The sequence below is a fragment of the Phlebotomus papatasi genome, chromosome 2 (assembly GCF_024763615.1).
Source record: "Phlebotomus papatasi isolate M1 chromosome 2, Ppap_2.1, whole genome shotgun sequence".
Lineage (NCBI taxonomy): Eukaryota > Metazoa > Arthropoda > Insecta > Diptera > Psychodidae > Phlebotomus > Phlebotomus papatasi.
Window position 1 is genome coordinate 88,190,270 of NC_077223.1, and position 71,370 is coordinate 88,261,639.

A 71,370-nucleotide genomic window follows, 5' to 3' on the forward strand; every position below is an offset into this window, starting at 1 on the left:
AATTATCGAGAATATACAGCTGCAAGTTTCCTAGTTAGGGAACGCGCTGAGACAATCAAATTTTCCAATCTTCCTTGTATCATTTGCTTTTTATTTGTGGCAGAAATAACAAAGACAATGCTTGATTCTGACATGATTTAATAGAATGCTTCGAGCATTGAGCTTTTCAAATTAGATATCATGTGCAGGAAAGGTACCCAAAATGAACCAGAGCGAAGCTCAGTTTAACGGCGTTATCACACTTGCACATTAAAATTTTAATCTGATTCACATTAAATGTCGCTTGTGAGCGTACAAATATGTTATTTGTGTCTTTGAGTCACTTAATATTTGGGGTTTTTCTATTTATTGATAAAGAAGTGGACTTGGCCTGCAAAAAAAGTTTAAATTTACCTAAAGCATAAATATTTTTCACATTAAAAAATTAAAGAGAAAATCGCATTAGTTTTTCGCATTAATGCTATAAATCAATTTATATCAAATTTTGCGGGCCAAGTCTACCTAGTTTATCAACAAATAGATCAAATTTTGAATATAAAATGATTCAAACACAAAAATTACACATTTGGACTCTCACCAGCGACAATTAATGTGAATCATATTAAAATTTTAATGTGCAAGTGTGATAACACAGTAAGATTCCTATTTTGGAAAGGAGATTTAAAATAAAATTTCCACTTTTAAAAATCTTTAAAATTGGATGAACGAAGAAAAACCAAAATGTAAAAAATCGAAGATCAGTTTCGAAAGTCAAAGAAGAAACTGTTTCACTTTTTTTCGTTCTTCGGATGGATTTTTTTTAATTTGTTCAACGTCATGAAAATTATTATAATGCAAGATTTTTTGAAGGAGTAGGATAAAAAATACTGAAGGATTAACTAAAAATACATTTGAAAAGAATTATTCATTGAATTCATTTATTCATCAAAAACTTCAAAGATTGATTCTTTTCACTATGAAACTGTCAAGAACAAGATATAATCTGAGTTATTCCGATCCGAATAAGAGAGCAAGTACTGTACCCTTTAAAAGCCTTTTCTAAAAAATATTTCAGTTTTCAGTTGTAAAGATATTTCTCTAATAAAATTCAATGCTTATACGGACTTCAGACCTAAGGTTTAGCTATCAGTCAAGTTCTTTTTCCCAAAAATTTAACATATAATTGTATTTTTAAAGGCAAATTGCCTATTATATTATAAAAACCCATTAAGATATCTTGACATTTACTATTTTCTATTTTGAGACCTTTGAGAAATATGCTAAAAATTCTAGAAAAATTTCAATTAGCAAAATAATACAAAATTAAAATACTTTCAAATAAAATATTATTTATTTGTTTCATTTTGATATAGTGAGTCATTGTGTATTTTGCATTTGCACATTATTCAGTTTAAAATGTTTCGTGAATAATGTCAAATTCAAATACTTCATTCATTTGCACCGGGCAGGACTCGAAATCACAGTACTGTGATAGTCGAATCAGAAATGAATTAAAAAAATGTTACTGCAATTTGGGCAGTATTTCTTTTTAGTAATTCAGTGGAAGTCAAGACCAGACTTTTTTCCCAATTTCTTGTTCACTAATTTATTTTTTAAGTCAACATTTCGATCCTGATTAGGATCAAATTCAGGGTAATTCAGGATCTAATACAGAGATAAATATAATACACAAATTCATATTGTGTCGGTTAATATACCGATTATTAACGGTGTAAACATATCAATTTATTAATTAATGCGATTTTCTCTTTAATTTTTTGTGAAAAATATTTATGCTTTAGGTAAATTTAAACTTATTTTTGCAGGCCAAGTCTACTTCTTTATCAATAAATAGAAAAACCCCAAATATTAAGTGACTCAAAGTCACAAATAACATATTTGGACGCTCACAAGCGACAATTAATGTGAATCACATTAAAATTTTAATATGCAAGTGTGATAACGCTGTTAAAAAGGTGTAGAGGAATAAATTTTCTATTAAAATACGTCACTTAGCTATTGTTTTAAATTTACGAAAGCTCGTAATAAATCAAATCAAAATATGATAATATCCCATGTCTGATACTATTTGCCCCAGAATTTTTGAGAATGGTTACAAAATTATCTTTTAGAAAACGGCTCGATAAATGTATTTCCTTACAAAATAGAGGAAAATGACTTTCACAAAGTTGTAGAGCAGTAAATTTACTATAAAAATGCACTAATTAGAAATTCTGGGGCGCTAGGGTAGCTTGTAAAAAATAAAATATCCGTTTTGTTACTTTTTGCCCCAGTCTCCCCTACCGTGTTTCTTGACTCCAAATTATCCGAAAATATTTGAGAAAGCATAGGAAAATTTTGAGAAAAACCGAAAAATCAATGTTTTAGAGGAGATGGCGAAAGTGAAGGGAAAAGGGAAAGAATGTCTGGAGATAAAGCTTTTTTTATTGATGGTTACCGAGGACTGAAAGTTGATGTCTTTTACGATTTAAGCACCAGAGCCGGTGACAAGTTGGAGAAGAGTGAATTATATAACTGCTCTGTTTTTGAGTTCGATCAGTAATATTGTAATAAAGCTGTAATATAGGATTACTTGGTCACTAAAATTAGAAAATTCTCATATAGAAGACCTCTGTTTAATTCGGGCAGAATATTGACCGAAAGGTCATCTGACTCAGGAGGAAATTCGGGTGTGAAACTTATATATTCTATTAAATTTACATACTCGTATTTAAAGTAAATTCCATGAAAAATCTTCAACAAAAAAATTCAACAAACAAACTTAACGAAACATGAAAAATGTCAGTATTTTTTTGTTTTTATTGTAACTACCACCCGTTTTGAAAAGGAGCCCGATCTGAAAAACCTAATTAGCGAGAATCAACTGCAAAAGAGGCAAAGTATAATTACATCTCGCATTACAATTCAAAATCGATTAAATGCACAAATTGCGCTCCTTTAATTTTTCACCATAACCAACTCCTTATTATAATTATTCGTTTATCTCCACAGTCAAGGCCTCAATATGAATATTTATATTTCAATGGAATTGCTGTGGAAAAAATCCAATTAAAATCAGCAGGATTCTTTTGTAGTCGCTTGATGTTGTGAAACTTGACCATTTCAATTGAGTGTCCTCATACCGACGTTTAAAATGCTTTTCCGCTTTAGATTCTGCAAGACATGATGACGGAAATCGATTATGACGCCGATGGAACAGTATCACTGGAGGAGTGGCAGCGTGGGGGACTCACCACAATACCCTTGTTAGTCCTCCTCGGTGTGGACAACACGCTGAAGGAGGATGGGATCCATGTATGGCGCCTCAAACACTTCAGCCGTCCGGCCTACTGCAACTTGTGCCTCAACATGCTGGTGGGTCTCGGAAAGAAAGGACTCTGCTGCACACGTGAGTGTTTGTCCAGTGTGTTAATTTCTGACGCGAATCGTTAATGAAATAACGTGACAATAACATAAAACTACTGCAGTCTTTAAGCTTGAGACATGTTTATGAAAAATTTGCATATTCCTCTTTGACCGGGAGTTCACTTAAGCGTAAAAGACCTATCAAGGGGTCCTTTCAAGGGGTTGGTTTTTTGCCTGTTCATGATCCTTATCTAAGTAAAACCGAAAGAACCCAATAGAAAACGCTTGTTTTTAAGATGGCCGATTCGCTGCGCTGGAAAGTGTCTCGAATAACGCGAAATGGTGTGTTGTACGAGATATTCTTTACTTTTTATAACTGCATTTCTAGTTTCCGGTAATCCAGTATTTTTTTACTCTCTGGTATAAATTCTCTGCTTTAAACCAAAAAGTCACAGAAAGTATATATTTTTTTAAATGAAAAAAATTTCTTTATGAAAATTTACTGTTCCCAAATGCTTCTATATTTGTTTGTATTGATTGCTGTCACAACTGTTTTGTGGTTTTAGAACATGGCGAGGAGTTGAGAAAACAGTTGAGACAGGAACCAACACAAAGAATAGTCGTTAATGCAGAAGCACTTGAGAACAGTACTTCTGCATTATTGATTTTTCTTTGGCAAAATCTTTTTGGTCAGTAAAAAATTCAAATTGGTCAGTAAAAAATCAAATTCGGCCAGTAAAAAATTAAATATGGCCAGTAAAAAATTAAATATAGTAATTAAAAAATTAAATATGTCAGTAAAAAACTTCAAAATATCAGTAAAAAAAATTGAATTTGGTCAGTAAAAAGTCAAATTTGGTCAGTAAAAAATAAAATTTGGTCGGTGAAAGTCAAATTTGATCAGTAAAAAATAAAATTCGGTCGGAGAAAAGTCAAATTTGGTCGGTAAAAAGTCAAATTTGACCAGTATCTTTTTTTAAATCAGTAAAATGTGAAATTTAATCAGTGGAAAATTAAATATGATCAGTGAATAATAATTTAGTCAATAAAATACTAAAAGGAAATCAATAAAAGTTAAAACTTCGTATATCCGGATAAAAAGTATTGCACATTTCGTATTGCGGAAACTTCGTATTTTAGTACATTTCGTATTTTACCATTTCGTATTTCATATTTCGTCTTTCATAAATTTTGTACAAAAATTAAACAGGTGCTACTGATAACTTTCCAAAGCACAGAAAATTTCCTTTTGCCTCAACAGTCGATTTAGAGCTCTAAACCTTAAAAATTGACCATGAAAATTTACTGACCAAAATATTTGCTGATAAAATTTGATTTTTTTCTGGCCAGATTCTTTATTTTTTACTGACCATTTTTTTATATTCTACCGACCAAATTTCATTTTTTACTGATCAATTTTGATTTTTCACTGACCAAATTTGACTTTTTACTGACCAAATTTGACTTTTCTCCGACCGAATTTGTTTTTTTACTTCCCAAATTTTATTTATTACTGACGAAATTTTATTTTTTACTGACCAAATTTGACTTTTTACCGACTAAGTTTGACTTTTCTCCGAAGGAATTTGATTTTTTACTGACCAAATTTTATTTATTACTGACCAAATTTTATTTTTTACTGACTAAATTTGACTTTTTTTCGACTAAGTTTGATTTTTCTCCGACCGAATTTGATTTTTTACTGACCAATTTTTTTTTATACTGACCAAATTTTATTTTTTACTGACCAAATTTTATTTTTTACTGACCAGATTCTTTATTTTTTACTGACCATATTTTATTTTTACTGACCGTATTTTATTTTTTACATACCGTATTTTATTTTTTACTGACCAAATTTGACTTTTTACTGACCATATTTAATTTTTTACCGATTTTTTTAAACTTTTTTCTGGCCATATTTAATTTTTTACTGACCATATTTTATTTTTATCTGACCACATTTGAGTTTTTATGGCTCCGGCACACCTTTTAGATCAGGAAAATTTCATGAAGTCGAAATTCGAATTCCTTTCTTTCTCACATGCTTTGAATATGTCTATCTAATTCTCTTGTACTCTTCTTCTTCTTTTAAACATCACTCCAAATTCAATTTAGATCAATCGAATTTGGTATGCGAAAGAATGAGATAGTCATATGCAAAACATGTGAGAAATAAAGGGATTCGAATTTCGACTTCATGAAATTTTCTTGATCTAAGAGGTGTGCTGGAGTCATTACTGACCATATTTAATTTTTTACCGACCAAATTTTATTTTTTACTGACCAAAAAGTCGCAGCCTTTTTCTTTGTGTTGGTTCCTATCTCGACTGTTTCCTTAGTCCTAGTTGTGTTCTAAAACCACTAAACAGTCGTGACAGGAACCAACGTAAAGAAAAGTCGATAATGCAGGAGCATTTAAAAACAGCATTTCATTGGAATAACACCTTAGTTCATTTTTTTATTTAAATTTTTTGTGATCAATAAAATGCTCTTTTTACCAAAAATATTAGACACATCGTGTTATCCTATGACTGAGTTGCAAAGCTCAAATACTTTTGCAATAATCCTCTTGGCTTTTCAATCACATTATACTTAACATCATTATACCGCCTCGCTCTCTAGTATGCAAATATACCGTCCACGAGCGTTGTGTTCAGCGTGCCCCTGCTTCCTGCATCAACACCTACGTCAAATCCAAAAAAGCAAAGGGTGGAGCTGCATTGCAGCACCACTGGACAGAAGGGAATTGCTATGGGCGCTGCTCCAAGTGTCGGAAACGCATCAAGTCTTACCATGGCATTAGTGGACTCACGTGTCGTTGGTGCCACATGACAATACACAACAGATGTGCTCCCTCCGTCAAAGCTGAATGCAACCTGGGCGAGTTCGCCAACCTCATCATTCCACCCACAGCAATCTGTCCGGCTGTCCTGGATCGACAGCGTTCCGTGAATGTGTCCAACGTGAAAGGCAAGGCACCAACTCCTGCCCCCATGCACTTCCAGATCACTTCTGAACCCTCCACATGTCCCCTCCTTGTCTTCGTAAATCCCAAAAGCGGTGGCCGTCAGGGTCACCGGATTCTCCGTAAATTCCAATATATGCTCAATCCACGTCAAGTATACGACCTCTCTAAAGGTGGTCCAATGGAGGGACTAGCCATGTTCAAGGACGTACCTAATTTCAAAGTTATCTGCTGTGGCGGAGATGGAACTGTAGGTTGGGTTCTTGAAGCTATGGGTGAGTACATGACCCCTTAGTCTCAATCCTTCGAATCACAATCCCCCTCTGCCAATTTCAGATTCCGTGGATCTTCAAGTCCAACCGGCTGTTGGAGTCATTCCTTTGGGAACAGGTATGTATTATTTGTACTTCCGAAAAATCAATAAATTCATCTGCAGTGAATTTCCCTCAAGCAATTATACATTATTCGTCCAATAAAATATTCAATAAATGATTAATATAGATGTGCTTGAATTTAGAAATAATATCATTTTGGCCAATCGTGCTCACACCAATAATCTATTATTAAGCTATTGATTTTTTCTGCGTTTGGCCAAATATGGATTTAGAGAAATGCTTTAGTACCGACTCAAAGAGATAACAATATTATATTTCTGCAATTTTGAACAAAATACACATTTCAATTCCTCTCCAAAGGATTGTGTTAATGAACCAAAGGAGAGGTGCAGCACTTGCACAGGAATCAGCGACAAAGCCAAAGAGTTTCTCCTCAATAGACTTTATTTCACTAAATTTACAAAGACTGATTCTCAGGAAATCTCATGCAACTTAATAGCGCGAAGACGAGTAATTTATGCTAAAGGAATTAGTAATATTGCATAAGTAGGGTAGTTGAGACATGACAAACAATCTCACGAGAGCACACACAAATAACATCATAATGGCTATATGTTATTCACATGAAGTATACGGTAAAAGTGAAATTCATTAAATTTACCCCGTGGCAGAGTACGAAAAGCATCCTCTAGGCCAGAGTCCAAATTCACGAGCGTATTTTGACTGGATTTTGCATCACTACTGCTTCAAACAAGGACAAGTGCATCGGATTAATACGAAATGGAGTGTTGTACGAGATAATTAGACCATTTTCAAACTAGAGGTTTAGCCTAGTTTCCGAAGGTCTAAAAATGCTAATACAGTAGAGTCTCTCAAATCTGAATCTCTCAAATTCGAACGCCGTTTGGATTCAAAATGTCAATTGTGAGGTTATGTTACAAAGTTCGTATTCTTGGTGAATGAAAATCACATTTATGTGCTTCTTCCTGTAAGTTTACATACATTATAATCGTATAAAATGAAAAGAAAATATGTTACCACTAAAACTTGCGAGAAAGTACGAGAATTTGATTCAAAGTACAATTTAATCTCACACAAATTTCGTTAGTTTTGAAAAAATCGTTCGAATTTGGGAGGTGAGAAATGTCAAAAGTACCCCCCGAGCGTTCGAATTTGGGAGACTCTACTGTATCAACCAATTTAATTTGTGTTTTTGATTCAAATAGATTAATGGTGCTATTCCAATGAAAAAATGAGCATGTTTTTTTAGCACATTGCTGTTCTCAAGTACTAAAAAGACCATGACTGTTCCCACATGTTATTTCAATTAATGTCAGATTTTATGATCGGGTGAAAGCTTGCTCGGCGGGAATATTCGAATTCGGATTTCGGTTAGAATATCGACAAGATTAATTTGATGTTTTCACTTTCATAGTATTTTCTACATTTTCTTTATCATGATTGACAAGATGTAAGGTTCTTTTCTCTACACAAAAACTTCATATTTTCCCCAGTTCTCGTCGTGTTTCAAAATCACCAAATAGTCATGACAGGAACCGACACAAAAGAAAAGTTCAACCGAAATCCGAATTCGAATATTCCCTCCGAGCAGGCTTTCACCCCATCACAATACCATCTGACATTCAGTCAGTGTGGAGTAACCTGTCATGTCAAGTTGGCAACTTTAGCCTCAATCGCGGGTTTTCCCAGGTTTTTCATGAGTTTTCCCATGAATTCTCAGTGGTTAAAAGTCGGAGAGCAGCATTAATATTCTCTACTCATTATTTTTCTTGAAATGACGTATGGGAACAGTCATAGTCTTTTTTAGTACATGAGAACAGTAATGTGCTAAAAAACATGGCCATTTTTTCATTGGAATAGCACCATTATGCTGTTTTAGCATGTTTAAACATGTTTTGGTGGGCCAAATTTTAGTTCATATCAATAATTAGGCGAAAATCTATCAAATCAAATGATTTTTAATGCAAAATAACTCATACACTGAGATAAAAGGGGGTGCGATTATCTTTTTCTCCTCATAACTTTAACACTTTTTAGGTGTAAAAATATATCAACGTTTTTTCATGTGAATTTTACACCTTTTGAAGTGTAAAATTAACATGAAAAAGGGTAATTTTAACCCATAATACACCTAAAAAGCATAATATTTACACCAATTTCGGATCAATAATGCAGAATAAAATTAAAATTTCCGGAATATTATTTTAACTTTTTCGGATTTCTCTCAGTGTAGGAACAAATCATCTGAAAATTAAATTTAATTTACAAATTGAAAAATTCCTAGTGTGATAGCACGATAAAATTCAATCAATTGAAATTTCACCTCCTTATCAAAAAATTACATTTTCCTATTCCAACAGCAATGAAAACTATTTTTAGACCGGAAATAAAATCGTCATTAAATATAATGTATTGCCAATAGGTGATATTCAGATTTTTTAATTAATCATTAATTAAAATTTAATCTCTATTGAATTGTATATCATTGCGTTCGGGTGATTTTAAAATTGTGGAATTTTATGCATAATGCATTTCCTAATAAACCCGTCCAATACCATTTCAAAGCTATTTGGCATTCAATTGAGGTAAACGGGTAAACGAATAAACGAAACCAATTGCTCTAAAAGTGCGATTCCCAATTTGAATTTTGTGATGAGACATGTATTTATATGGTGTTGAGGTGTGAAAGGCACAATATTGGTTTCCAGAGGAAATTATTATGCGGCTATTTCCGGTTGATAGCAAAGGGTGAGCTATCTGGACAAAAGTAAAACTGTTCCAGGCATTTCCTGCATTCACAGATGGAGTTTTCCAAAGGGAAGAGACATTCGGAGATCAGTTTCGAAAGCCAAACAAAAGATATTTTTACTTGTCGTTTAGCTCGCTTGGTGGCTATAGTTCCCAGTTCGAATTTCCAAGTATTTAAAGTGGCAGTCCTAACTTTGGAGGAAAACAAAAAAAAGAACGCTCATAAGGGGAAATGCCCACGCTTTGCACGGTCCCAAGATTTATAATGACTAAATTTTCCCTATGGTTTTCAATAAATTTGACTTATCGCACCCATATTTTGAAAACTAGGCGAAAGTGTCCTGTTTTTTTTTTTAATATATTGCGGAGTCATATTTATTCAGAAACATGGGAAAAATTTAGTCATTATGAAGCTTAGGACCGTGCAAATCATGGACACTTTCCTCTAGTTGTTCCATAATAATTCCTCTTACAATCACTGAGTAAGTCTTTTACAGTAGAGCTCCGCTATAGGCTATCGCTCTATAGTCCACAATTTATCGGCCGTTGATTTCAAAACACTAATTTTAAGTTAGGTTATGTTTTTTAGTACGTGACATACATGTTGTTATAATTATTTTAATATTTTTGGCAAACTTTATTGAGTAGTTGTGATAATTGTGATCCATAATGAAGAGAGCGAGGACAAGTACCACAATCGCGAAGAAAGTGGAAGCCGTCGAGCAATTTAAATACTAAAAGTTTAAATACTACAAGTGTCAAATCTGGAACCAAATATGGCTATAGCGGGGCTCTACTGTAACTGCATCTTAATATAATAATTCATAAATTTTCCCAACTTGTGCGAAAATTAATTTCGAAAATTCGAAGTTAAGTTCAATTTACTTTTTATCCAAGACACTCTTGGAGAGATAAACTCCAGCTATGAATGGGAAGAGTGGCATGGTCGGTTTTCTTCCTTTCAAAATAGCTGCAGCCAGAAAGCTCACTTATTTAGGTCCATTATGCACTCCCGATTTTGCGTTCTATCTTAAACCCAAGGCGGTGAACCTTCTCTATATCGGTGAAACTATATACGTCAGTTCAATCAAATTTTAAAATATATTATGAACTTTATATAAAGACGTCTGCTGCGTGATAAAACAAGTAGTTTTCAATCTAACCACCAGTATTGGTATATCAAAAGTCATACTTATGAACTTCAGGAAAGTTTAGGAAAATGCCAAATTTGTTTAATCAATGGTCTTGTTTTAAGAGCATGGAATCTGAATTAAATAAAGTTAAAACTTTGGAACAGCATCAAGAGCATTGCCTGAGTTAATATTCGGGTTTAAAAACTTTAATGATTATAATGTATAGCCAGATATTTAAGGAAATGTTTTAAATTGGGTAAGGTATTATTGTTCTTCTTGTTGTTCTTCATTTGTATTTCGTCGGTTCTTTTTATACAATCTCATATCTTAAAAGGTTTCTCTAAATTACTTAAAATTTGTAAGGATTTATTTCAGATTTCTTACAAAACTTTACATTGCGTATGTCAATTCTAATACATTTAAGAATGAGATGACTATACACTCTCGTTGAAATATCAAAAGCATGTTTACAAAATTAAAGAGCCGGAAATTAAATTGATTCCAAAAATATTCAATATGTATATATTTTTAATATTTCAAAATCGTAACTCTCTGAATATTTATATCACAATTTGATTTATCATTAAAAATTTAGTTGTCTGTTTTCACGAGATTTTGCAATAGTCCGGCAAAATTCTGAGACAAATTGATTATATTATTGAGGGTTTGGAAAGTTTTTTTTTCAATTTTAGAATGGATTTCAAATGATTTTTGACCTAATTTTAATTCTTAGTAATCATAAATATTAAATAAAATAATTATTATTAACTACATATTAAGTAGTTACTTTTGTGATTATGTACAATCTTTGGAAAAAAAATAATTTTATATCTTCAGGAAAAATTATTTTAAATATCATTCATTCATTTTAATATCATTCTGAAGGTTTATTGTGATAGCAAGTTATGATCAAACCAAATAAAAAGTGAAACTATTTTTCACTTTTCCTTGTAAAAATTTTGCAGATATTGCACCGCTACTTAAGCAAATTCGTTCGTATAGTTCTTGTGCTATTTCGGCGAACATTACGAAATATGTATTTTTATAAAGGATTCGACGCACAATTTCGAAATATATCAGAGAGATTTTGAAATATTGAAATGACAGCTGCATTTTATATAGCTATGAAGTAAAAAAAATGATAGATTATAACATTTTTTTCTAGATGTATCACAATATTTGACCCAACAATACATAAAAAGCCAAAATTCACCAAATCCCTGCGGATTTAACGATACTATTGATTCAAATCAGTATAAATTCTCATTCCCACCCAGATTTCGATAATCCGTATTAGTTGACTGTTGTAGACCACTGATTACCTTTGTTGCATATGTAAAATACATTTTAATTTTGTTTTTTTTTTAATTAAAACCAGACTAATAAAAAAAGCCCAAATAAGCTTATGGTAACTGAGATGTTTTATAGGTGACCTCAAAATGCTTGCAACTTGGTGTGCTTTCATCTCGGAATGGATGAAAATCGATTGTGAATTGAATTTTGGGGGTAAAAAATCGCGTCGAACAAATTGTCTTTGGCGGTCGAAGTGGATAAAACTGGCTCGATGCGATTCTTTACCCCCAAAATTCAATTTACAATCAAATTTTCACGCATTCCGAGTTGCACTCATTCCGATGTCACCTATAAAGAATCTCTGATATCATAAGCTTATCTGGGCTTATCATTGGTCATTTTCTATTTTAATAAATAGTCTGAGTGGGGGAGGCCAATAAAAAAGAAGTTTATTGAAATTAGTTAATAAACATTAGCGATAGAGTCCGGTCCATTTGGACAAAGTAATGCCCTAGACGCCCTAGACATACTTACGACTTAATAAGCCGGGAGACGACTTAGTGGAAAATGGTTGATATGGAGTTTAACCATTATGTCGAATATAATTACTCTAAGCCGTCTCTCGGCTAATCCTCTGGTCTGTCAAGGTCCTAAGGGTCGGGGTACAGTGGGTTGGTGTAGAGACGGATGATACCCATCGGTACAAACAGGGGCATGACATTTCCTGTGTTTTCCATATGTTTCTAGCGAGCCGAAAATTTTTTGAGTTTATTAGCTATTTTCTGAGATTGTAGAATGAATTAGCAAAAAATACTAATACAAAATAAAAGCCAATTTAATAACGAAGAGGCAACCGAAACCCCTAAATTGGCAACCTACGTAGTTTTAGAGATATCTCGTGAAATGTGTACGAAAACAGGGAAAAAATTACACTAAAACCGGTCGCATTTTTCAGAGCTAATGTCAACCCCCTGGTTACAAAGATCTTGATCTCAGATACAATTTATAATAAAATTTCAGCGAAATCGGTTCATAAACACCGAAAATATGGACCGGTCAAGACATTTTCAATTATAGCTCAGGCCATGGAACATCAAGGGAGAAGTGCGACCCACCGTTGATAAAGTCTCAGCCTCAGCTACAAGATTTTTAAATTTAAAAAAAGCATTGTCAAGTTTTCGAAATTTCGTAAATCGTTTTCGATTAATCGGACCTTCGATTAAATTGGGTGAAGTTAGCGTATAAAAAGGGTTGTAGAGCATTCCATGAGAGCTTTTCAAAACACCAAAATTTTTCGAATTCCGATAATTAAAACCGGAGATATGGCCATTTCAAATTTTGATCCCTGATAGCTTGTGCCAGGGGGGTCGTAGGACCTTAAGTTCGGTACTGATCGAAAGATCTTAGGCCCAGCTATAACATACTGAATTTTAAGATCGATCGACGCTATAGGAGCTGAGTTATTAAGAAAACAAAATTTGGGGTATTCAAAAATGTCGAAAAGGGGGCGGGGTGGAGGGGTGGATCTAACATCACCTTTTAGCCACCTATCGACATTTAACCTTTGCCGAAAATCGCTTGTCGATATCTTTTTTCGTTCTCTCTCCAGAAGTGTTTGTACTCCGGACGGGACGGACGGGACGGACCGTTCACGCAAATCGTAAAATCGAATTTTGGCGCATATGATATTCATAATTTATGAGTGTCAAAATGTGTAAATCCAAAATTAGGGCCCGATCTGGCGAGGTCGGATTTCACCTAGGACCACATAAGCTGAGATTGTAAAGAATCTCAGCTAATGATATAGTTACATGATTTGAAATGTTAGAAATATATTTCTGGCTCATTGCATTCCATGCATCCTGATTTATTTTATTGCATTTTTCTGTAAGGAAACTTTTACAGATTTTGCTCACATTCTGGCTTCAAACAGCTTATATTTTTACCCGGAGGCAGCTAAAATCCCTAACGTCAAAATCCCGTAAGCAAAAATCCCGAAAACCAATCTCCCGAATATTCAAAAAGAAGAATTTTAAAAATTCGGGATTTTGACTTTCTGGATTTGGCTAATTCGGGATCTTGGCGTGTGGTATTTTAGCTTTCGGGATTTTGACCGAGACTCATTTTTACCGGGTCGCTTTCAAAATCCCGAAAGCCAATCTCCCGAATATTCAAAAAGAAGAATTTTAAAAATTCGGGATTTTGGCTTTCGGGATTTTGGCTTTCGCGATTTTGGCGTTCGGGATTTTTGCTTTCGGGATTTTGGCTTTCGGAATTTTGGCCTTTTCGAGATTTTGGCTTTCGGGATTTTGGCTGTTACCGTTTTTACCATATTCATTTAACGAATCTGAGACCTATATTTTAAGAAAGTGTGTAACTTAGTACTAGCTAAGTCAGATTAATTAAAAGTATTTGGAAAAATATGAAGAGTGTGTGCGAAGCTTGGGATATAACGTCATTTGCATTCAACATTCTCGTATTTACATTTTTTCGATCTTCATTTATATCAAAACGTTTTTTTAAGCCCAGCCAAATAGAGCATTGAATAAATTCAAAAATAATTAAAACTTGAAAATCGAAAAATGCAAATATTGCAATATTGACTACATTCAATGCAATAATAATAATTTCTCTGCTGCATGAGCTCGATATAAAATTTTATATCCCAAACTTTTTACAGAGGAATTTTTTTAAGGCTGCAGCAAATTGGGCATAGTAAAAAATGATTTTCTCTTTTTAATGATCCAGAAAAAAAATCTCCATGCGAAATATTGAGCGGAAATATGCATAATTTATTTAAAAATTTTCATTCTACTGTCCTGAAATTCACCGGATGTTTCCCCCTTGATACATAGGTAACGATTTGGCTCGGTGCTTGCGCTGGGGAGGAGGATATGAGGGTGAGAGTATACCCAAACTCATGGATAGAATATCTCGGGCGAGTACAGTGATGTTGGATAGGTGGAGTATTCAGGTGACTAACACGGAGCCGGCAGAATTGCCGAAGCCTAAGGTACTCCAGGTCAATTGACAAATTTCCTCTGCTACATCACCTTCCAACCACTTTCCCCCATCAATTAATGGTCTTCCTCTCTCGACTCTATCCGTGCAGGTGACACTGTCGGAGAATGTGCAGCGAGTCGTGGAGCTGTCGCAGCGGATTATTGTTGAGAAATCTGTGATACAGACGTACGAAGAGATTCGCCGGAACACCAAAACCACCGAAATGACCACGGTGGGTGGGAAGGTGAAAACATCCTCGTCGTCCACGACAATGGAGAAGCTGATGGAGTTTACGTCCTCATCCTCACGGGACAGCGATGCTTCCCAGCTCAGTGGACTGGAGGCTAATGGTGGGACCAGCAATCGCCTCTCGATGCCCGACACATCCACCGGACGTGTCGTCAAGAGTGTGAGTGAAGGAGATCTTCTGCTAGCACGTCCAGCTAGTGCTCCAGATCGTCAAGAAACCTCAATTCCTGCCCCACCGAGACCCCTCAAACCGCAATCTGAACAGGACTTTGCTGTACCCTACAACATCATCAACAATTACTTCTCCGTGGGAGTAGATGCAGCCATCTGTGTAAAATTCCATCTAGAACGGGAGAGGAATCCACACAAATTCAACAGCCGAATGAAGAATAAACTGTGGTACTTTGAATATGCAACATCAGAAACCTTCGCTGCTTCCTGCAAAAACCTTCATGAGAATCTCGAAATTATGGTAAGTTCAATCCATCCCAATATCATTTTTCTGGACACTTATATCCTTCCCTCCAGTGCGATGGCGTATCTCTAGATTTGGCTAATGGACCCCATCTCCAAGGAATTGCTCTACTCAATATCCCCTACACTCATGGCGGAAGCAATCTCTGGGGAGAACACCTGTCCCAGAAGCGTATCAGGAAGAACGGACCATTTCGATCAGCCAGAAAATTCAAAAGTACTGATAAGGATCTTTCAACATCAAGTTTCAACTCAGTTGATCTTTCCGTGGCTATTCAGGATATAGGGGATCACCGGATTGAAGTGATTGGCCTGGAAAATTGTCTGCACATGGGACAGGTGCGGACAGGGCTTAGAGCATCCGGACGACGACTAGCACAGTGCAGCGAAGTGACTATAGTCACGAAAAAGACATTTCCCATGCAAATTGACGGGGAACCATGGATGCAGGGACCAAGCAGGGTAAGTCTTTTTTCTTTTAATTAATTTTCGAGAAATAATTCTAGATTGGATATATCATTATAAATATTATAGATTGTAATGATTGGAATCCGGCCGATTCTAGCCAACGTTTCGGAGCTGAATGGCTCCTTCCTCAGGTCTACAATATACATAAACATATTAACATAGATTTATGATTTTGTAAATGAGTTATTTTTAAATCTATGTTTATATGTATATTGTAGACCTGAGGAAGGAGCCATTCAGCTCCGAAACGTTGGCTATAAAATAAAGGAGGAAGAATCAGATTTTTATCGATCGTACCGTCGTTGCGGGTGACTTTGCACTTTTTTCGCTATTTTTCAATTTTAGGGAAGACTGGGGCAAAAAGTCACAAATCCAAAATTTTAAAACTCAATATCTTCAAGATAAACAAGATAGCGGCTTAAAATTTTTTTCACAGATAGCCGCCATAAGTCTTCTTCAACATCGCAAGTTTGTTAGAATTTGAACAAGGAATTTAGAAAATAAAAATATCGAAATTTTTTGCCCTATTTTTCTAAAATATTTTCCATACAGAAGATATCAATTATTAGCTACTTATATTAAATTTAATGCACCGGTGAATATTTTCCAAATTATCTGGGTATTCTTTGAATACAAAACCGCTATCTATTTCAGAATTTTACAAAGATTCTTTTCTCCAGAAATCCTTTTATTAAAAACGACCACTTGGGGTAAAAAGTAACAAATAGAGATGATAAAATTTCAGAAATTTCACAGCAGTCGCCATCTACTTTAGGCGGAAATTCATGAAATTTCTTGAAATTTACCAACTCTAGTAACAAAAGGTATAGAGCGAAAAGTAACAAAAAAAAGAAGTAATCTCTGATGTCTCACGGCGAAAAGAAACGTCATTATCATGTCTCGCCGCTTGTTGTTTGCATTGGTCAAACGGTTTGCAGTATTTTGTGTGTTTTTTTTTTGTAAAATAGCTTAAAATGCGTTTTTCTCGCTCAGATAGAGAAAACGGTGTTTTACAATGGTGTACAAGAATAAATTTCCTATGAAAATATGTAATCTAGGTATTTTACTTAAATTTACGGAATCCCGTAATGAAGCGAATCAAAATATTGTTCCGATTTAAGGGGGGGGGGGGGGGTAACCATTCCCCCCTTCGCAACCACCCTCGATGGACTTACGACCGAAGGAAGGCAACTAAGAACTCCTGGGCCCAAGGAAATGCATTAATTCCTTTTTTTAACTCTTTCCGGACCACAACATATCCAGCGAACGATTTTCAGTAAAACTCACTTTATTGTAACTCTTAGTGGTCAAATATGATACTTTTGTAGAGAAAGAATTTTCTCCGCCTCTGGGAAATTGGAAAACTCATGGGAACTCTCGTCCCCTACAGAACGCAAAAGATAGAAACTTGGACAAACTTCAATTTTCCAAAAGCCAATAATATCAATTTTGTGAATTATTTTTGCATGTCAAATGACTCCTTTACAATGTTGATCACTAAAACAAGAAAAATTATTGACCAGTATCTTGTGGGATGTCCAGGAAGTGCTAAAAAGGACACCAAGCTCCTGCTTGCCAACAGATTCCTCAAAATATTTCACAGAATAGCACTTTAACACACATTTCTCTCAACAGGATGTTATTTCAGACACATTAAGCTTTCTCAAGAGCCAAAAAAACACTTCCTGGACAATCAGAATTCACCAAAATCTGGAAGAATAGGAAAAACTTCCCCGAAAGCAATCTCCTTCGCTGCCAAATGTCAAAATTATCGGCCATATTGACAAAAATTTCGCTCCCGCTTGAATTTTCTTACAAGGTTGGTGTCAAAAAGCAAATGGCGGGCACTGGCGGGATAACCTTACATTTGACCTCAAGATTTTTGGGGACGAGAATTCCCATCAACTTTGAACAAGTTTTTTGAAAATTTATGAAAAAATTGTTTTTCGAATTTATGTAATCTGTAATTGTTAGTTATCATACTTATTGGACCCGAGAGGTTTTTCCTTATTCGGGTCTAGAAATATGAAAAAAGTCAAAATATATGCAAGGAAGCAGAAAATCGAAAATTCACGATTTTTGACCAAGAATATCTTAGCTCAGGAGTTAATTGGGATGCTGCAAAAAATATCCTAGATTTGGACATCCTTATAGTTTGTAATCATCCACAAGAATCGGAATTTTATCGATTCTAAATAGTCTAAAAAAATTATTTTTTCCATGGGTACCCAGAGTCCCAAAGGAGACGAAAGAGTTAAAACATTTATTGATCTTCTAATTCTGGTGTAAATGGGGTTGTACATCTGCCTCCGATGATGGTATCCAGTCCAATCAGTCGCATCCCTCCGACGATGGCAGGAACCTCAAGTTCTCCTCCCTGGTAACGGCGACCCCCAACTGCTTTCTAATTCTCTCCAGGGTTGGGCGGTAACGATAGATCGCCATCACACTCTGCGCTTCCAGAGCGAGGAGAACGGGGCGGCAGATCGCCAACACACTCTTTTTTCTTCTGAGTGAGGGGGATGGGGCGAGAGATCGCCAACACTCTTTTCTTCCTGAGTAAGGGGAACGGGGCGAGAGACCGCCAAACACACTGTCCACACTAACTGGTGAGAACGGGGCAGAAAATTGCCACACACATTCTCACAGGGGATAACGGGGCCTTGAGCCTCACACTATCCACTCCTGTGGAGAGAACGGGGCGAAATATCACCAGCACACTCTCTCTTAAAGAGAGGGGGAAAACGGGGCGACAGATCGCCAACACATTCTCTTGTCCAAAAGGCAGTCATTAGACTGTGGGAATTGACCAACTCTGGTCCAATTCAATTCTATGGATTTCAGTTTCACACTTTTGGTCACATATTTAAGTGTTGCTCGCATGAATTCTAGCTTAAGATGAAAATCTCATCTTAAACTAAAATTAATTGATTTTGCAGGGTTTTAAGGGGGGATTCTCCACCCCCAGCTCATCGCGAACAACACCTCCTTTAGAGTCTTTATTTTAATGAATTAGCTTCATTAAATAACGAATTTTTAGGCACGAATTTGATTTGTTAATCCCAAATTCGTAACAATATGATAGTATTTTATGTCTGATACTATTTGCCCCAGCATTTTTGAGAATGATCACAAAATTACCTTTTAGAAAACGGCTCGATAAATATATTTCCTTACAAAATAGAAGAAAATTACTTTCACAGAGTTGTAGAGCGGTAAATTTCCTATAAAACAGCTCTAATTAGAAATTTCTGGGGCGTTCGAGTAGTTTGTAAAAAAATAAAATATCCGTTTTGTGACTTTTTGTCCCAGACTCCCCTACTATGTCCGGTACGGGAAATTTGAAAACACTGTGCTTCTATTTCAGAATAAAACTAATTTCTTTTATTAACGTAAAATTTTTAAATATTCTAACCATTTATTGAAAAACATTTGCCTGAAAGTACTGTCTGTTACTGTGTTATCACACTTGCACATTAAAATTTTAATATGATTCACATTAATTGTCGCTGGTGAGAGTCCAAATGTGTAATTTGTGTGTTTGAATCATTTTATATTCAAAATTTGATCTATTTGTTGATAAAAAGGTAGACTTGCCCCGCAAAATTTGATATAAATTGATTTATAGCATTAATGTGAAAAATTAATGCAATTTTCTCTTTAATTTTTTAATGTGAAAAATATTTATGCTTTAGGTAAATTTAAACTTGTTTTTGCAGGCCAAGTCCACTTCTTTATCAATAAATAGAAAAACCCCAAATATTAAGTGACTCAAAGATACAAATAACTTATTTGGACGCTCACAAGCGACAATTAATGTGAATCACATTAAAATTTTAATGTGCAAGTGTGATAACACCGTTAGTGTATTTCTATGAAACAGTTGAATTTTTAGTTTTGACTACTTTTACTCCGCATTAAATTCGTTCTACGGAAGATTTATTCAAAAGTAAGCCCCTGCGGGTATGCAAATTTTCTCGATGCATAATGCCATTTCGCGCGTTTTTTTCGGTTCCGAAAATGTGCATAATCCCGGGACTGAGTGTAGACAGTGTATTTCTCAATCGTATGATATTATGTTTAGGCTCATTGGAAAGATATTGGAATTCCTGACAAGCTTGAACAATTTGAATCGGTTATAAATCGGTAATAAACCAGTATATAACCGATAGGGTAGATATCCCGAATAATACCACTACCCCATTTGATACCACCTTGAATGAATGGGTATTTTTTCAATATTACGATATTTTAGAATTATGAAATGTATGGAGCAATCACTGTATTTCATAATTCGAAAATATCGTAATAATGAAAAATACCCTTTTTTTTCAAAATAGCATCAAATGGGGTAGAGGAATCATTTAGGTATCCACCCTATCGATTTTTTATCTAAGATTAAATTATATATTGTAACACTTAAGGTATTTTAGGCAATATTTTGAGTGATTTATAAATCGGTTCAAATCGGTTGTGAACCAGAAATAAACCGGTTATGAACTCATAAGTAATTTTTGTCAGAAACCCAATTCTATTACTTTTTGGGGGATCTTTTGAGTGATTTATGAATCGGTTCAATTCGATCTAAGCTTCTAAGTCACGAGTTCGAGCATTTCGCAAAGTTTGGGATGCTTTGCTACCCATTTAAGTTTTGATATTAGAGTTTTGAAGAAAAACAAGCACTCATTCAAATTATCAAAACTTAAAATTTCCGCAATTCGCGTTTTATATTTTGGCCTAAATTCTGTAGGATAATACCTTGATAGATATAATTTTTGAATTATCAGATCCGGTAAGCATTTGAGGATGGAGCGGCTTAAGAAAAAATCGGTTTTTTCCAAAGCTTTCGGCTCAGGCTCCAAGGCTTCCATAGTGAAAAGCAAGGAATTTGACCACTGACGAAGGCTTGAAACCAAACCGCAAACTTTGGGAAAGCCGATTTTTTTTTCTTAGTTGCCCCATCCCTCAACGTTTACTGGATTTGATAATACTTAAATTAATCGTCAAAAACCATCAACTGTATTTAATTTTTTCAGTTTTAAAATAAATTTCAGTAGAACCTGGGTATATACGTTCCTAGAATCAAAAACATGTTTTCAACTCAAAATCATTTTCATACTAAGACGGCAATAGACGCACATTTTTCTCTTTGTCATGCTTCCATAGGCATTTGTTTCAATTAAAAATACTTGTACAAAGATTAATAAATAAAAGATAATATATTGTTTTTGTGCAGATTCAAATCACACACAAGAACCAAGTTCCAATGCTGATGGCTCCGCGGTCAGAGAAAGGCAAGGGCTTCTTCAGTTTCTTAAAGACAAACCTGTTAAATGTCGTGTAAGTCTTAGCAAAGTAATAGCGAATTTTAGGAAGAAATGTGGCAGAATTGTACAAAAAGAACCTAGTCTATCTGTAGCGTTAAAAACTCTATAAGTAAAGAAAAAATACTCTTACGTGTAATTAATTTTATGTCAAAAAAAAACAACTATCAGGTGAATTGGAAAATTATTCACTTTGTATAAAAGAATGTTGATCTGGTTAAAAGCTTCCTCATAATTTAAAATGTATTTAGTAAACTATATAATGTAATTATAACTGAGTAAAACTAGAATTTAAAATTAAATTTATAAATAGAAAAAGTGTAAATCTAGTCATTTGAGAAATTGAACTAAAACTTAAGACATAACGAATGAGAGATTTCTGTGAAAAGAAAAATATCTTTTATTGAAGGTGTTTCAATGATATCAAAATATAGAAAAAAAGGAAAATTATCGAATCTCTAAATTGTTATTCGCGGATTATTTTCAAAATTACTTTCTTTAGTGTCTAAAGAGCAAATTGTTATTGAATAAACAATATATTTGCTTCGGAAACACCACAGTAGCAGTTAACATATTGAAAAAAAAACCAAAAGGATCATTGAACAAAGGAAATTGTAAAAGTATTAAATTAATAAGTAAAAATATTTTAGAAAAGATCGTATATTCTTGACAAAATATTACCAAAAAAAATGTTAGCATAAGACAAGAAAATAAAAAGAAAATTCTCTGAAGCGTTAGTCTTAAAAAAAAATTGAATAAAAGTAAAAATTTAGAAAACTATATTGTAGAAATAAAAAAAATACTTAATATTGAAAAAAATAATATTAGAAAAAAATGGAAAATTAATAGCTTTTTTCGTGTCTTAGATTCTGATCTCAAACATGAAGGCAAAAAAAACTGAGATAGAAAATTTATCGTTATTGATATTCTCAGTTAAAAAGAAAAAGAAAACTTAGAATGAATTAGAATTTAAAAAGAAGGTGCAACACGCGATACTTTCATCTGGAACTCTACTCTTCTCCAAAAATAAATACCGAAATTCTTCAAATCTTTGTAGAAATTATAAAAACAAAAAAAATGGAGAAAGCTTTAAAAGTAGCAGCAATTTTTAACTTATTTTCTTGTTTAAGAGACTCGAAAACGGTAATAAGGAAACAAAAGGTATACAGAAATATTCGGAGCAAAACTAAATTAAAATCCATATCAAAAAAACCAAAGCAAAATGAACCAATTTAAATAGTTAAATAAAACAAGATTTCAAAAGCTTTAACAGAATCTTAAATAAAAGAATTTCAAGAATATTAATCTTACAAACACTTCAGATATACAAATAATATTAAAAAAGGTATTTCTATTTAATTACAATTTTTTTGTTATTTCTTTTTTAAAGTATTCTTTTTTTCATTTTTAATGTTAAATTTAGGCCCAAAAGAAATGAATAGAAAATTTTCAGATATTCAAGTAATTGATATTTTGTGAAGATATTGCCCTTGTTTAAGTTATTAAAAGAAATTTAAAGTATTATCAATGGATATTTTATTTCTTAAATATATCGTTTAAATAAGACAATTAGTTTTCAGAACACGGAAGCCAGAGAAATGCTCCTTAAAAGCATTTTCCTCTCCATGAAATTTGATGAAAATCCTGAAAAGGGCGGTATGGACCTATCTATCTTCAGGACTGGATATTTGACATAGTTCCCGATGGTCTTGATATTGAATAACAACAAGGAATTGCAGATATTGTATTGTTCAAAAACTAATAGATCGCACTTGTCCTATACAATCCTAACACAAAATTTTCGATAGATCTTGGGCGGTTTGAATTTAAAACTAAATCAAATAAATAAAATTCAGGTCTGAAGCCCAGGGTTTTGCTTCTTGAGTTTCTTATATATGAGTCAAGATTTTTTAGAAATTTTTACTTAGGTTTGGATTAATAAGGCTTAAAGATCCATTATATTTTTAAAACCCAGTCAAATTACAGCTACTTAGGATTTTGAAAGCTTCGGGATCTGAGCTAAACCTCTTGACTGAAGACTACTTAGCTCGGATCGTTATAACTAAAATCGTGCACTAACCAAGGGGAGAAGAGATTTAGCGACTTTTACAAGAGAATTCAAACCCGTATTCAAATATTGTATTTTAAAGATTATGGTCCCGACAAACTACCATTTACGTCTTGAAGAATAATTTCGTCTGTTAAACCATATGAGCCATAATCAACATCAAGTATATTATGCAGAGAACTGTGAACAACGCATTTACAGACCGATTTGAACAAGCTTGAATTTATTTGGTAGGTCTCTGATTTGCGGACAAGTTAAATCAGGTACCGATTATAAACAGAAGAAAAATCATTAATTAATTAATTCATTTTCAACAGTTTATCTCACTCGGAAACGCGGGCTCAGGACAATTAGATCAACAATCCAGGCCTGTCGATTCTTCGCCACTTCAGGAAAATATTCGGATTCAATCCCAAGGCTCTCAAAGGCAAGATTCTGAATTTGATTCAGCTACCTTGTCTCAGGTCTTTCCCGAAGTTGATATCTCCTTATACGGTCTTTTGACCTAATCTTTTGATCATTTCTTATGATTTGATTATTAAAGATAAGCATATTGTGAACGGAAAAATAGACCTTTCTTGACTTTTTCTGACCGAATAATCGGTGTCAGTCCATTGGATGCTGAACTTCAGAGTGAAGATTTGTAAAATAAGTTCAAGTGCATTGCAGCAGCAGAATTTCCCACTGTACATGATTTTTCCTCCATATTCGAAACCTGATGAAGAGGACATCCATCCTCGAAACGTCGTGAAGAATTAAAGAGAAAAAGTCAAGAAAGGTCTATTTTTCCGTTCACAATCTGCTTACAACCTATTAAACCGAAAATTCCTCCAAAACATTAAAGATAAGTCATCTAACTTACTTTGTTGAGGGAGTTACTCTCTGGAATGAACTTTCTAGAGAGGGGAAACGGCGGCTTATCCAAATCTTTTTGGCAGCTTAATTTGCTTTTTTTCGTTTTACCTAAACGTCAGAAAGATTTTATTTTTTCAAATGATGCAGATGACTTAATGCAACCTGAGACCTGAGAAAGAGCATTTCCGCCTTTTGGCTCGGGAGGATTGATCACCAACGCTAAGACAGCGGTGGACGCAAGCACTGCTTTCTGACAAATCTTTATATCTTAATACATGTATCCTTTTTTCTGCTTTCAAGAACATCAGCTCAAAAGCATTGTCATTAATAAATATATCAAAAATAAGGTTTTCAAAAAGCAATTAAACTGCTCGATATTTAGGATTTTAAGACCTTCAGGAACTAGGCTAAACCTCTAGTCTGAAGACAGCTTTACAATGGCTTGCATCTGGGGAATCTTTCTTCTATCATCCGCTGAACATGATCTTACCCTTGGAGTTGTGATCTCTCAACCTGAAGAAGGAGTTTCTTTGCCCTTAGCTCCTCACGAATGGCTGCGGTTCTCACTCGATCTTGACGAGTAATTCCCTTAACTGCTCGCGAAGGTACTTTATCTCGGTAGCTTGTACTCGTAATCTTATTCTTTTCTTTCAAAATTTCCATCTTATACCCCGGAGTCCCACATTTTTCTAGACATCGTCACAAGAAAAAAAGCATACTGATTGCCTTCCCGTATAACTGTGCGCTGGCAGAGCTTTAGCTTTACGACAAAAAGTCAACTCAAGGACCAAATAATTTTATTATTATCTTTTCTTACCTAAAATGCAATTATCTTACTTTATACCTAAATTAAAAGAATTTCAGCAAAATTCGAACTCGGAAACTTTAAGAAAACTTCTTGGAAAACTTTGAACTCTCATCAGTTGAACTGCTAAAGAACTTTATTTAAACAAAGAATGTGAACTTATTTTTCAGGTAAGTATATTTCAACTTTACCGAATTTGAGACGCTTCTCGTTATCGTTTTTATCGGATATTCAACTGTGTTACTCATTTGTCTCCTGAGGAGCACAAGGAAAAATATTAAAATTAACGCATTATACAAAGGAAGAAACTCATAGGCACGATTAACCCTTTAAGGCCGAAAAGGTCAAAAATTGAGGGTCAGAAAAAATCACTATTTCTGACTTTTTATATCAAAACACAAATTTAGATGACCGTAGGAAAAATTTAATTTTTGGGTCACCGATGACCCAATCGTCCTTAAAGGGTTAAAAGAGAAGTCATAATCAAACTTGAAAAATAACAACGAACATTTTTTAAATTTAACTGCCCCCCGAATTAAAAAGTAGCCCGATCTCAAAAGAGCCGAATTAACGAAAGTCTATCTACTGTATGATGTAGCTGATGTTGAGACCTATTCAGATGCATAGGCTCAAAGATGAAAATTTTGTAATAAACATATCTATCCGGTATTTTTTATTTAATTAAGAATAATTATTTAATTAGGACTATCTTAAAGTTCTCAATAAACGCTTAAATCGTTGGGGCTTACGGCTTACATAGGTTTTTACAGAATTAAACAAAAAATCATTTTTTTTTATTCCATAACCTTTCTTCACATCCTCAAATATTTCAAGATTTGGTATTCTGCGCCTATCCCGAAGATTCCAAGGTGTAATTCACATCTCAATATTCTTTATTTCTTATAAAGATTTCAAAGATGCTTTTGAGGTGTTTTTGAAATCATTATTTTAATATCGTTTGAAAATCATTAAGGCAATGGAAGATTTTGTTACGATTCTGGGGATAGGGTGGGTAGAACCTGCAAACCCCTTGCAACCAATCTCATATGACTTGCGTTGCGACTTAGGTAGGGGCAAAAGGAGCTGCTCCCAGGTCCAAAAAAACACCAGAGTCCCTCTTGTAAACTTTTATTAAACTTCACTGGAATTTTACTTTAACATGTCTTAATTCCCGGGGCCCAGACGGACCGCTTAACCCTTTAAGGACGATTGGAACACCGGTGTCCCATAAAGAAAATAATTTTTCCTGACTACCTGAAATTATTTTTTCTTGTGTTTGTACGTAATTGCAAAGTAGAAGGTTGAAGGAATCTAGGATATTTTTTGCAAGTCTCCAACTATTTGCTATAAGTAAATATTTATCCTAAAATATGACGATTTTTTAAATTTTCATTGAAAAATGATTTTAATTATTTTTTATACTTCCAATTTTTTTCAATCCAAATCGTTTTGGAAAAAGAAACTACAATATTTATACGTAATATCTTTCATTAGACTGAAAATTATTATTCATTGGTATTATCAGAAAAATTACTTAAATTTTTGGACTATTTTTGTCCCTATCGCTCGTAGAGGTAAAAAATGCATCGAGTAAGAATCTTTTGTATTTTCCAAAGTCAATCCAAAGATTGATTGATTTTGTTTATCGGCTTAATTTTTATTGCCGATTTTCGGTCCGTAAAAAGTGTCTCGTCGTTAAAGGGTTAAAATACCGGGATAAGGAGGCTCTCCGGCACAAGAACACCCACGGACGAACTGGGGTGTACCTTTCTGTGATCGCCACGCACAAGCTGGGACAGTTCTCGAACTAGTAGATCTTATAATTCAACAAAAATCATTGGTATTGTAAGCGAATATAGATTGATCCTATGCACCTATTCCTTATTTTGGAATTTGCGAGAGACAGGACAGCCTCGCCAAGAAATTTCCAAGCTTTCACTATACGATAATCTCTCTCTCTCTCTCTCTTCTTTGCTTGGCGTTCCGTTTTTCCTATAGACTTTCCATAAAAAAGCCTGGATTTTTTTTTGCAAGTGCCTTCTACCTTCACAATCCTGATCGGCGTGCTGGGTACTTCATCTGCAGAAGCTTCAGCGTCTGGGGATAGACTTATCTTGGGTTCTCTGTAACTGAGTCACCTTTATTCGAACGCTTTCTCTCCAAGTATTTACAAACGAACAAAACAAGCGTAGGATAAATTAAGCAAATTCAAAACCTGCTTCAAATGGAAATTTTTCGCTACTCCAAATGGAAACGTCACTGTTTTCATGATAAATACAGTACTAAATTACTATATTTATATATTTTCTATACCTCAGTTTCATTATTTAGTTAATTTTGCTTCAAATAAAGCGAAAATCCATTCATATTAACAAATTTTAAATTGTTATTTTCTCAGAAAAATTTAATGTGTACCTTTTCACTATTTAATTTTTCATAGATCGACCATGTTTTCAAATGAAAAACACAATGAGGTGACTGTTGTTTATTCGTTTTGTTTAACATTTATGCCATATTTCTGGCTAATTTTAGATAAATTAAGTACTAATCTTTATTGTTAACGGTGCGTGAAGTTTTCAAATAAAATAATTACCTATTTCGTGAACAAAAAGGGTTTTTCTGAAGTGTCTGCAAATGCTTCAATAGGAAACCCTGGAAATATCATTTTTTTGGAGAGATTTTTTTATTGTTTTAGATGGGAAAAGAGAAAAGACCAGGAATAAGAACAAATCCTGCAATCAAGAGCAACTCAACAAGGTTTTGGAAGCCTTTCGTCGCGGTTTCACTTACACTGTTTGTCTCCAATTAGAAAATTTCCCTTGTCTCCATTTCGATTAATTTGTTTCCAATTGCAGCATTTTACGCTCTCGTATTTTTCTTCTATTTAAGAAGTTTTTAAATTATATCTAAAGAATTTTCACTAAACAGTAACATTCTAGAAGAGTCAAGGAGCAAATTTATGTAATTCTCTTCAGAAAAAATATGAACTTAATGTGTTGAATCTTCTGTCAAAGTTAAAACGTTTGGAAATGGTTTTGAATAAGGACATTTACCCTAAAAGAAAAACTGCACAATTCTTTTAATTTTTAATATTTCGTTATTTATTTAAAACGGTGATTAATCCATTCTCATTAAATTACTTTGTTCTCAGTATCATATGAATTTTCACAACAATATAATTTCCTCACAAGCTATTGACTAGATTCATTTTGGGTGCTACAAAAATTGAACGATACTCTTAGTTGTTCCTCGCCACGAGACCCCCAAAATCGCCGCGACCGCTGAATTCGATGGAGGAAGAGGACTCTATGCTGTAGCCAGTGATGCTGTCCGGACTCTGGATACCGCACAGCTGATTTATGGAATTTCCATTGGCCGCGAATTGGGTGTTCTCGAAGAGACAATGGTTGGGACAGATGAAATCTGACTCTGTCTTCAAGCTCGTGAGACTTTGCTGCTGTGGCAGCGAATAGTGCTCGTCATCGAGATTATCATCAACCTGGGAATTTATCAATTAATTGAATTAAATTCTGCTAATAATTCCCGTTTTAATTAGCAAAATCTAATTGGCATTATGGAAAAAAAATGAAAGGACGGACGCTGGAATTTTTCTATATCTGCTCTGATGCTTAAAGTTTCATTAAAGTATTCGTTCATTGCAAAAACTATAAAGACTTTTAAAGAAAAACTTACAGTATTAATTGATTAAATATCGATATAATTCATTAAAATGGAAATATAACGTAAAACTTACGTTAAAATGACGTAAAAATTATGTTGTTTTTACATTAATTTTCTATTTTTTGAGAGCGTCAGACGATAATTTTATGTAAAAATATAAAAAAATAAATAAATAAATAAGGTGTACTTGTCCACTTTACCTGAGTCTTGTAGGAGAAGAGGATGGTGGGCTGAGAGATGCTAAAGAACTCCCGCAGGAATGTCACATACACGAGTGGCGTATAGAATGTAAAATAGAGTCCACTCGTTGCGTCCAACAGACACAGTCCCTGCGGTACATCCCAATTGAGGAGACCCGCCCCAACAGCCTGCAGACTGTCCAGGAGACACAGAGTCGCCACGTAGATGTAGAAAGATCTTTTGGCTGGCAGAGCCAGAAAGTCTCTGGCTCGAGTGCAGGGCAGAAGAAAGATTACCAAATAAATCGCAGCGAAAATTAGAGAAGTGACAAAGAGGAAGAGCATTCCTCCGTGTCCAAAGAGATCGAGGTCTTTTGACGGAATGTGGAAGGCATCGTCAGGCAGGACGATATCCAGGGCGCCTTGGGCAAGAGAGAAAGCCAGCGAGATGACGCAAGTTGTCACAAGAACGGCCCTTATAGAATTTCGACTATCCAGATGGCCTTTGGAATAAACAAAGTGCCGTAATTGTAAAATAAAATCATTGACAAAAAGACTATGAGAAAGCTAAAATATTAAAGATACTGGAAACAGGTGAATTCAAGGGTAATTCATTCGGAAGTTGCATATATTTTAAATTCATAGAGCACTCATAACCTTTGTTACTTATTCTGAAGATTTTGTAGTTAATTTAATTGCTCTGAATACAAAAGAGAATGTGAGGGACAATTTTGGCTATTTAATTGCTCAAATGATTATGAAACTAAAATTGAGAAAGAATTTGAAGATTCACTGAGAGAAATCCGAAAAAGTTGAAATAATATTCCGGAAATGTTAATTTTATCCTGCAGTATTGATCCGAAATCGGTGAAAATATTATGCTTTTTAGGTGTATTAGGGATTAAAGTTACCCTTTTTCATGTTAATTTTACCCTTAAAAAGGTGTAAAACTAACATTAAAAAATGTTGATATATTTTTACACCTAAAAAGTGTTACAGTTATGAGGAAAAAAAGTTAATTGCGCCCTCGTATTTTTCTCACTGTTTAGGAACGAATAATTCAGTATTCATCGAAAAAAAACACTTCAATTTTTTTGCAATATTTTTATCAATTTAAGAAGATATTTGTTAAATATCATCAGTATTTCTTATTGAGGTAAAATTCATTTAATGGATGCAATAAACAGTTCTGGATTCAAGAACTATAATTTAACTCATCTGCTAACAGAAAATATTTGTTTTTTTTTAATTTCTAATGAATATACTCTGAACTCTGAGTAATCTTGTCCACCCAAAAGGAAGGTTTTTTTCTCAAAAAGGTCTCGGAAAATCAGGCACCAAAGGCTTAATTTTTAAGATTTATAAATGAAAATTTAAAAAAATATAGTTTAAATGTTGTACTTTTATTTAGCTAAGAGCTTTAATTAAATAAATCTTCCAATATGTTCCATAAAATTAAAGAAAATAATGTTATTTTTAATCTTTTTGACCCATGTAACCCCTTAATACGGTGTATATGAGAAAAGCAGTAAGAGATATCGACTTTGGGTTTTAAAAACGTTATAGTAAGTAGGTCGAAAAGTATCTGGAACCAAAGAAAAATTCTAGATATGCGTAACCAATGGAAAGAAATACAGTGATGTTCCTAGAAACGCGGAATCGAATCCAAGAAATACGGAAACGTATATGAAATTGCAAAAAAAAAAATCTGGAAACGCAGAACCGCGTAAAAGAAACACGATAACGTTTTTCTAAACATCGCATTACATCCAAGGAACACAAAAACATTTCTGTAGGGCAATTCTGTAATTTTCGCGGCATTGTCACGCGTGAGTTCGAAACCTGGCAATGCCAATCGAGCTTTTTTTGTCATATCATATGAGTTCGAAAAAGCAATTCATTGATTTTTTAATGAAATCCCTTTACTTGATGATTTTATGAAAATACAGTACGTCTTGGTTGATTTGTTTAACAACATTCATTGTCATTTTAATTGCCATAAATCTCAAATCCAGGAGGGGAATTCTGTAACGCTCTGGCAATGCCATATGACAAATTGGGTTCGAATCTTAGCAGAGCTTTTTCGAAAATGCGATTCTGTAGCCGTGATATTGCCATTTCACCTCACGTGACATTGTCAGAAGTCACATATTTGAGATTTCTGGCAATTCAAATGACAATAAATTTACTTAAACAAATTAATCAAGACGTACTGTATTTTCGAAAAACATCAAGTAAAGGGATTCTATTAAAAATTCAATGAATTGCATTTTCGACATTTTCGAACTCATATGATATGACAAAAAAGCTCGAATGTTTTCGAACTCACGCGTGACAATGCCACGAAAATTACAGAATTCCCCTACTTGAAACACGCATTTCTAAAATCAGAGACATACCTAGAAACGCAAAACCCCACGAAAGAAACAAGGTAATGCTTCTAGACTAGAAACACTGTATCACAACCAATAATTACGAAAACATTACTAGAAACGTGGTTACGCATCCAGGAAACACGGAAACGTTTCTATAAATGCGTTATTTCATCCACAAGAAACACGGAAACTTTTCGAGATCGCAAAAAAATCTACGCTGATACGTGTTTTTTTGTGGATGTGTTGTGTTGCAGCATTTTTAAAAATGTTTCCGTATTTATTGGATGCGATACAGCGTTTTTAGAAACGTTATCACATTTCGTTCGTGAGATTCTGCGTTTCGAGATTTTTATACGATTTAGAAAAACTTTCGTGTTTGTTGTGGATGCAATAACGCATTTTCATAAAGATTTCCGTTATCCTGGATGCGTTACTGCGTTTCTAGAAACGTTATCATGTTTCTTTCGTGCGAATCTGTGTTTTTAGATTTTTCTGCGATTTAGCTCTTTCCGGACCGAAGAACATGCTGCAAGCCAATTTCACATTTTTTTAATCAAAAATATTTAAGCTCAGGAATCAATTGGGCTCCTGCAAAAAATATCTTACATTTGGAGATCCTTATAGTTTGTAATCATCCACAAGAATCGGAATTTTATCAGTTCTGAATAATTAAAAAAACATTGTTTTTCACTGAATATTCATATGCTGCTTTGGGTACTCAGAGTCCCAAAAGAGACGAAAAAGTTAGAAAAGTTTCCGTGTTTCTCATGGACTCAATACCGTATTTCTAGAAACTTTACCATTTTTCCTGGATAAGTTATCGTGCTTCTAAAAAAAGTTTTCACATTTATTGGATCTAACAACGCGCTTATAGAAACGTTACCCTGTTTTTTCGTGAATTCTGCGTTTCTATAGATTTTTTAGCGATTTAGAAAATTTTCCATATTTCTTGTGGACGCAATATCGTGTTTCTAAAAACGTTTCCGTCTTTATTGGACGCGATACCGCGTTTTTAGCTTGCATCCACAAAAAACACGGAAACTTTAGTAGATACGGAAATGTTCCTGGAACTATAGCGCATCCAGGATACACGGAAACCTTTCTAGATAAGTGTTATAGCATCCATAAGAAACACGGAAACTTTTCTAAATCGCAGAATAATCACAGAATAGAAACACAGTAGGGGGAATGGGACACCTTTGAAAGTGGGGCACCTTTGAAATTGGGATTTTTCACCTATTTTTAAACAAAATTGAGCCTTTTCGTGATATAATTTAGCTTTACAAACACGTTGAGAATCTAAATTACATTATTATATGGCTTAGTTCCGCTTAAACATAAGTGAAAAGTCCCAATTTCAAAGGTGCCCCACTTCCCCCTATAGCATTCAATAAATATGGAAACGTTTCTAGAAATGCAGTAACGCATTCACAAGAAATAACTGAAACTTTCCTATTATCGCAGAAAAATCTAATCACATGAAAGAAACACGGTAACGCTCCTGGAGACGCGGCATCACTTCCAAGAATACGGAATCGTTTTTAGAAATACGAAATAGTACTCAAGAAACACAGAAACGTTTCTTAGAATCTTAGAAACATGTTTCTAATGTTGCAGGATACAGTAGAATCTCGCTCAATCTGCTTTTTTTCAATCGAGCGAAAAATTTTGTTGACAATTTTCACGCTTGATTTTGAAGCAAATTTGCTCAAATTCGCTGTAGTTCTTCTTATTTTATCGTTATTCTTTATAATTGAGCGCTTTTTGTGGAATTTACTTACAATGACTTTGACGCCTAAATGACTCGATTATTCGGATGACATTTTGCCCCAAATGTCCAATTGAGACAGAGTCTACTGTATATCTAGGAAGATTATTGAGCATCGCATGACAAAGCAACGGCAATGCTCCTAAAAACAAATCACATCCACGAAACACCAAAATGTTTCTAGAAATGCGAAATTATATCCAAAAACATGGAAACATATTTAGAAATGCAGAATTGCATACAAAAAAAAATGGAAACGTGCCTAGAAACACGGAATCGTTATTCAAAAAAGACAGAAAAGTTTTTAGCAAACACAAACATTTTTTGAAAATCAAGATAGCATCAATGTAACACAGAAACGCTTAGGGAAAAGTGAGGCACCCTTGAAATTGGAATTTTTCGTCTATGTTTACTTGGGAATGAGCCATATCATAATGTAATTTAGCTTCACAATCTGTTTGTGTAGCTAAATTATATTACGACAAGGCTCAATTTTATTTAAAAATAAGTGAAAAATCCCAATTTTAAAGGTTCCCCACTTTCAAAGATGCCCCACTCCCCCCTATGGAATCGCAAAAAATTTACAAGAACGCAAACTGACATCCAAGAATCACAAAAACAGCATAGAGTTAAAAAATGACAATTTTGGTTTCTAGAAACAGGAGTCGCTTGGTAATTTTCCTTTTTATGAATATCCCCTTTCATTGAGTAATAAGATCTGCAATGCATCTTCAAACAATTTTTAAATATCATCAAATAAAAATTAATGATTTTTCTGCCAAAAAATTATCCTGGTCTTTCTTGGGTACTTTTCCTTAAATCGAATATCCTTTTAGGAAATATTCTCGTAGCGACGAAACAAAAAATCCTTTTTTGGGTCAGAATCGTACCCACTGGACCCCAAAGGGTTAATTAATTTTATGCTTGATTTTTTTCGATTATTGAGGCTTCTTCCAATAATATTAAATCACTGAACAACGCATCGTTAAAGCTTTAAATTGCAGTTAATGAAGCCTAATCAAGCCAATGAATAAAATTATTGAACACTTTTATAATTTCTCAAACGAAGAAGGAATTCCAGAGACTAATTGCCTGGGCTCATGGAGCTCTTCTCTTTGTTCCTCTGCTCGAGAAATGAATTTATTTAAACAACTGAACGTCTGATAAGCCAAAAGCCTTTCTAATCTCAATGTCTTTTAAATATTTGCAAAAGAAAAGTAGTTTTTCGATCTCAATTTAATGAACTCCATTGAAGGTTTGTTTTCTCGTATTTTCTTGATTTTCTTGTAAATGGTAAGACAAAAAAAACTCTGAACAAGACATTTGTGCAGTCAACTGTGCACCAATTCTGTCTTGAATGAGGTGCCCTTGCGGAGAAATCAGTGAAGTCGAACAGGCCAAATGGGCAGAAAATAAAGAGAATTTGTTACTCACCAAAAGCCAGACCAAAGATGACAACACTCATTTCAGCTGACAGCAGGGAAAACCTCACGGCAATCCACATGATCTGCAAGAAGAGGAAGAGAAGCCTTAGAGCTGAAGAGAGAAATGGAACTAATCCGGGGGGATACCTTGTCGGTCATGCCACCAAAAGATGTAGCTGCATTGACGAGCATCGAGACCAGACATCTCAGGACACTCATCAGCACACAAGCCCACACAATCCCGTAGAATGTGAGGAAGATGGGTGAACTGGTGGCACGCAATTTGAGCCTGGCCCGATTGAATCGGAGTCCCAGGAAGATTAGAAACAGGAGATTCGGAATAAAGATCACAACGTCCCAGATTCTAACGCTGCAGCACAGAAGCAATTCAACAAAAGTCTTATTAGATATCTAAGGTATCTTCCTGGACAGACAGTGACTCACCCGGACGAGGAAAACTCCACATAAAGTGCGAGTTTGCAAAAAGATTCGTCATTTTGCTTTGTTATTGGAGAAAGTGGATTGATGGTGGAGTTGCTCACAATTTCCTGCACTGCATCGCTTCCAACACTATCGAATGCCATCTCTGCACTCACTGACACTATGGGGCATTCTTATTTTCACTCAGGCGATAGATTCTTTGCGAAACTACGAACAATATTGCAAGAAAATTGAGAAATTTCTATGATTACGAGACGTCTTTTTTGTGTTTTGATTTGTCAAAGGTTGTCCTTCCCGTTTTCCCCTTCTCTTTCCACTGGAAAGTAGAGGGTGGTTCAATAGTTCGTTCGGTTCGTTCCAATAAAACACTTCCAGTGTACACTGTAAAAATTGGATATGGCTCATGGCTAGAAAACCTAGCGAATGAATTTTAAATTTAATTTAATTTAATTTTAATTTCACATAATTCAATTTTCTCTTTTATGAGAAATTTCAGAAAAAATGAGAAAAGTGCATGAATTCAGTCAGGGGGTTACATTTGAAGGTTTACGCTGTGACTTCGCTAATAAATCGATTAACATGAAATTTTCTTATAAAGATAGATATTTTATTAGGCCCTATTTAAAAAACTCTGAAAATTTCAAGTCATACAAAAAAATTACATCGGCATTACAGTGCAATAAAATGAAAATTTTTATATGAAAAACCTGAGAGAAACTTCGGTATTTTTGGAGTCTTCAGGGTCTCCTTCTCCTGATAAACTTATATAAGGGAAGAGCACTAGCGATCGGCAGTGTCCCTCGGATCGTCAGGTTAATACCGTATCGTTGCTTCAAATTAAATTAATTTTTAAAAATTATTAGATACTTTTTACCATTTAACTCATACAAAAATGCACTGCACTGAGATTTAATTTATAAAACCAATTTTCTGTGAGACACCTGAGGGGCAATTCACGGAAGTATCAAGACAAAATTTTAATTGGTTACTATCTGTTTTTTGTGAAGCGAATTTCGCCATCCCCCTAAAAGGTTCATTTCCTTGCTAAAAATGGAGAGTGTACAGGGTTTTGGGTCTTGTACCTGCTGGAATTTCAGGATGTATCCATACAATTTTACCCTCCAGCTCGCGACTGGAGGGTACGAATTTTTAATAAAATCTTACGAAAAAATATTCATAAATATTCATATTCATAGATTTGCATTATTTTATTTAAGTACAGATATCCAGACATAAAAATTATAAGAAATTAGTGGGTTTTAAAATTTTAGAAAAGTTTTCCTTTCGTTTTGAAAAAATAGGCTATGGGTAAGTTCAGGGAAGGAATTATTATTGGGGATTATAAGTTTTATAATTTTTTTGTTGTTAAAATTTACATATAACATTTACATAGGATCAAAATTTTCGCTAAGCTAAGACTTCTATAATGATCTATAGAGAATTATTTTTAATATCAAATTAACCCTCTAAAAAATTCTCACTAAAAAAAACCTCTAAAAAAACAGAGGTGTGCAAGAACCGTTTGAAACCGAATAAACGTCAAAAAAAACTTGTTCGTCAATGGTCAAAACGCTACTTGAACAAACTTATTTTGACGTTTATTCGGTTTCAACGGTTTTTGCACACTTCTGCTCTGAAGACCATCACGTGTCAATCAATGCACTCATCAAAAATAACATATGTTCAGGGTTTGAAATAACTTTTACCACGATTATGTACAAAATGAATAAAATCAATATTATTAGAATAAATGCAATTTTTTCGATGCTACTTCTGAGAGGTAATTGGTCTTTATAGACTTACAACATTTATTATAATTCTCAGAAAATATTATGTGAAGACATCTTGATTAAAACCCAAATAATTTTATAACCTTCTAATATTCGTCATTTTCAACCGTATCCCTGAAAATAGTGTTTAGAATTTAAAAGGAAGTCAGTGATTTTTGAAAAATGGTTCAAAATTGGTATTTGAAAATTTTCTCTATCTTAGAATGCTTTAAATTCCTAAATTTATTACAACGATTCATATTTTCCAATTTTAAATACGCGCCTTAATAAATAACCTGCCAATTTCGTTTTTCCTACTTTTCGGCGAATAAAAATGGTCTGAAAAATGCATTATTTTGTGTTATTTCACTTTTCGCCGCACCAAATATATCTCCGCCATATTCGCCGTACCGTCAATTTTGTCTGGATATTTCGTGAATTTCCCCTCTGATTAAATTAGTGGCAATCCGAGATAGAGTGTGCAAGTTTGCAATTAACCCTATTTTTATTACTTTATTATAAATATTTAAATAAACACACAGATTTAAATGGATAAATTAATAGACTAATTAGCAAAAGTAAAAATACCAAATAGTATTTTGGGGCTTATATTTTTCAACTAAGTATGCAGCATGTCTCTTAACATTCTGATCCATGTTGCTCTTCCCTTAATACATCACGTAAGTCAAGTTTATGTATTATCTTAACGAGGAAAATAAAAGAAATTCACATTATTGATTATTCGAAGGCATGAACGTTCGGAGAAATAATTTCATGATTTTTTTTTAACACTTTAAAACCCTAAGTGGCATTTTGCTCCAATTTTAAGTTTGGAGCTTCATAGTAGGAATTCTATTCAATATTATGCTAAAGTGATAACACAAATGTGTAGAGAATTGAATTAGCTTTCGTTTAGTCGAAAAAACTAGCTGATAATTTTTTTATTATTTAAAAAATAAGGAAAAAACAAAAAATTGGCGTAGAATACCAAAATTGCCGTAAAATTGGCTTTGTTATATGAAGTTAGCGTTAAAAATGGACATTTGAATGGCTTTTTCTACATAACCTAAAAAGTTTAAACATTTTTTAAGATTTGTCACGATTCGAAAAAATCGCAAATATTCGTGAAAATGTTAAAATAATAATTAAAAATTAATAATATAAAACCTAGAATTGTTGTAAAGTGGTACTGTAGAGAAAAATAAGGTGAAAATTCACTTTATACCTTGTTTTTCTTTTTCGAATTCCTGTGCAATCGAAATTGGCATTTTGCTACGAGAATCTGTAAAAAATTCACTTTGGCATTTTTTGACAATTTTCATAGAATTTATATAAAAACTACAAGAAAATGGAAAAAAGGGACAGATAATCCTAACCGGCTTATGTAGGTGAGATTCTTAACGTGAGCTAACTCGGAGTGCATGCAAATTCGATTTGGAGCTGAAGTTGGGAGACGCCATTCAGTTATCTTGAATCAAATTCGTGAAATTATACAAATTTTGTATTTAAACCAAAATATCAACGATTTGGATGAACTGACAGAAAAGTGTTATATGGGTGAAATGTAGACCAGAATGTTCTCTATAATTTTGCCGTAGAACTTGAACTCATCGATTACTCAGAAGCCAAGATAAGCGAGGTTTTTTGTTTCTTAACTCGTTTTTTCATCCAGAGTGCCCCAAGTAGTCATTTGTTGAACTTCAACTATATCAAAGAATTGTTGTATTTTGCGGGACTTTCCATTTAAACCCCTATTTTAAGTGTCTTGGTGGAGTAGAGGCAGTCAAATTGGCATCTGAGTGATTTCAAAGCGTTATTATGGGAAAAATCCATTTTTTCACACTTAAACGGCAAAATCGGAGTGATAGCGTAGTCTGAGTGGAAAATGATGTATGGACGAAATGTAGAGACAAATGTGCTCTACAATTATGTTGAAGTAATCATCAAAATCGGTTCAGCGACAGTCGAGATAATTGAGGTTATGTGATATTGAAATTAGTTTCTTGACTGTGGCGCCCCTGGTGTTGGTCCCACGAAGTTCAAATATTCTAGAAAGTTGTAGCATTTGGTGAGATCTTTCGTTTGAGCCCTCATTCATCAAAATCGGTCACATAGAACCGGAGATATGATTTTTTGAATTTCGTGAACTTTGACCCCTCATATCTCCGGTTCTATTAAAACCACAGCGCGCATACGCACCATTTTGGAAACGTCCTAGACTGGACTACAACATACTAAAATTTCATTAACTTGCACAATGCCGTTTTTGAGAAAAGTGACTTTGAATTTCGATGAATTTTGACGCTATCGCAGCGCCACCTGTGGTGACTTTTTGAACTTCCATCTGAAAGTGCTCATCGAGACGAAACCAAAAAGATAAAATTTAGGTCGCTATGTTAATTAGAACCGGAGATAGAGGCCGGTCAATGTTCGAACTTTGACCCCTTATAGCTCGGGTCAGGGGTTATGGATCGACTTAAGGTTTTTTTTGTTTGATAGGTATAATCAACGGCTACAACATACTAAATTTTCAGCCCGATGCACAATGGAATTTTTGAGTTATTTAACTTTTAAGATTTAAAAATTTTCTTTTTAAAAAAAGCGCCCCTAGCGGTGGTTTTATGAACTTGCGATGTTAGAAGGGGAAGTGGCATTTCACGAGAGCTTTCCAAAAAGCCCTCACTTTTTAAATTCTGACAATTAGAACCGGAGTTATGGCCATTTTAAGAAATTTTTTTTGGACCCTTATAGCTCGGGTCAGGGGGGTCGGGGGACCTTAAGTTTGGTATTGATGGAAAGCTCTAAGGCCCAGCTATAACATACTAAAATTTGAGTCCGCTGAATGCCATAGGGGCGGAGCTATTGAGAAAACAAAAAAAGGGGGGTCTTCAAAATGGCGGAAGGAGGGGTGGGGGGTGGGGGGTCTATGCACCAAGTTGCAATTTTCACCCGATATATAACCTTTGCCGAAAACCGCAAGTCGATATCTTTTTTAGTTTAGGAGCTATTAAGCTCCAAAGAGCGGCCGGCCGGCCGGCCGGCCGGGAACGTAACTTAGCCACATATATATTCGGAATCAGGAAGTGCTGAAACACATTTTGGCCAAATTTGAGGTCGATCGGACGACATGAAATTTTGTTAGGATTATAGTAGGTGAGATTGTTAAGAATCTCACCTAATATTTATTGGAAAATGAATTTATGAGTCCTAGGACTGCTGTAGAAGTCTTACGGAACGAATTAATTGTAAAAATGGTTTTTTTTGTTGAGAATATCTGCACTGACATTTTATGCCAGTTTTGTATTTTACGTGATTTTTTGGCTCGGGTTTTAAATTGTTAAATTTAAATTTCATAAAATATTGATCTTATCTTATTTCATGTGTTGATACCTTTATCCCCTTTATCATTCCCTCTCCTTCGCGGAAGTACTTTCCAATCTGGAAGGAGGGGAACAGACCGAAAAGACCGAAAATCACCCGAAAGAGCCGCCTGGAAAACGTTAGCAACCTCTGAACTTCCAGTTGTCAATTCGCGCGGTTCTGCTTCGCACATTTTTGCTCTCGCATGTGTTTTCCTCGCGATTCATTCCATTTTTCACCTGTTTTAGTGTGCAATTTTGTGCATTAAAGTGCACAATTGCCTGCCTAAGTCATTCGCCCGTGTGCTGTGCATCTGTTCTGAGTGATTCAATAGTGCCTTTGTTGCATAATAATAGCTTTTCTGCGGGCTCTTCAGTGCCTTTTTGGTGTCTCGACCAGGGAGCAAAAAAAACATGCTATCAAAGTGATTTAATCTGGATTTTATCGCAAAGTCTCTGAAACTGAGACAGTATTTTATTGATTGATTGTGTTTGGCTGGTTAGAAAGAGTGTCGAGACGATGGAAAACATGAGAATCAACAAGAGACTTCTTCCCATGAAGTCTCACTATTTCCTCTTCAATGCTGGTAAGTTTTTGGTGAATTCCAGGAGGGATATTTTGAGGCTATAATGGGGGTATTTGGGGTTTCTGTGATTTGTTTAGGGACGGCTCCTATTGTCCCCTTTATGCCTACCTTTGCCAGACAGTTGGGATTCTCAACTGTTATCGTGGGAACAGTTTATACAATTTTACCAATTGTTGGGATGCTGGCTAAACCAACTTTTGGGGCCATTGCTGACAGATTTCAGAGGCAGAAGCTCCTTTTCCTTTTGTTTCTGGTAAGGTTTAGATAGATTGGGGTTTTCTGTTGATCCCACTGTGGAATTCAATCCTTTGCAGATCCTCACTGCTGTCTCCTTTTTTGCCATTATGTTCATCCCACCAATTCCTGCAGACTCCTCCGTTGAATTCCACTGCAACGGAGGAGCTGTAGATCTCAAACATTGTCCCAAGGAAGGTGAACATTTAGACAGTACAGTGATTGAGAAGCTCCAGGGGGAAGATTCAATATTGAGATGTGATCTTCAGTGCAAAGCTGAACCGTGGATGTGGGGTGTAATCTGTGATCACTGGAATGTCAGCCAGTATTGTAAAGATCATGTGAATGATGCAGAATTCTCCCTGACGGCAGTTACTAAAATCAGGGATTTGAAGTTGATGGAGGAGTGTCTCTATATTGTGGTTGTTGAAGGGGATTTTGGTTCAGCCGGACTGTCCAATCTCTTCTGCCCAAGTCATCTGAACAATAAAACCACCAAATACTTCAAAACTCCCTGCACAGTTCACTGTGATCACGAGGAGATTAACCACCTAATCACGGAGACCAACATAGAAAATCGAGATGTAGCTGGACTCTATCAATTCTGGCTACTCTTCATGTTCCTGGTGGCCAGTTGGGTGGGCATGGCGGTAGTTGTGAGTGTGGGAGATGCAATATGCTTCGAGATGCTCGATGACAAGCCCCATTTGTATGGGAATCAGAGGCTATGGGGTGCTGTGGGATGGGGCACGTTCTCAATCATTGCCGGTGTCCTAGTGGACAAGTTTTCCGAGGGACAGTTGACAAAGGACTATTCAGTGGTGTTTTATATGATGCTGGGACTTTTGGTGCTGGACATGATAGTCTCGTCAAAATTGCAAGTAAGTGCTCACGTTTTTCTCCACCATCTTCATATCCAATCCGTCAAATCCAGTGATAAGAAAATTAAATACAAATGCCATCATTTAATCTCTCTATTAAATCTCTCATAATTCCTTTATCTCTTCTAAAAGTTAGTTTTTACAACTCCCGGAAAATGGGTCATTTTCAGAGTCATTCATTTTTTTAATAAAGATTTCTTACCTACCACAAAATGCTGCCGAGGGGCATTTTACCGAAAAATAAAACAGTGCTTTTGAATCAACCGGGCTTTTTAAAAAGTGTAATTTCGGATTTTTTGTGCTACTGAAATTCGCGAAATTAAAGAATTATTAAAAGAAATGGCAAAGCGTCCCAGTTTGAGGATTGCTCGAACTCTTGAGAAAGAGCTACGTCCAAAACATTATAAGATAGCCAAAACAAAAAAATCGTAGGGGGTAGGTACAGGAAAACGCTAAGAAAAAAACATTTCGAGATAATATTGACTTATGGGAGGTCGTCGGAGACCTGAAGTTGATATCTCTTACCGTTTGACCTATATAGTCCGGTAAAAACACTTTCGGTCAAATAAAAGTAAAATATTAAAGAGAGATAGACCAAATTCGAGTACTTTATCGACTTATTGCTGATTGTGACCTATGTGGCCGGATTTAAAATTTCAAGACCATTCTAAAAACACCAAATTTAGCCAAATCGGTTGAAAAATGTGCCCTGCAACGTGGTTAAACTTTGATCTTTGAAAAAATCAATATCGAAATACAGTAGAGTTCCTCAAATTTGAACATTTGGGGGCTGACATTTCCCAAACCTCAAATTTGAACAATATTTTTAAAAACGTAACGGAATTCATGTAAAATGCACTTTCCCAAATTTAAGTAAGATAATTTCAGAGAATATATCAATGTAATTTTTGTTAAAGAAATGGAATTTGTTGGGGAAGTTAATATAATACAATAATATTGAGGAAACCTAAGAGAAAAATGATTCTCATTCAGACTCCACGCAAAACTTTCTTCACATAACCTCAAATTTTACATTTTGAATTCAACTGTCGTTCAAATTTGAAGAACTCGACTGTAGTTTCTTACAGACTAGGGTAAATTAAGCTAATTCAAAACCTGCTCCAAAAGGAAATTTTTCGCTACTCTAAATGGAAACATCATTGTTTTCACGATAAATACAGTACTAAATTATTATATTTATATATTTTCTATTTCACAGTTTCATTATTTAGTTAATTTTGCTCCAAATAAAGCGAAAATGTATGCATATTTACAATTTTTTTGTTACTTTCCCTAAATTAAGAAAAATAACTTTACAGAATATATTATTAATGTAATTTATTGTGAAATAAATGGAATTTATTGCAGAAGTTAATATAATACTATAATATTGAGGAAACACTAGAGAAAAATGGTTCTAATTCAGACTTGAGACTTGACTCATAAACATTCTTCACATAACCTCAAATTATGCACTTTGAATTCAACCGTCGTCGTTCAAATTTGAGGAACTCGTCTGTATTTTTCAAACATAGATGTTTATTTACGACATAGTCACCTTTACTACCTCTAAAACATATTCGAAAATGAAAAAAAATCTATGAACCGTTTAGGAAAAAAAAATTGAAAAAAACATGGTTTTGGAGGGGAAAGAGGGATGAGATAAAAGGAAAAAGCCAAGGTTGTGTCTGCCGCCGACTTATCATAACCGGTCACACCAGGTAAACGACAGAAACTCATGATGTATTGACCATATAAGCCAGCTCTTATCTCTTACCGTTTGGTATTTAGCCATGTTCCAGGCTTTCGTAGTTTCGAACAAATAAAAACAAATATTTGAAAAATATTTGGGAAAGACTGGGAATATTTTGGGCAATTATACGGGTACTTTACCGATTCATTGCCGATTGTGGCAAATACAGCCGGGTTGAAAATTTTAAGACATTTTCAAAACAATCCAAATTGGATGGGAAAGAAGTTGATGTCTCTTACGGTTTAAGCTCCAGATCTATTGGTAAATTCGAGAAAAATGGTTTATTGTTACAGTAGACTCTCTCGCAATTGGGCATTTGGGGCGAAATGTCATCCGGTTTATCGATAGATTTGGGCATCAAAGCCTTTGTAAATTTCACAAAAAGCGCTCAATTATAAAGAATCACGATAAAATAGGAAGAACTACAGCGAATTTGAGCAAAGCTTCATAATTAAACGTGAAAATTGTCAACAAAATTTTTCGACCGATTGAAAAAGAGCCGTTGAGTCTACTGTATGTACTGCCCTGTTTTTGAGTTTAAACTGTCGAATCAAAACATCACAGTCATTAAGTGTTTTAGCCGTTTTAGCCCAGCACTGGGCCACTTCTTTTCACCTTAATATTGTACAGTGGAGTTCCTCAAATTTGAACGTTTGGGGGGTATAGATGACATTTCTCACTCCTCAAATTGGAACAATATTTTCAAAAACATTACGGAATTCTTGTAAAATTCACTTTTCCTAAATTAAGATAAACAATTTTAGAGAATATATAAATGTAATTTATTGTGAAATAGATGGAATTTTTTGCGAAAGTTAATATAATACGATAATATTGAGGAAACATAAGAGAAAAATGGCACTCCACGCAAAATTTTCTACACATAACCTCAAATTTTACATTTTGAACTCAACCGTCGTTCAAATTTGAGGAGTTCAAATTTGAGGAACTCTACTGTATTTCTAAAATCATCTCATTTTCTTCAAAAAAAGAAGAGCCTAGGTTTTATCCTTTCTCTTATCTTTTTAGCCTTTTCGGCTTTTCTTCCTTTGAAGGAAGCTAAAAATATCACTATAAATGATTCATTCCTGTTGCTTTCCCAACAGAAACCATAAAATGAGGTTAGATTGAAGGTCAAAATTAAACCTGTTCCTCCTATTTTTTTGCGCGCTCCAAACGTTTTATTATGATGAATAGAACAGATTAAATCCAATCCAATTCGATATGTGGGGTCTAACTTGAACTTCGTCAAACTTCTTTTACGTTTTTTTTTCTAGTGTAAAACCTATTCGAAACCTTAGATTTTAGGCGTAGTTTTTTTGTCTTTTAGAAGACTTTCTGTAATTTTAGGTTATGTAAGGCCTTACTGCTCAATATACGATATTTATTAATTCAGTGTAACGTGCAATTTTCTGTTATAATAAAAAAAAACTCTAGATTTTTGTTTTGCTTTAGACTTTAATAAGTTTTCAAAAAGGAATAATTATAGGTTAGAATTTTTAATATATTCTGAGGTTAGGAATGTGATTCATTTCCTATTGAAAGAAATTTGAAATCTTCAGTGTATGCGACATATTTATATGGCAGATTCTCCTACACAAAATATACCTTGATTTTTTTAGGTTAAGCTTAACATAACCATACTTTAGTTTAGAAATTAAGCAATTGCTAAAATAAGATAATACAGTAGATTGGGTCCTATTCTCTTTTCTCATTTCTTAAATAAAAATTTTCCACGTCTATTTTGAGGTTAGGTTCAACATAACCTAAATCTTAAAAAAAAAACTTTCTCACTTTAACAAAAGAAATTTGTAAAAAGGATGTTTTTCTATACAGGAAAAGAAAGAGTTTTGTAAAATTAGAAAACAGTGTCCTTTTGACAGAATTTTCTCAAGATTTATTTAGCGGTTTATTAACCTTTTCTTAAGAATAAAGATTAAAAAATAAATTCTTGTTTAAATCATATCTAATAAAGAAGCCAGATTTAATTTTTTGTGATTTTATAATCAAGTTGATGTGATACATTTTCTATTTTTTTCTATACTTTTTTTTATAAATTGGAGTTTTATTAATCTATTACCAGAAGCGCTGTAGTCGCATATGGATTTTTCAGACCTAACCTTAAATATTTCAAATTCAAACCTAACGGTCATTTTTTAAATAAGAATCATTTGCTTTTTTTAGCATACGCAAACAAAACTCTCCACAAATATTATAAAAGACGTTGGGGCTCTTTTTGGCTCCGTGAGAATTGTGATCTTCTTTCTGTGGTGCATTGCTGTGGGATTGGGTACGGCCCTTGTGTGGAACTTTCTCTTTTGGCATCTCGAGGATCTGGCGGCAGCACAGGGCGGGTAATCATTTCCACCCTCTGCTTTAGGTTCTTTTCCTTGATATTAAATGTCTTTTACAGGGATCACTTGAATTGGATAAAAACTCTCCAAGGACTGGCCATGGGGATCCAGTGTTTCGGCGGAGAATTGCCTTTTTTCTTCCTCTCAGGATGGATTCTGAAGAAAATTGGTCACATCCATGCCATGAGTTTGGTTCTGTCGGGCTTTGGACTGAGATTCCTTCTCTATTCAGCCCTCACGAATCCCTGGTGGGTTCTGCCAATTGAACTGCTGAATGGAGTGACTTTTGGTATCTTCTACTCGACTATGGCATCCTACGCCAGCATTGTGGCTCCACCAGGAACAGAAGCCACGCTTCAGGTGAGAAATTTCATGATTAATTATTGAGCAGAACAAGACACGGAAACATTTCAATGAAATATTTATAATCTCATTCAGTCGATTCTTCCAAAAATAGAAACCATTTCGGAGACATCAATTTTTTTCTGCCCTATATTCTCGTCGTTTAAAATGCAATTAGGCTATTTCCATGCTGTAATTAGGAAAGCATAAAACACAAAACAATAAAAGAGCTTGCGATCAATTTAAGTGCATTTCGACAAAAAAGATTTACGCTGAGCGTGGTTGAGTTATTTATTTTGAAGTGAGTGAAATTTTTTACGACAAAGAAGGGATAATTTCAATATTTCTCTACAATGGGTTTTTGTTGATAAGAAATCTTATCGAACAGTTCATAAAGTGGAATGCCTCCAAAATTCATGAGCTCTTAGTAATTGATAAGCTGAACTACTTTTTCAACCCATAAAATTTAAAGTAATTAAAATTTGTTGAAAAGATAAAGAAAGGAAGTAAAATCCATGCAAAAATTTTCTTTTAGAGGGATAAAAAAGTAAAGTTGTTAAATTCGGTTTTATCAGGAAATGTTATTAAAATTAGATAATTGAATTTTTCTTGCTGGATCAAATGATTAGCTATCTTTTTTTTAATTATTTTTTTGACTGCCAGAATACTTTGTACATAACAAAAATTAGCATAGCTATCAGTTTATTGGCTGGATCGTTTGAGGTTGTTTAATAATGACTTGCCGCTTTTTTTACTAGAATGAGTTTCCTTTGAATTTAAAAGTTAGGGGAAAGTGCGCTCCCTTCGAACGTTCATGCCTTCGAATAATGTGAATTTTCTTTTAGTTTTCACAAAAGATTTACACATTTTTATTAAATATTAGTTAGCTTAAGCTTATCATCAATTCTTGATAATTATGTGATAATTGTGTATAAGTCTCTTAGGAAAAATAAAAGAAAATTCACATTATTCGAAGGAATGAACGTTCGAAGGGAGAGTACTTTCCCCTATAGACATATCTTCGTGTTTTGTGCCAGGCTTTCCGAAGTTCTCGAACTCATGACTTTTAAATTAGATCTTAGATGCTCTACGTCAAAAGTACCTTCGCATCATATACTGTTTAATCCTTTAACCCTTTAACGAGGAGACACTTTTTTACGTACTGAAAATCAACAATAAAAATTAAACTAAGAAACATAATCAATGATAAGTCTTACATCTAACCTTGGAAAGTCCAACAGAGTCTGATTCGGTGTATTTTGTGCTTCTATGAACGATAGGAACAAAAATAGCCCAAAAATTTAAGTAATTTTTCTACAATACCAATGAATAATATTTTTCGCTTTAATGAAAAATATTACGTATGAGTATTGTAGTTTTTATTGCCAAAAGGGATTTGCTAAAAAAAAAATAGAAGTATAAAAAATAAATAAAATCAATTATGAATTTGAGAATTTAAAAACTCGCCATTTTTTAGTTTAAATATTTATTACATAGCAAATAGCTAGAGACTTGCAAAAAATATTCTAGATTCCTTCAACTTTCTACTTTACAATTATGTACAGACATAAGAAAAAAATAACTTTAGGTAGTCAGGAAATATTATTTTCTTTATGGGACACCGGTGTTCCAATCGTCCTTAAAGGGTTAAGCACGAGAAGCTTTCCGCTGAGCGAAATTCAATGAAATCAACTTTCCCTCGATATTTTAGCCTAAATAAGAGATTTACAGTTAAAAAGAAATTTTCCCGTCCCTAGGAGTCCTGGAAAACTATGGGTCATATATGACCCAATTGTCCCTAAAGGTAAAAAAAGCACAACATTTTCCAGGCGACTAGTTTACTCGTTTGCTCTGTTATTTTTGAAGGATAAATAACTTGAATATAATAAAAAAAACATATTTAGAGTACGAGTAAAAATTAAAACGATCAAAAATTAATTTTAAAAAATCTCATTTATTTTTTGGTCTTGAATCTTGAAAGACGAATCTTGAAGACTACGAACAATGTTTGTGAAAAAAAGTACAAACTTTTACGAACATGTTTGTGGGTTATACGATTCACGAGCATTTCGTAACTCCTTCATAGAAATCCACAAACATTTACGAACATTTTTACAAAATATTTTTTTCTGTGTAGAAACTTCCATAACAGGTTGAGGGGCCTCAGTGGATCAGTGGATAGAGCAGTGGCTCTGTGACTGTGAGGTCGAGGGTTCGAGACTAGGCAGCTGCAGATTTTTCAGCTGCTGTAATAGTCTCGAATTCGTCCAGTGAATGAATGGAAAAGTAATGCCAATAAATTGACAGTGAACCGCCTAAAAAGAGAGGTTGGTATAGGAAATAAGTTTCGACATGCAGAGTTCAGTCGAATACAAATACTCATTCACTGCCCAGATCCACAAAACCAAGGTTGGTTTACCGTGATATAAAGCGGTACTGTGTGTATCAGAACGCACACAGAGCACTGTGATATGGAGCAGGTTTACTCGCCTTGGGGGTTAAGATAGAACAGGAGAATGGGGAGTGCATAATGGGCCCAAATAAGTGGCCTGGGTGCAGCGGTTCCGCAAGGAATATAACCGACCCATAGACAAATCTTAATCTTAATCTTAACTTCCATAACAAACAGGAAAAACGACAACTCTCGTCTTAAGGTTACGAATATGACGCATGCAATTAATTTTTCAAGTTCTTGCAAGTCACTTTTTGATTGTAAAGTAACGTCTTTTGCATTTTTAACTTCTCAAATAATCACAAAATTAGGTTTAAAAATCTTTTTATCGAGAATTTAAAAAAATATTCATATAGTTCATAGTTTTCAGGGAGGTGTCCCACTTTCCACACTGTTAGGTCCCACATTCCAAACTGTCCCGTATTCCAAATTTTACCCTATAGGTATATGATAACTTGTAAAAATTTCAGTAGATATTTCACGTAGCATTGACGTGGCAAGCACAGGTTTCCAAATGATTTTTCCAAAAAAAAATTGGTTTGGTCTTCGACCTTTCTAATCTTTTATAAAATTTCAATAAAAACTATAAATAATATTTTCAACGATCCTCAGACAGCTGATTGTAAGTAAATACAGTTTTTTTTTATTCTTCTGCTAGCAAATTGATAATTACAATTTGCAATTTACAATTGTTTCTCATGAAAATTTGTTGTTTTCTGATGGAGAAAGTGAGTAAAAGCATTTGGTGAAGTTCTTTGGGATAGTATTTATAGTGAATTTGTATGGCAAATTTTCCAAAAATGCAAAAGAAGAGTGTTTTTTTGGAGATGTTGTTCCTAATGGAATCCGATTTGAAGAAAGATTTCCTCTAATTTTTCTCTAGAAATTGCCAGAAGTTAATGCATCAGTGTACAAAGCCACTGTACTGAAGAACACCTCAGGAATACACAGTTGCAATGATTTCCGTCAATATCTAGAGAAAAATCAGAGGAAATGTTCCTTCAAAGGCTGGGTTGGATTCCACCGGGAACGATATTTCCAGAAAAACACTCTTCCTTCGCATTTTTGGGAAATTTTCCACATAAATTCACTAAATACTATCCCTTGGTACTTCCACAAACACTTTTCTCGCTTTTTTTTCAGCAGAGAAACAACAAATCTTCATGAAAATCAATTACAAGAGCAAGAGACTTGGGAATAATAGCGATCTCCCAAGAATTTTTGATGGAAAATAAACCCAAATGTGGAGGCATTTTTCTTCAAGAATTCTTGAAATAGGGTAAAGTGGTACAAGTTGGACAGTGGTACAAGTTGGACAATGGTATAATTTGGACAGGGCTTTTCGTCTTGATAAATTTACTACTTCATTTTTATTTGTATATTTTTAATGCTTTAGTTTTATAATTTGGTTTCTTGTGCTTAGAAACAAATTTTGTACTGTATTTATCAAGAAAAAAGCCATGTCCAACTTGTACCGGCGAATTGTCCAACTTATATCACTAATTCCAAATTATACACTTTACCCTAATTGTTTATGAAATCAGCTCCAATGTGTAGACACCTTAAGGTGTAATTTTCAACTTTGGGGAATTTAAAAAAAAAATAACCAAATTTCGGACTTTTTGAATATACAGTAGACTCTCTCAAATTCGGGCATATGGGACCGAAATGTCAGCCGAATTAGACAGAAATTCGGGCGACAAACTTTTTAAAATGCAACGATTTTTTATTCATCTGCATATATAATATTGCGTTTACATACTGATATATATCGTAAATTGCATGAAAATCCCTCAATAATGCAAAATCGCATCAAAACTAAGACAAACCATGCCAAATTTGAGCATACAGTGCCCGCTTTCTAATCCGGATCGCCGTAATCCGGACAAGTTCATGACGGTTACATTTAAAATACTTTTGAGATTATGTATGCATGCGTTTTCAGCAATGAAAATGAACTATCCTGTGATGTTTTTGTTTAATAAATGAAGTATAATAGAATAGACTCCTCCAATTATGTCTTTTTAATCTTCTTTAAAAGTTTTTTTCTAATTCTACAAAAAATCTTGTATTATATTTTCGAGACGTTGAACAAATTCAAAAATTCCATCCGGATTACGAAGCGGACATCTGTCATATTGTCTCCCAATCATCCGGATTACAAAGCGGGCACTGTATTTGATTCATTTGATAATCATAATCAAACTTGAAAAATTACAACAAACTTTTTTCAAATGTAACCGCTGCCCGAATTAAAAAGTAGCCCGATCTTAAAAGAGCCGAATTTGCGAGAGTCTACTGTACCACGTTTAATTTGATGCCTTTCTGCGTAGTTGAGCAAAGCCCCAGATTTATATGAATTTGATGACTCGAGTTCTTCCCTTGTCAGAAAACGGAAAAAACATCAAATTGGCGCAAAAATTGGTATGGTGCCGCAATTTTTTTGAATATTTTTTCCATGTGTAGAAAAGCAATGAAGACGTAAAAAAAGCAATGACCATGTAGAAAAGCCCAGTCTGTTCGCTGTGATTAAGCCCCAAAGATCGGTCGGACGGGCGGCCGGACGACCGGAAACGTAACTTAGCCACCCATTATTCGTGATCAGGAAGTGACAAAACACATTTTGGCAAAGTTTGGACCCGATCCGAGGACATGAGATTTTGAGATGATTACAATAGCTGACATTGAGTTCAAAAACTTAGAATCTTCGCACAACAACCGCTAGGAGCGCTGTATTGACTATTGCTAAAAGGATTCCTTTTAAATGTTTTAGGACGATTGGGTCACCGGTGACCCAAAAATGAAATTTGTCTAACGGTGTTCTAAAGTTACGTTTTGCTCTAAAAAGTCAGAAAAAGTGATTTTTTCTGATCCTCGATTTTTGACCTTCTCGTCCTTAAATGGTTAAATGTTAAATGTTTTTTTCCAGGGTCTGGTAGGAGCTGTCTTCGAGGGTGTAGGTGTCTCCATGGGGAGCTTTATTGGTGGCATAGCATTTGACAGGATCGGCGGGAGTCTGACTTTCCGTTGGTTTGGCATCGGTGCTCTCGTGCTGCTCGGTGCACACGTTCTTGTGCGCCGACTTCACGATCGCTACTCCAACAAATTCGGTAAGACTTCCAATAGGGCTAGAGACGAAAGTAACATTGTAAATCGCACGAATTCCGGTGGAGAGTTAACTAATGGTGATGGCGTGAATGCCATCATGACAAATCAGACAAATGATGAGAGTGTGCAGAAGGAAAAGAATCTATTGAATGAATCACTGTGATTCGTCTAATGAGGCTAGGTTCTCAGGTGAAACAGTATAACGCAGAGGATGTACGAGATATTTTTTGTCTATTTTGTACTTAAATAAAGATTTACAATTTTTCTGGTGGAAATGAGAAGCACGTGATAGGTTTCTAATGATGGTATGGAAAAAAATTGGGACAAGGATATTCATAAGCGTTTTCTTGTGAATGAATTTTGGGAAAAAGACATGAAAGAAAAAAAAGGTACACAAAATCATCTCATTCAAATTCCTAACTAACCCGAATATTTATTGTAAGAAAAATGGTTTGAGGAATTTTATTTGAAAACCAATTTTCTACAATAATTTAAGTAGATTTTTTTCTCGTAGATTTATTGCCATCCCAAAGTGAATCTAATCGCATGAAATTTGGGTTTAATCTCCTTTCCTCGAGTACTTTAGTAGTTGATAATTTTTTTCTTACATTATTTATCCATTGTGTGTTTATTGAAGTGTGTATATAAAAAAAATGCGATTTGGGGGCACTTTTCATTGAAAAATTTATTTGTATCATTCACAGAACTCATGCAAAACGAATACAGAACACCTACAGATGCGATGAACATGCTCGATGACGACACACAACCAAATTCACCATTTCCGTGAGGTGTGCAGAATTTTGGATGAATGGGAATGTCTTTCTCTTCTCTATCGGTATACATTTTTTTCTGTGGTCCAGTGTCCCTGTGGGTATCTTCTTGCGGAATGTGATCGTGAAGATAGAAATAAATTAGCTTTAACTGTTTTCACTTTACAGATGGCTTTTTCTTTAGTTTATCATGGTTTGCCAATTAGGGCTTCTTCTTGTCGTCTCTTTTGGATCCTCTGCTGTTTTTCCTTCTCCTTGAATTCCTGCAGGTCTTGAGAACGCTTCTGCAACAGAGATTTGGACAGAAGCATTTTAACTTATCAAATTTTTTAAATCAAAAATTTGGTTTTTTTCTAGTTTCCGAGATAATAAATTTTGAGAGAGATCAATATGGCTACGTTTATACACAAAAAAAAAAATATTAGACAAAGTGTTTTGGATTGTTTTAATACGAACGTTCTTTATGACATTAAAGAAATAAAAACAATGTAAGTAAGTGATTGATTTTCTTATTCGGATTTTCACTCATTCGGGATTTTCATTTTGGGATTTTGGCTTCCGGGATTTTGACTCATTTCGGTTATTTCTTTCGGTATTTTGGCTCATTCGGGATTTTTATTTTCCGGATTTTGACTTTCGGGAATTTGTCCGGGATCCATTTATATATATTCAAAGTGCATAAATACATTTTTTGTTTGAAAAAATGGTAAACTAATAAATAATTCACTGGAGTACTTCGTCGCAGCACTCTCTAATTTGCCAGAATGCTGCAGCTCGGTAATTCTTGTCTTTGAAAAAACAACTAAAAATATTTTTAATAAGTGCATTCCATATTTAAACTAAAAAACCGAAGAAAATTGTGAAATCATAATTTTTTCAGGCTGTTTAAAAACATGTATTTTTTGTAACAAAGTTTTTACTCTAACATACTGTAAAAGATACAAAAATAGGTTTACAGCAATTCTTTTAGGTCAAGTAGAAAAGCATTATTATTTATCCTGAAGAGAATAAGCCATTATTCGTTTTATTTGGCCAATAACTTTTTTTTAGCTACCTTTTCTAACAAATCGACAAAATTGTAAAAATCATAAGTGAAAAAAACTGTCTTCAAAGATTGTGATTTGACCGAGCACTTGCAAATTTGCTCGATTTTGATATCTCCGATATCTACATGGAAACATTAGGTTTTATAGGTTTCATGTTCACAGAATTCTTCCAAAAATCTTTTAATCTCTTCTTGTTGGAATTCTGCTGCCTCAGAGATCGTTTGCAGCCTGTCTCATCAGAATCAGTGACTGGACATTTCTTCTCGCCTTGTGAAACATCGGAAATTCTTTTTTTTTTTTTGTCAATTTTTACCCCACGCCTCATGACAAATTTTAGTGATTATTTTTGGCAAAGCGCAAATTCTGGAGGAAAATCACTGGATAATTCGCAAAAGGACAAAAGATTTTTGTAAAAGATATCGAAATGATTCAGCAAACACACATTAATTAAATTAAATTTTACCCCGAGTGGTCATTTTTGATAAAGCTGAATCTGGAAGACAATCACTCTGAAAAATTCGCAAACGGAGAAACATATTCGTGTTCAGGATATCCAAATTATACAGCTAGCGCACACTAATGCATAAATTTTGTCAAGTAAGTCGATGGGAATTGATATCTCCTGAAGGGCAAATATTTTAAAAACTGATCTCAAAATTTCAATATATATATATTTTTTTATTTTCTGAATTTCTTGCTCGAATTCCTTGAAACCTTGGATGTTTAATGATATTCATGAAGACAATTTATAGTAAAAATTTGAAGCCTCCGTCTCTTTCCTCTTGGAATATATAATATTTTAAAATATACGATCCGATAAATTTTTCCCCATTCTCTCCTAATTGTTTTGCAATTTCTAAACAAAGTCTGAAGCTACCTCCTGGAAAAGATTTTTTTTATATAAAGCTGTTTGAAGCCAACTCATAAATTGCTTCCAAACTCAACTTACACTACGAGTTACGAAAAGCTTTTTAGATGGAAATATAGAATATTTATCCCTCTTTACAAGGCACAGAGTCCTGTGTACAAGGCACACCTTAATTGTGACATATTGTCGGTTGCGTCTACCTCTGTCGTATCTGCATTTACTTTGAATCTGTATTTGGTGCAAGCTACAATACAGACGTCTCCTCTTGCGTGAAATGCTGACACAAAAGAAATACAGATACGACAGAGGTAGACGCAACCTACGATATATAGTGTAACGGTCACGAGTGCAGAAAAATTCCCATACGAATCTGTATGTGAATGTGAGAAAGTGGCTTCAACTTTGAAGGCCACTTGCCAGGGTGTAGGTCTGAAGCATCAATGGAATAATTTGAGTGGCGATTTAGAAACAATTCGTGCAAAAGTAGGAACAATTGCGGAGAAAATAAGAACAGTCACTGCTCTACAGTGATTCAAATAATTCAATATAATTTTCCAGAGAACCCAAAGCGCTAATAACGATCACTTATTGGTATGTTCTGAGTTGGATCAGACTTACTGATTTTTTTTAATTTTCAAATAAATCCAGGATTTATTTAACGTATAAACGTAGCCAATTTGAAAGAATTTTTTTTTAAATCATACAGGAGCATCAACATTTGAATTTTTCAATTATATTTTCTTTCATTAAAAAACCACATTGTATCCGTATCCGTTGTATAAATTGTTTTTGGTCAATTTTGTTTTATAGGGTTCAAAACAACTTTATAGAATCAACGATAACCGGGATAGGGACAAGAAAATTTCTTTTACTTACCACCAAATGCTTAGATCTCTGATGAATACTCGTCATTTGCTTCTTAATATTTAATAATTTTTCTCTGTAAATCTTCACTTTGTCCATCTGCAAGAAAAGACACTTTAATTCCCGGAAGATCCTCTTGAATTCTCAATCCCGGTCCCTCACCATTTCCTGTATATCCCTCAGCTGCTTTTCATCCAATCGTTCTTTTTCCTCCTCCAGTTGACCCATTAACTTCTCTTGCTTCGATCTGCGAAGACAATTGGCTACTAAAAATCTCCAGAGGTATTATAAATCCAAAAACTTACGTTAAATTCCTTAAGTCCTTCTTTATCTTCTCCAAGTCTGCTTGGTAGAGGTTTACAATTCCCGTAGCCAGGAGATTTATAGTTTTCTCTGAGGGATACTCAGAATTGATTGCTGAGGACTCATCCTTGCTATCACAGGTACTTTCACTCATATTGCACTGGGTATTTATGAAGAAAATCCAAGTTTTCCGGGAGGTAAAAAATCCGTCTTTTTGTTTTGACAAATACTGAAAAATGAGGTTATGTTGACCGTTTTTCTTTTTTGTGATAGCCAGCGCCTTTGGTGGCTGGTATCTGAACTATGAAACAATGGCGCTTTTTCAGAGCAAGGAAGACAAAAAAAAATATTTTTGGGAACTTTATTTAAAGCTATAGGTATTTTTCAAAATAATTATTTAACACGGAAACACGAAGGCAAGCTCTCTAAAAATAGACACAGTTGGCTAATGACTTGTTAGGTATTTTAGAAGGCGACTTATTCCTTGGATTTCTTACTGGATGTCGCAAACTGTGTGTCATTTGTTTTTGGCGGATTCTGTCGCTTGCTCAGGTTCCGTGGCTTCTTCGATGCCTTCTCGCTCCTTCCTTTTGAGTATTTCACCACCTGTGAAGCCTAGAATGCCACATCCAACTGCAGCCAGGCCACCAGCTTTGAGTCCGGCGAAGAATCCAATAGGACCTCCAATGCAAGTCCCAATGAGAGCTCCACAAACCGGATACATGGCTTTTTTGTACTTCAGGGCGGTTCGAAGATTCTGCTCGCCCTGCTGTACATTGACTTCCGTTTGAGAGACATTCTCTTCGACGAGATTTACACTCTCCGCTTGCTCCTGGACATTCTCGTGGAATTTGTGGAATAGCTCGTGAATGTCTTGGACTTCCCGGTGAAGATTTTCGTATTCTGTCAGGCAGGCTTCTCGGGCTTTCAGTTGATGCTCTGTGAGTTGGAATTCAGACTCTAGCCTTGGCAGATCTTCAACTACGTCCACATCCTCGAGGTTACTGTACGTGGAACTCCGGGATTTATCTGGAGACTTTAGCTTAAGCTCCACAAATTCCTGAATACTCTCAATTGCTTCTCGACGAGATTTGTTTGTCAAATCATCAAATTTGGGCACTTCTTCTTGCTGGATCTTATCCCTCAGGATCTCCATTTCAAGCAGGAGATTCTTCAGCTGCTTTATCACCCTCGTTGCATTGATTTCTTCCCTCTTGACGCGCTCCCAATCATGCAGAGCTAAGCTCTTCTCAATCTGACTTTTATGATTCCTCAGAAGGCCCAAATGACTGGGAATTGCATCCTCGTTGAACTTCCTGATGGATATCTCAGCCATCTTCAGTGGCATTGACCCACTTGCCATTTTTCTGGGATTTTTCTCAAGAAAACTCCTTGGAAATTTTCACTAAAACTGCGTCTTATTGACTACTTCTTCCTGGTCAATTTCTCAATCACTCACTGCGGGAAAATACAATTTCACATTCTCAAAATTATCCCTATTTATCACTGTTCATATCTACTGCACTTTAAATCACTGACTTGAGGTGGAAAGTGTGGAAAAATGCAATAATTTATCCTTGTTTTCTCTTTGTTTTCATCTGCGCACCATCTTTCTTCTCTAACTCCCGTGTCGACCGTCAGTTGGCGCCACTAGCCCATCAGCTGTTCCGAGCTTCCGGAAACAAACAAACCGCAAAGCAAAAAAAACAACAAGAAAACAATCAATTTCTTCACATAATTACAATTATTTTAATGCTTAGGATTCATAAATATCATCACACACATCCGTACTGACTGTTAAGGTGGAATGGCTTAAATAACCCCCGTTGGTTTGGTCGTAGTAGGCTGATTTGTAGGCTTTGTCATCATATCAAAAGCATTTTTCAGTACTTGCGTCCGCACAAAATCCGTCGTAACTGATCCAATATTTTTGTTAGCTCCAAAATTGCACTTTACATACCCATAGAGATTGGCTCCATTGAGAGCCAAAGCTATCAGGACCAACAGGAGCCACTTGAATTTGAGCCCAAACAGGGCTACTATGAAAAATACTGCCCAGATAACGGGGAAAAGAATCAGAGCCAACCAAAAGATTCTCGATTCATGCGCATTCACCCGGCTGACTTGGGTATTTTTCTTGGATTCAAAAACCCAATGGGATATTCCTTCGTCATCGACAAAATTCCACCATCGCATGCCGACCAGAAAACGCCCACTGAGATTTTTCACTGTCCAGAAATCGGCTGAGAGTAGAAGAACAACAGCCACAAAGCTCGCAATAAAGGATTCACTGAACCATCCACACAGCATGTAGACAACCACCGAGGCTCCACGAAAAAACAGGTGAAAGAATGTGATGTAGGGATGTCTGGAAGACAAAGTCCTTGAGAGAATCACCCCAAAAGACATCTTTCCAGCAAACTTACGTGTATTTCTTCTGTGGAGCTCCATCGAGGTTGTCCTCTTCGCCAAATGGCACAGTGTCATCGTCCAAGAGTGGTACCTGGAATGGAGATTGGAACATCTTTACCTGGCCACGAAGACATTGACTTCAGGGAATGCCCAGAAATTCAAACTTCACAGGTGAGTTTTCTATTTTATACAATAACAACGTGTCCACTTTGATTAAATTGACCAATTTGGGTTGATTTTATTGCCAAAAACAGTGATAAAATTGATAAAATATGATAATTACCGTCGCTGATGACATTTTCCTTCGTGTGTCCACAAAATATTCCGGAAAGCTCATGTCATTCGTACAAGCATGTTCGAAAATTTTCGTAAAAGCTTCATGTCTACGCTCTCATGTCGCTCAGTTTGAAAATTTAAAATATGAAACTTCTAACGCTTTTGATCACTGAATGGACTGAATGCTTGCGATTTAATGCTCAATTTGCTGAGTTCAATTTAAAATTAAATTGTGAAAAATCCTAGTGTGATAGCACCGTAAAATTTGTAAATTTTATAATAAATAAAACTCTCAGAATTAAGAATTATGTATATTGTTATTTTTTTTTAAATTGCGAGAACCACATGAAATTTTTCATAGCGAGAACACATTTTTGCGAGAAATTTGCTAAATTCAAAAAAGTCGCGCAAATTGCCAGTTATTTTATTTTGTCATTTGTAATTTTGTTACATTATTAAAAAAATGAGTGAGTCCAGTAATGAGGAAGAAATTTTCCTACTTTATGTAGGATACATGTTCAATAAAAATGTGTCTCAAGGTAAAAGGAAGAGATTGTGAGCCTGAAAATGGATCCAAGAGAGATCTGCCCACGGATTCATTGAAAAAATGTATTATGATATCGCAACTGGTGATTTTTTTGGACACAACAATTTTCTTCGTATGGCTACTGAAGAATTTGAGGAACTGCTTCACATAGTTGGACCCAGTTGGACCTCATTTGTAGAAAGAAATAATGAAAATGAGGGTGCCTGTATCGCCTAAGTCCCGACTTATCTGGAATTGTTGAGCAATTTTAACATTTTAATTTGCTGAATTCAAATTTAATTGAGCAACCACATTTATGCAATTTTAGCATATTTAAACATGTTTTGGAGGGCCAAGTATTAGTTTATATCAATAAATAAGCGAAAATCTATTAATTCGAATGATTTTTAATGCAAAATAACGCATAGGAACAATTCATCTGAAAATTAAATTGAATTTACAAATTGAAAAAATCCTAGTGTGATAGCCCGATTAGGTTGTATTCAGTATTTATTCTTAATTTCGCTTTTTAATAAAGAATTAAGCTTCGCACTATCGCGCTACAATTTTATGGTTTTCGATAATGATATTCACCAAAGAAAGATAAAAGTGTAATGCCCAACGCACAATAACTTTTGTTTGTAAACATGTTTTCAAAATTATATGTGAGAGTGAAAGAGATGACTAGATTTAGATCTCACTCACTCTCATTGAAATGTCAAAAACATGTTTACAAAACAAAGGTTATTGTGCGTTGGGCATAAAGGTGAGGTTATTAGAAATGATATTAATAATTTTTGTAAATATGTGCAAAAAAATCTTTTAGCAGCACAAAAAATAAAAAGCAGATTGTCCTATAACCTGCTCGTTTGTCTTTTTACTGCGGTGCCTAGGCATAGGTTTTCCTTTACCTACCACCCTCTCAATAATTCATTTTATAATTTAACATAGTTTTAGGTTATGTAATTTGTTCAAACATGTTACATTTCTACATGTTTTTTGAAAATTTAATTTTTTCACTGATTCACAGTTACTCAATGCATTAAAATTACCAAAAAGTTGAAACCATATGACAAGAAATCTTAGAAAGAAGTCATTTTCTTATTTATTTAAATAGAATTAATTTAGAAGTTTTTAGGTTATGTTGAATATAACCTCATAAAAAATAATTCTAACTTTAGAATTATTGAGGTAGGAAAATAGTTTCAATAAAAATGATTATTTCAGAAACCAATAAGAGCGACTTTAAATTTTAATATAGGGGAGACTGGGGCAAAACTTGTCAAAACGCATATTTAATTCTTTCTCGAGCTCTGAGAAAACTTAAACGTTTTATAATGAGCACATTCTTATAGAAAATTTAGTGATCTTACAACATTGCAGAAGACTATTTTCCTCTATCTCGAAAGAAATGTGATTTTCGAATCATTTTCTAAAAGTCGATTTTGTAGAGATTCTCAAATTTTGTCAGTCTTCGGATAATTTGTGACGTTTTACTCTCGCAAACGTTAAAAATATCAAATAGTCATCGTGGTTTTTCAATAAACTTAAACTTAAACTTTAACCTAAAACATATTTTTATAGGAAATTTATTCCTCTACAACTTGATCGAAGATAATTTTTCTCTATCTTAACGAGAAATGTGCTTAAATTGAGCTAATCAGTATTGATATTTTCTGTAAGACAAATATTCCAAAAATAGGGCTCAAAATTTCATTATTTTTTATTTCACACAATCCTTCCTCGAATCCCTTAAAACTTTGTAAGTTTAAGAAGGTTTATGAAGGCTATCTATAATAAAAATTTCAAGCCTTAGTCTCATTTATTTTAGAAAATAGTAAATATTGAAAATTTCGTTTTAACAAATTTTGCCCCACTCTCCCCTACTTCAGAATATATAGATATTTTTTTTATTTTAACAAAAATAAAATACTAGCAACATTATTTTCTTATTTTATTAAAAAAAACATTTTATGATATAAAATTATACCCAAGACGCTTTCACTGTTTCAAAATGTGTTTTATTGCATCTTATAAGCTTTTCAAAAATCCCAAAATTATTTAATTTGGATCAAGGGGTAACTCATTCCCATTTTTTCTGACAAGGGTTTCTGGTTTCTCGGGTTTCGCGATGCAATTTTTGGGTTTCTCGGGTTTCGCGATGCAGAAATTGGGTTTCTCGGGTTTCGCGATGTAGACACTGGGTCTCTCGGGTTTCGCAATGCAGAAATTGGGTTTCTCGAGTTTCGCGATGCAATTCTTGGGTTTCTCGGGCTTCGCGATGCAAAAAGAGGGTTTCTCGGATTTCGCGAAGCGTTTCTCTGACAATTGACGAGGGTTTCTCAATATGAGTTACCCCTTGATTTGGATTCAAAATCGATAAAAGATAAAAATCAATAAATAATATTAAAATTTTTGTGCAAAATGGTGCAGGTTTACTAAAAAAAACCAAAATGGTGCAAAATCAAATTTTTTAAATTTTCAAAACAGCTTTTTAAGAGAACTTTGGGGAAATTTTTGATAAAAAGGAAGCAACAATATCGTCTTAGAAGAGGTTTTAGGGAATAAGCTAGAGCTTTCCACATCAGGCTCTAAAATTATTAAAATAGGGTTAGAATTGATTACTTAAAAAAAAACAACTTTCAAATAGTTTTTGAGACTCCTACAAAAAAGCATTTTTCGTTTTATTTCTGATTAATTTCTCGGCATTATCTTCAAGAAAAAGTCTTCTTGGTGGTTTTAGCTTTCGGCTTATGAAATCCGCCGAAAGAATAAATTTAAACCACATTTTTAATTTTAAACACAAAAAAGAACACTTTTTCTTTATCGGAATTTATTTCCGAAAAACAGTTCAATCGAAAAACGGTTTCTTATTTTTGGAGGGTACCTCAATTTGCCCCTCCTCCCTCTCTTTTACTAAAATCCTAGCTACACCCTTGACACTAAATAGAGCCTCTTATCAATCCTGAGTGATGGTCACTGTAATCTATATGTATACTTATACAATATTGAACATATAGGACAAGATATAGCGCCCACCCCGTTCCGAATTTTGTTCTTGGTATCCCGGGATCCCCTTTAAACATTTTCTAATTTGGCCTTTCATCCTATCACCACTGCTTGAATTTGAGGAATCTTATTGATAAATCTAATTTTCCTACCTAATTTCTTGATCTCTATTTATGGAATTTTATTCACAAATTTGTATGTATTTCAAAGAGATTTTAATATAAGATAGCAGTAAAACAGTAAAACTAAATAGATATTAGAACACCTTTTACTCAATAGAGAATATTTAAATAAATTAATATGAGAATTAGTAGCAATAAGGTTAAAAAAAACCCAGTCTGTAATGACCAGCGCACAATAACTTTTGTTTGTAAACATGTTTTCAAATTTTCCTATGAAAGAGAGCGAGATGACTAGATCTAGATTTCACTCACTCTCATTGAAATGTCAAAAACATGTTTACTAAACAAAAGTTATTGTGCTTTGGGCATAAGTGCCTCGAGATAACAAGACAAAGTGAAATCTACCTCTAGCATTCCTATGTTCAATATTGTAACATAATTGAGGTGCTTATCAATCAGTAATGGCTCTTACTGGGCTTTACTGTCTTGAGAATCTAGTAAAACTTGGTTTAATTTTCTACTGAAGGAAGGAATTATTTGAGCTATTTTATGGGATATTTAACAGCGATTATCACCTGATCTAAAATATAAATTACTTTGCTAAATAGGTTATTATTTCAAGAGTACATATTCAAAAAGTCATTTTATATTAAGTTTATTTAAAATAATTTTTCTTTTACTCATCACAAGAACTAATTTTTGTAAGCTATAAATGAGAATTCCGGTAAAATCCCATTTATAAGGGTTTTGGAAAGGCCAAAGGACTCTCAACAATGACGCAAATGATGTCCGATTGTCCGTCCAAATGACCAATTCATGCAATTTTGCACGGAATCACGTTCCACAAGGGACTTCTCAATGATCCTCAAGTGTGACACACTCAATAGATCTTGCCCATTTTTGAAATTTACAATCAATAATATTTTCATAATTCCTCATCGGCTGTTTGGTGTCATAAATTTCATCCTTCGGAAGGGAGAATTTTGGCGATGCTACTGCTGAATTAATTTAATTTCATATTCTCGTTGTGAATTTATACACGATGCATTTTCAATGCTTCATGAATATTATTTCCTTTGATAAATAAGGCAAAATGCATTTTTATTTTGTCCTTTTTTCGACTTGATGAATAATTTTGTTGACTGATTTCGTGATTTAATTAAATTAATTGACTTCGTAGGTATATTTTCGAAATAAATAATTTATTTCAAACTTATTGTAATATTTTAGCACCAGGCCAATTTTTTTAAATTAAAAGTAAAATTGTCCACTTAACTTTGTAATTCTTGAAAATATCTGGACTCTGGACACTTGATGATTTTCTGAAGAAGATAAATTATTTTTTATAACTTCCAACCAGAGTCAATTTTTTTCTCACTTGCGCAAACCATTAATAAAATTCAGACTGATGACTGCGGAGAACAATAAAATATTTGTGGTTGGTGAGAGGCTTTGGTGTTGTCACTTAAAAAATAAACCCTCTTCAAGTGAGAGGAATCATGTGAAAATCCGTTCTGTTTTCATGTGATCCACTTCAAATTAAATTCAAATAATTTAAAACATGTTTTAATTATTCACGGATATTGTATGAGAACTTCAACTCAATTGTATCAATTAACAGACAGAGAAATTGTGTGTTGAATTTTATGTCATGTGCTTCAAATGTTGAATCTCATTGAATTGGGGTGTTACATAAAGTGTTCAAGGGACGATTCCTTTTGTGCTATTTTAATTGTTGAATTAATTCTGACTCTCGAACGGGCAACAATTTTGTGCTGACTTTTCCGAGAGATCACATAAATTCTTCCTCTATCCTTCTCACTCATTTATTTGAACATCATTCGAAAGGGTATCCCTCTGGATCCTTTTTGGGAGGACAAATCCACAATTCATTGCGTGTCAATTACCAATTGATCGATTGCACGAAATTGAAAATCTTTCATCCAATTCATTGAGAGAATGAAAGTGAAGTTTTGGGTATAAAAGGACCATGATTGTTTGCCTATCACACACTTTTATTGATGATTGAGTCCAGGAAGAGTCTTCGGTGATTGAAAATCAATTGTTATGAACTTCGGTCACGCCTTGTTGTATTCCGCATAGGATATTCACTTTACCCATTGACTTTAATTGCGGTCTATTGTCTGGGTAAAAGATATCTGTGATACTTAAAAATGAAATTTCAGTTAATTTTAAACTAATAAATTGAAAGCGAATTTGTGAAAAAAACGGTCTGCAGATATTGTTTTTTAATTGGGGGTCATCGAAGACCGGAAGTCGATATCTTTTACCGTTTAAGCTCCAGGACGGTGACAAGTTGAAAAAAGACGATTATATAACTCTCTTTGAGTTCAAGCAGTAATAAACTAAATTTTTTATGCCCAACGGACAATAACTTTTGTTTGTAATCATGTTTTCAAAATTTCCTACGAGAGTGAGCGAGATGACTAGATCTAAATTTTATTCATTCTCATTGAAATTCAAAAAACATGTTTACAAAACAAAATTTATTGTGTGCTGGGTATTAGGTTTCACTGACTCTCATAAAGGTCAAAAAATGTTAACAGAACGATAGTTATTGTTCTGTAAATATGTACAATAACTTTTCTTTCGTAAACAAATTTTCAAAATTTCTACGAGAATGAAAGAAATCTAGATCTAGTCATCTCGCTCACTCTTATGCCCAACATACAACAAATTTTGTTTATAAACATATTATTGACATTTCTGTAAGAGTGAAAGAAATCTAAATGTAGTCATCTCACTCACTTTCCTATATGGACCGTTTCGAAAACATGTTTACAATTCAAGTTCAAGAGCAAATCTTTAAAGTCCCTAGATTTGTGAAGATATGTACCGCGGATGTACATTAACCATCTCTGAAATATGCATTATGGTTATTAGTCCTTGCAGTGGGCGTGACCTAAAATTAATTACAAACATTATTTGTCCGGAAAATAAAAACTACGTCACATTTTTTATGTGGGTATTGTAAAACTCTCTGTAAATTAATTTAGCCTCATTTAAATTTATTACTTATTGAAATAAAATAAAATATTGAACAATTATTAAATTAAATCATAATTTATGGTGTGAAGATTTAAATTTAAAGTTAAAGGAAACTTCTAGTGCTTTATTTCTTTCGGAAACAAGAAATTTGTAATAAGAGCTTATGTATAATAAAACAAAAATCAGTTCTGACTTGGTGTACGTCTAGAAGGATTATTATAATAATAAAAATATTAAAAAAAATCAAATTGCTGTTCTGAAAATATAATACCTTTTTATGGCCTCTACACACTATGAGAAATTTCTTTAAAAAATGCCTTTTTAAAGAAAATTTCCCCTATTCTTGTAGTCAGAAACGTCAGATTTTTTTTAAAAAAAAAAAGGCAATTTTTGACGAAAACTGCTTCTAGTGTGTAGACACCATTAAAGGCAACAATAATTATTACTTTCAATTGGGATTATCTTATTAAAACAAAACTGCGATTGTAAAAAATCTCAGCTAAAAATCACCCTTCAATAATACCCATTATCTCAGACAACATACCATATATTCCCTTGATCTGAGACACTTATCTTCTTTTTCTTTGAAACAATTGAACGAAATTCAATTTACAGAGTAACCATCCAATATTTTGCAGCCAGCATGTGGCAAGATAATTTTTTTATGTGGAGTTATTTAAAGCCAATTTCCTAAATTAATCTCGGACTCAGCTCACAGTGCTCCGAGGAAAAAATGTATTTAAACAAAAATTTAGTATATTTATCCCTCCATACAGAAAGTTATCTTATAATACGGAAAAACTTCTCACTTTTTAGATATTTAGCGTAAAGGTCACGAGTGCAAAAAAAATCCCATATAAATTTAAATCGAAATATGAGAAAGTGGCTTCAAATTTCAGGCAACTTTCCAGGGGCGTGTTTTGCAGTGTTACATTCGTGAATATCAACTTTAATTATGGTGTTTTTTTTAATATATATAAAAATACATTTTTTTTATAGATTTTGTTCTAATGGCCTCTACACACCAGGAGCAATTTGTTTAAAAAAAAAAAGCATTTTTAAAGAAAATTTCCCCTATTCTTGTAGACAAACCTCAGAATTTTTTAAATAAAAGGCAATTTTTGACGAAAATTACTTCTAGTGTGTAGACACCATAATACATTTATGCAAAACATCTTTTCTAGCAGAAAAAATCGCGTTTCGAAGAAATCCCATACTAAGATAGGAGAGACTGGGGCAAAACTTGTCAAAATGCATATTTAATTCTTTCATGAGTTCTGAGAAAAATTAAACGTTTTATAATGAGCGTTTTCTTATAGGAAATTTACTGCTCTACAACATTTCAGAAGACTATTTTCCTCTATCTCGAAAGAAATGTGATTTTCGAAATATTTTCTAAAAGTCGATTTTGTGGATATTCTCAAAATTGCTGGGGCAAATTTTGTCAGTCTTCGGATAATTTGTGACGTTTAACTCACGCAAACGTTAAAAATATCAAATAGACATATTTTTATAGAAAATTTATTCCTATAATAATTAACTTTGTCGAAGATAATTTTTCTCTATCTTAACGAGAAATGTGCTTAAATTGAGCTAGTCAGTATTGATATTTTCTGTAAGCCAAATATTCCAAAAATAGGGCTCAAAATTTCATTATTTTTTATTTTACATAATCCTTCCTCGAATCCCTTGAAACTTTGTAAGTTTAAGAAGGTTCATGACGGCTATCTATAATAAAAATTTCAAGCCACAGTCTCTTTTATTTTAGAAAATAGTAAATATTGAATTTTTCGTTTTGACAAATTTTGCCAGAGTCTCCCCTACTTTCAAAATTTCCACATTTGCAGTTTTATTATTGACATTTCCCGTGAATTTTCTGAGATAAATGAAAATGAAGGAGAACAGGCTTTTAGTTTTGAATTTGAATATTCCCTCAATTAAAAATTAAAATGGGATAATGGTCCAATTTATGGATATTGTTATTTGAGTTTTTTATCAAATTAATTACGTTGTTTAAACAGATCAGCTGAATTAGGTTTGACAGATTTAATTTCAAATTTATTCAACATATTGCAAAAATTAAACTCTAATAAATCAAATTTTATTGACAAAATGGGTCAGGTAAGATAAGCAATAATCGATCGTACAATCGCTTTAATCCAATATGGATTTTTAAAATCACTAACTGTTTGTTTCAATTGTTCAAATTATAGGGGGAAGTGGGGCTATATTGAGCTGTGGGGCTAAATTGATATACAATTTTTTCGCATATTTCTAAAGGCAGCTGATCTTTATAATTGTTTTATTTGGATTCACAATTGTTTTGTCTATCTAAATTATATTACGTTAAGGCAAAGTTTCCTTTAGAAATATGAGAAAAAATCGAATATCAGTGTAATCCCACAGCTCAATATAGCCCCACTTCCCCCTACTGTATTTGTTTATATTTAATTTACAAAATCGATTTTCTCATCGTCTTGGAAATTTAATTATTCATTTCATTTAATTGAATTCCCATTTATTATTCATTCACTCCCGTATACTATTTCTTCTTTAATTGATTTAATGTGGACTATATACGAAATGCACAATATACTTGTTGGAAAGGTATTGGAATTTCTGTTAAATCTGAACTGGTTCCAATCGGTTTTGAACCAATAATAAGTAATTTTTACTCTAAACTATTTTGAGCAATCTTCTGAGGGATTTATAAATGGATTCAAATCTTTTGTTAAACGGTAAATGGTGGGAAAGTTCTTCCGGGATATACCATTTAAGTCAGAAGTTCGAGCATTTCTGCAAATCCAAATGCTTTACCATCCCTTTTTAGACTGAATAAGCATAGGTAATCAACTAGTGGTCTTTAATATGGTCCAATAAGAAAGCTTAATACCTGGAACTACAGTAGATCTTTTTTAAAATGTTTATAACTTCTTCATTCCTCATTTCAAAACAACCGTTAATATTATTATATTTGTCTATTCTATACTAAAACTGTATAGAGTTAATGAAATTGTTTGATATACAACCAGAAATTCATTTACGTAAATGAAAAGATGAAAATTGAAATTAAATTCGTATGCAAATATAGTTCTCATAAACCTTCATCAACAATCAACGGACTTTCCACTTGATTTGAACAACTTTTCCCAATATCCTCTCATTTAAATATTATACCAAGTTGTTTATTTAGATTGATTGCAAGTGAACATTCATCAAAATTTGCACTTGCGAAAAGCGCATGTTAATAGCCTTCCGTCCACAGATGTTCGAGTGTATTCTGCATGTTTTGCCCACAATTGAATTTTCAATTGAGTGTTTTTCTTGACGTGGACACTGGTCAGTTTTCAAACTTTCCATCACCCTCAACTAGTCTGCAAATTTTTGCCCCAAAACATTTCACCAATTCGCTTTTCCGCATCCAACATGATTCCATTAAATGATAATTTTACTGGCAAAATGCTTCTCTGGTGTCTGAATATTGTATATAATAAATATGTTAGGAAATTCTCATGTGAACTACCACGAAAGAATCTTCTCATCTCTGAATCTCCTGGGAATGGGAATGGGAAGTTTCATCAATTCCCACTTCCCTCTTTCACATAGTTTTTTTTGCCATGCCCTCAGTAGAGTTGCATTAGAAATAAAAGCCTTCGTCGTCGTGAGAAAAGACGGTTCAATGTTGAGAGGGAAACATTTTTAGGGGCTAAATGAGTGAGAAAGCGCATAAAAATCTACTCTGTCTGATGAATGAAATAAATAATGGGGTAAAATATAATTCAGTTATAATAATTATAATAACAACCAAAGATTTTTCCTTTTGGAAATCCTTCCGAGAGGCACGTGCCAAAAGTGTGCCTGACTTTGATGGTCTCAGAATGCATTAATGTACTCGAGGAATATTAAAAGTTTTTTTTCTCCAGATTATACTTGAAATTGGAAGAATATTAAAAATTGTAGTTAAAATAAATTACCTTTGAATTGGGGAGTGGATTATGAGAAAAGGACTATATCACATTGACCTTCAAAAGCAAAAAAAGGTAAGCCGAGACACGTACCCAAACACGAACCATCGTACTGTTAAATGAGAGTTGTGAGCATTGTATTGCTCACAGTTCATTAGTTTATTTATAACTTTGCAAATTTCGTGAAAATTGTTGTTCCAGACACAAAATAAATTAATTGGGTGACGCAGAATTTTTGTCTTTTGGTCTGTGTCTCGGCTAACTACAAACTTTAACGCTTTGTTCTCATCCGTTTCTCTGATATCGGAATTTTCTGTTCAATTCTTACATTTCTCCACCAATATCTCTATATGATAAACAAATTTTATAATTATTATTCTAGAAATCGTCTTATTGTAACATTATCTCATCATATCTTAAATATATTTTTAAAAAATAAAGATAAAAATAAAAATATACTGAATTAGATTAAAGGTGTTATGCATCTTCAGTTCGAGATTCCGCTCCTTTTCTTTTAATTTACTGGTATAGGTTAATTAATCTATTCAGCAATGTATCATAATAAACTGCAGATAGAATGTTTATACTTTGGAAATAGTTGCCAATAGATTAATGGTGCTATTTTAATGAAAAATAAACATTTCTTTAGCACTTTACTGCTCTCAAGTGCTTTTCACTATCAACTTTTCCTTGCTTTGTTCCTGTATCGGCTGTTTTCCTCAGTTCCCACCGTGTTCTAAAACCACCAAACAGTCATGACAAGAACCAATACAAAGAAAAGTCGATTATAGCCTAAAAAAAGGGGGGGCAAAGCGTTCCAGGCTTTGCGAAATGCTCGAAGTCGTGATTTGGATGCTATACCTCAAACGTGCTTTTGCATTATTTACCGTTTACAAGTTCTCAACAGATTTAAACCGATTCACAAATCAATCAAAAGATCCCCAAAATATTTTAAAGAGTAATAGAATTGAATTTCGTACGAAAATTACTTATCGGTTTATAATCGGTTCATTACCGAATCACAATAACCGATTTGAGCAGCATTATTAATCACTAAAGCATTGTCCAAAATAGCTTAAGACTAATACCAAATTGAATTGCGGATGAAAATTAGTTATCGGTTATGAACCGGTTTGGAGTCTAGGCGTGGTAACGGCCGGACACAGAGCCGCACAGACGGACAGACAGCGTGACGTCAAAAAACTCGAAACTACAGATTTTGCGGGGTAAGCAGTTGAAAAATATATATAACTCAAAATCGAGCGATTATGTATACTGCTCCTTCTGTAGCGTTCGAGCCGTATAAAAGATGTTCTTGGCGCACGGAGAAATGCTATCAAATACGAGTTTTAACAGTCACTGGATTTAAATGCTTTGCATTTCACAACAAAACTTCATTTATTTTTTATAGAGTAACTAACAGAGAAAAGAATTTATGAATTAAAATTCAAACCAGAAAAGAGAATGAACGAAAATATCATCGAAATCGATCCAATGTTAAACTTTTCGTATGTCACATTGAGAGCAAAAACTGCATAATTTTCCATGAAGCGAAAAGAGAGCAATAAACTACCAGTAGGGGAATTCTGTAACAGTATGACAATGTCATATGACAAATTTAAAAATGTTTATTTGGTAAATTCAGAAAAAGTAATCGAAAATCAAATTCATATCAGTTACTAAGGGCTTCATAGATCTACAGTAGAGTCTCTTAAATTCGAACGCTCGGGGGGTATTTTTGACATTTCTCACCTCCCAAATTCGAACGATTTTTTCAAAATTTACGAAATTTGTGTGAGATTAAATTGTACTTTGAATCAAATTCCCGTACTTTCTCGCAAGTCTTAGCGGTAACATACTTCCTTTACATTTTACACGACCATAATGTATGTAAACACTCAGGAAGAAGCACATAAATATGATTTTCATTCATCAAGAATACGAACTTTCTAACATAACCTCACAATTGACATTTTGAATCCAAACGTCGTTCGAATTTGAGAGATTCAGATTTGAGAGACTCTACTGTATTAGGAATGGCCATTAGATGCTCACTGGAGTTTAATGCTATCCTGCTCGCTGATTTGCCATGAAAATTGTCATATGACATTGTCATATCATTACAGAATTTCCCTACAGGACATCTTTTCACGTCACTGAATAACTAAAGTAACTACAGTCAAGATCTTTAAATATGAATGTTTAGGGCGTATAGATACCGTTTCGTAACCCTCAAATGTGGACAATATTTTCAAAAACTTAATGTAATTCTTGTGAAATGCACACTTACCCTTACTAAATTAAGAAAAAAAGTATTTAAAGAATTAATTATTACAAATTGTTGATAAATTAATGAAATTTGTCAAGAAATAAGATAATATTGTGGAAGTTCTAGACAAGA

The 71,370-nt window shown here is 34.0% G+C and overlaps 6 protein-coding genes across 9 annotated transcripts in view; 2 read left to right on the top strand and 4 right to left on the bottom strand.

The window, feature by feature from the left end:
* LOC129804880 (diacylglycerol kinase 1) overlaps nt 1-22,889 on the top strand; it is a 172,406-nt gene extending 149,517 nt beyond the window's left edge. For both annotated transcript variants that reach the window (XM_055852573.1, XM_055852572.1), the window contains 7 exons: nt 3,151-3,388; nt 5,971-6,588; nt 6,650-6,703; nt 14,699-14,865; nt 14,956-15,567; nt 15,624-16,031; nt 21,274-22,889. In XM_055852573.1, coding sequence (XP_055708548.1) covers nt 3,151-3,388; nt 5,971-6,588; nt 6,650-6,703; nt 14,699-14,865; nt 14,956-15,567; nt 15,624-16,031; nt 21,274-21,381 — 2,205 coding nt within the window. In that variant the 3' untranslated portion in view covers nt 21,382-22,889. The remainder of the gene's footprint in view (nt 1-3,150; nt 3,389-5,970; nt 6,589-6,649; nt 6,704-14,698; nt 14,866-14,955; nt 15,568-15,623; nt 16,032-21,273) is intronic.
* Nucleotides 22,890-28,166: 5,277 nt separating this feature from the next.
* Nucleotides 28,167-35,275, bottom strand: LOC129804922 (transmembrane protein adipocyte-associated 1-like). The gene is made up of 5 exons (XM_055852708.1): nt 34,961-35,275; nt 34,664-34,886; nt 34,527-34,599; nt 28,971-29,452; nt 28,167-28,588 (listed from the first exon to the last, which is right to left on the bottom strand). Exons 1-5 carry the CDS (start codon nt 35,098-35,100, stop codon nt 28,328-28,330), a joined length of 1,179 nt encoding a protein of 392 aa, XP_055708683.1. The 5' UTR covers nt 35,101-35,275; the 3' UTR covers nt 28,167-28,327.
* A 4,956-nt stretch (nt 35,276-40,231) lies between these two features.
* Nucleotides 40,232-52,734, top strand: LOC129804900 (major facilitator superfamily domain-containing protein 6). 2 transcript variants are annotated; one of them, XM_055852658.1, is made up of 7 exons: nt 40,232-40,672; nt 40,750-40,925; nt 40,987-41,787; nt 45,725-45,894; nt 45,954-46,254; nt 51,618-51,798; nt 52,501-52,734. In XM_055852658.1, the coding sequence occupies exons 1-7, from the start codon at nt 40,606-40,608 to the stop codon at nt 52,584-52,586; spliced, it is 1,782 nt and encodes a 593-aa protein (XP_055708633.1). In that variant the 5' UTR covers nt 40,232-40,605; the 3' UTR covers nt 52,587-52,734. The 2 variants fall into 2 exon arrangements, with proteins under 2 accessions (XP_055708633.1, XP_055708632.1); XM_055852657.1 differs by having other exon boundaries at nt 51,618-52,734.
* LOC129804953 (biogenesis of lysosome-related organelles complex 1 subunit 6) lies at nt 52,456-55,897 on the bottom strand. The gene is made up of 4 exons (XM_055852747.1): nt 55,653-55,897; nt 55,510-55,594; nt 55,360-55,446; nt 52,456-52,853 (listed from the first exon to the last, which is right to left on the bottom strand). The coding sequence occupies exons 1-4, from the start codon at nt 55,802-55,804 to the stop codon at nt 52,758-52,760; spliced, it is 420 nt and encodes a 139-aa protein (XP_055708722.1). The 5' UTR covers nt 55,805-55,897; the 3' UTR covers nt 52,456-52,757.
* Nucleotides 55,898-55,997: 100 nt separating this feature from the next.
* On the bottom strand, nt 55,998-57,286 carry LOC129804935 (syntaxin-17). Its single transcript, XM_055852724.1, has one exon. The coding sequence runs from the start codon at nt 57,011-57,013 to the stop codon at nt 56,168-56,170; it is 846 nt and encodes a 281-aa protein (XP_055708699.1). The 5' UTR covers nt 57,014-57,286; the 3' UTR covers nt 55,998-56,167.
* An 89-nt stretch (nt 57,287-57,375) lies between these two features.
* Nucleotides 57,376-58,421, bottom strand: LOC129804940 (uncharacterized Golgi apparatus membrane protein-like protein CG5021). Of its 2 annotated transcripts, XM_055852730.1 has the most exons (3): nt 58,346-58,392; nt 58,077-58,153; nt 57,376-58,018 (listed from the first exon to the last, which is right to left on the bottom strand). In XM_055852730.1, the coding sequence occupies exons 1-3, from the start codon at nt 58,358-58,360 to the stop codon at nt 57,463-57,465; spliced, it is 648 nt and encodes a 215-aa protein (XP_055708705.1). In that variant the 5' UTR covers nt 58,361-58,392; the 3' UTR covers nt 57,376-57,462. The 2 variants fall into 2 exon arrangements, with proteins under 2 accessions (XP_055708705.1, XP_055708706.1); XM_055852731.1 differs by having other exon boundaries at nt 57,376-58,153; nt 58,346-58,421.
* Between the last annotated feature and the right edge of the window lie 12,949 nt (nt 58,422-71,370).

What these genes read in the sequence shown, in the direction of transcription:
- LOC129804922 (XM_055852708.1), bottom strand. Translation starts at nt 35,100, where the DNA reads ATGGCATTCGATAGTGTTGGAAGCGATGCAGTGCAGGAAATTGTGAGC. An exon ending in GTGGAGTTTTCCTCGTCCGG is followed by an intron (nt 34,887 to 34,960) that starts GTGAGTCACTGT and finishes TCTGTGCTGCAG; the next exon opens with CGTTAGAATCTGGGACGTTG. An exon ending in TTGGTGGCATGACCGACAAG is followed by an intron (nt 34,600 to 34,663) that starts GTATCCCCCCGG and finishes CTCTTCTTGCAG; the next exon opens with ATCATGTGGATTGCCGTGAG.
- LOC129804900 (XM_055852657.1), top strand. Translation starts at nt 40,606, where the DNA reads ATGGAAAACATGAGAATCAACAAGAGACTTCTTCCCATGAAGTCTCAC. An exon ending in TCCTTTTCCTTTTGTTTCTG is followed by an intron (nt 40,926 to 40,986) that starts GTAAGGTTTAGA and finishes AATCCTTTGCAG; the next exon opens with ATCCTCACTGCTGTCTCCTT. An exon ending in GAACAGAAGCCACGCTTCAG is followed by an intron (nt 46,255 to 51,617) that starts GTGAGAAATTTC and finishes GTTTTTTTCCAG; the next exon opens with GGTCTGGTAGGAGCTGTCTT.
- LOC129804953 (XM_055852747.1), bottom strand. Translation starts at nt 55,804, where the DNA reads ATGAGTGAAAGTACCTGTGATAGCAAGGATGAGTCCTCAGCAATCAAT. An exon ending in AAGGACTTAAGGAATTTAAC is followed by an intron (nt 55,595 to 55,652) that starts GTAAGTTTTTGG and finishes TTGTCTTCGCAG; the next exon opens with ATCGAAGCAAGAGAAGTTAA. An exon ending in TGAGGGATATACAGGAAATG is followed by an intron (nt 55,447 to 55,509) that starts GTGAGGGACCGG and finishes CTTTTCTTGCAG; the next exon opens with ATGGACAAAGTGAAGATTTA.
- LOC129804935 (XM_055852724.1), bottom strand. Translation starts at nt 57,013, where the DNA reads ATGGCAAGTGGGTCAATGCCACTGAAGATGGCTGAGATATCCATCAGG.
- LOC129804940 (XM_055852731.1), bottom strand. Translation starts at nt 58,137, where the DNA reads ATGACACTGTGCCATTTGGCGAAGAGGACAACCTCGATGGAGCTCCAC.